The following is a 70,563-nucleotide window of genomic DNA, read 5'->3' on the forward strand; positions in this document are numbered from 1 at the left end:
TGAGAACACGAGGGGATTACCGATGTGTGAAACTTGGTCGCAAAACCCAACTGATTTGCGTACGTCGTTACTGATCGGCCGCAGGTTGAGATCCTTCGATGGAGAAGAAAATCGAGATTCAAAGCTCAAAATAACATAAGATTGAGGAGAACACGAGGGGATTATCAATGTGTGAAGCTTGGTCACAAAACCCGATTGATTTGCATACACTGTTGTCGGTCGACCGCATGTCGAGATCTTCGACGGAGAAGAAAATCGCAGCAGCAGAGGTTTGTAACGGTGTCGTGTGATTTTGAGTACTTGTGATGGCAGAGTGTGTAATTATATGGGTCCATTCACGGTATTTCCATTAGCATTAAACGAAATAGTCTTAAAATTGTACAAAACTTCACAATTCCAAAACGAGCATTATATGGTCTTGAAATTGCATTGAAATTTGGACCCCAAAACAGCTGTTTGGTTGGTCAATACAATAAATGGTTGACATACAATATATTGTGGCTCTAAATGGTGCACCAAACGGTGCCATACTCTCCTCCAAACGGATCCTAAATGATTAGTTCTTTTGCTTTCTGCCTTTAGGTGCTAGCTTTGGTTCTTTTAAATTTTCAATCTTGTATGAATGTTTATGATATGAAAATTGATATTTCAAAGTTCAAATCTTCGGTTAATTATTTACGACGGTTAGCAAGCCGACAACTGATATACATACTCATTAAGCAATCGATAATGTTGATTGTTCGACCAATAAACAATTGACCCGAACTTAGGCCCAAACATCAGTTGAACATAAAATGAGAAAACAAGCATGGAGCAAAATTAAAAAGTAAAAACAATTTAGCTCCAAATAAAAATATTTTAAATTGAAGAATCACTTAACTTCTTTTTAAAAAGGTATTATTAGGGTTTTTAAATTCATAAAAAGCATTAATAATTTGTTTCACATTTTTTTATTATTTTTAAAAATTATGATTAGGGTTTAATTTAGAAAAAAACATTAATTTTTTATTAATTTTAAAAATTATACTAACTAGGGTTTATCTGAAGTATACATTCTCTTAACTCCGAAAGTGAAAGCGCAAGCGTAGTCCGTAGAAGAAGAAAGAAGATGGCGGAGGAGAAGAGGGAGGGGAGAGAAGTAAACGAAGAGGAAGACCAGGTTGTGAACCCGTGGGAGGTGTCGGCCGGGGACGGAGGTAAAATCGATTACGACAAGCTGATCGACAAATTCGGCTGCCAGAGGCTAGACGACGTGATTATCCGCCGTGTTGAACACCTCACTACTCGCCCCGCCCACGTATTCCTCCGCCGTGGTGTCTTCTTTGCCCACCGGTAAAGCTATTTTTCCTTTTCTCTTTTCGCAAAAAATACTCACTATTGGCTCGATGTTTCAACCAAAAATCATAGAATGGCCGATTTAGGATGACTTGCCTTTGCCGTACAGGCTCATATGCAGTCTTGATTGGACGCTACCTCCGACATACTTTAGATTGCTCTTGCTCTTCTTACAATTCTATTTGTAGCTCTGTTGGTCGAACCACCAATAAGTGGTCGAGTGTCAGAGGCTTGAGGGCTGGTATTGGTGGTGACGGAGGTTGTGGTGGTGTCTTCGATGAGTTGATATTGTTCCGTCTCTTATTTCAAAAAGAAAAACAAAGTCCCGTCTTATTACATATTTGCATTGGTGTTGATGGGATTATTGCGCTCAGGGATTTCAATGACTTACTGGATTCGTATGAGAGGGGGGAGAAGTTCTATCTTTACACAGGAAGAGGGCCCTCATCTGAGGCTTTGCATTTGGGTCATTTGGTGCCATTTATGTTTACCAAGTAAGTTACCTTCTTTGTGGAGTACTTTTTTTTTTTTTTTCGGAATTGTAATGTTGTTTGGTATCAAATTTTTACTCTTGAATTCCTTTTTTTTTCTCTTTAAAAAACATGACTTTTCTATTTTTGGCTTCTAATTTTCGGTATCCACCCTGCGCCATTGATGTTCTTTCTGATTGGGTTATAGAGATAAATGTTTTGATAAATAACATCATACGTGCATTTAAAGTTTTGTACTTTATTGCTTTTGCCTGATTGTAGCTCAGTTTTTAGATGGAAATGGATTTGATTAGAAGTTATGAATTAGAGATGGCTTTGAATGGGCAAGTAGTCCAATCAGTTAAGAGAGCTCATCAAACTTGTGTATTTGCACTGTTTATGGCCTTATGGGTTATTGAGATATCTCTCAAGATCATGGGAGTGATTGGAGACTCTATCATTGATGAGCTTAAAGCCCGGTCTTAATAGTTTTTGTGCTGTTAAATGTGTCTTATTCTTGTTCTTCAAGTCCCCTTGATTTAGGGTGAGCAAGTTAAGTTAATATTCACTAGTCAGACTATGAGATTTGTTAATTCTTCTAGTATAAGAAAGAAGAAAGTTCATTTAAGTTGCTTTACGAATTTTTTGCCGATACTATGTGCAGACTTTTAATTTAAGGTGCTTAACCATTTGAACTGCACCCTCCTATCATTTAAAACTGTTTATTATTTTGAATCTTTTCAGCATTCCATTTGAATGACTGATGGATTTACATAAATGATTTTATGTTCCTATTATGTGATAAGGACAAGTACCTCATGCCCAGGGATTTGTGTAGATCTTGTCCCTTTTCTTTTGTTGGTGTAAACTGAACTTTTCTGGCATTTTATATACACAGACTGCTTTTTTAAAATATTGCCCATTTGCCCTACATGTGATTTCCAAATGTCTTCGTTTATCTTAACATTATTAATTGCTGGGAATGGATTAAATATTATATGCCTCTATCTGTGTGTGACTCGAGAAGACAGATTTTTCTTCATCCTGAAACTGTGGATTCTTTTTGAAATGTTTCACCAGGTTTTATGACACCTTGTATTATTGATGCCTCATCATTTTTTTTTTTTTACCTTTTTATTGGTTGGTTTTGTGTTTTGTAGCATAGATAAAATAAAATATAGTTGTGGTCTCCCCGAACAAAGAGAGCTGTAATTATCTTTTGTCATACCTTTTTATGTTTTGTGACTTCTGAGACAAAACTATACTATTTGTTTGACTATTGGTTCATATATGGTACTTGTTGCAGGTACTTGCAAGAGGCTTTTAAGGTTCCTCTAGTTATACAGCTGACTGATGATGAGAAGTGCATGTGGAAGAATCTCTCTGTGGAAGAGAGCATGAGACTTGCTCGGGAGAATGCTAAAGACATAATTGCTTGTGGGTTTGATGTAACTAAAACCTTCATCTTCTCAGATTTTGATTATGTTGGTGGGTAAGTGACAATGATGCATCAACGATACTAGCCTTTCTTTGAAAGGAAAAGAACAATCACGCCTCACAAGTTTTGTAGGTGATGCAAAGTTCACGGTTGTTCTTAAGGTTTTTTCCGATTCCAACCATGTTAATGACTGATTCTTTTAACTAAGTCACGTGAAATAATCTTTATTATCATCATAAGTTTATGAATATATAGACAATTATTAAAAGAAATTGAGGGCGAGCCTTGGCGCACTGGTAGTGTGGCTTGGTTGCTGTATGGGTATAAATGAGAATTCCTAGGGTGCTATCTTTATATGTCCTTGAAGGTTGATGTGAGTTGAATATATTTTATTTTCTTTCTTTTTGAAAAAATATAAAAACTTTTTATAGTCAATTTGTTTCTGAAGTTTGTTTTTACGATTTTTTTCTTCTATAATTTACATGTGCCACTTGGTTTATGCTATATCTTATTCTATATGCAGTGCCTTCTACCGAAATATGGTGAAGATTCAAAAGTGTGTCACATATAATAAGGTGGCTATGTGTACTCTTAATTTAGAACCTCAAGGAATTATTTTTCTTACCTTTTCTCCCTTTCATTAGGAAAAAATAGTTTTCATGTTGCTCTTTCTAAATCATTTGCATATAAATAATCTACTGCTGGTGTTCAGGTTGTGGGCATTTTTGGTTTCACGGGTGAAGATCATATTGGAAAAGTGTCTTTTCCATCTATACAGGTTAGTCCCTTGCTTTTTGTCACATACTACATGTGTGTGCCTGGTCACTGCCTTTTGATGGTTCTACTGGGCCTCTAAGGGAAGTTGTTCTTTTCAGTATTTTTTTGGAAGGCAAGGTAGCCTGGTAGGGCAACTTGTAGGCATCTGATTATTACAATACTAAAGTTTATTTAAATCTTCTCCTCTGTGCTTGTTGAATAAATATCTTTTACGCTCAAAAGGTAGCTATAAGTTTTGGCGTATCTGTCATTACCTTTTGCAAACACGTGCTTGCCATTATGAAAATCATATTGACTAATTGACATTTTGGTCGTGGAAAACAGTTCCTGACTTGATTTTCCTGATCTCTTTTTACTGCTGAATTGTTCCAATATGTTTCTTTTCTTTTATTGCAGGCAGCTCCATCATTTCCTAGTTCATTTCCGCACCTATTTTCTGGCAAAACCGACCTGCGGTGCTTGATTCCTTGTGCAATTGACCAGGTTGATTCCCTTGTTGTGGTTTTCCTCATTGTTGAGCAATCTGACTTTGAATATGCCTTTTAATTTACTAATGGTTATAGAAATATGAACTATGCTACAGTTATTATTTCTAGAGCCAATACGACTGAATTTTCATTAGAAAATTTGCTCCTTACTGCTTTTCTTTGACTTGAACATGTACGCTTGTACTCCTGCTGTAGTGCTGCATATATGTCTGTACGGGGGCATTTAGAGTTAAGGTTTGCATCACATGTGACATGTGAGTCTGTAATGGTCATGAACCGTCTTTTCATTTGCAATCATTTTGTTATACCAACGTAATCTCTTCCTTATGGTTGCTGTAAGCGAGTTTTTTCTTCTTATTCGACTTCTGTTGTTACACTTTTTGATCATTTCCATCTAGGTGTTCAATAATGAGTATCAGAGGATTGAAATGTGCTTTTGTCAGAAACCTGTCCACAAGATCAAGCATATGTGGACCAGTATTGTGTTACAGGTTGAGTCAAATGGGCTTAAGATAGGGGATTGTAATGATGTATATTCATGGTTGTTTGTTACCTGGTGGGGAATATTCTGAGTATTATTTTATTAAAGAATTATGTTCTATGAAAATGTTGAGGTTGAAATTAAATTTTGATGGTTGAGCATTTCCCTGACGCAAACTGTCATTTTAGTTATTCTGTGATTCATTTTAGGCGATTCTTTTAATCTGTCTCTTTCTATGTTGCATGTATGCTCGCCTTCTCTGTTCTTAGTGATTCATTGCCTATCCATGATATTCAGGATCCTTATTTCAGAATGACACGAGACGTTGCTCCTCGGATAGGACATCACAAGCCTGCACTGATCGAATCATTGTTCTTTCCTGCCTTGCAGGTAATTTGAGGTGTACTATGTGTAGGTACTGTTGTATTTGATACTTATGGAAGGCAAGCACATTGTTATACATGGTTTTGCATGTCCACATGCAATATATCTATCATGTGTTGCCTGGGTAGAGTTTGGATGCCAACGAACTTGTCTCTCCCTCCTCTTCGCCATCCCATTTTATTCTAGGTTTCTTTTAGTACCTTGACGATTGTAGATATACGTTCATTGTTCCAAGTGGTTTTTATTTTGAATGGAAAAGATTTATTAACGGCACCAAGGGGTGCAACCCAAAAACAAACAAGGATTACACTTATGAGATTTTGAAACGATAAAAAACATTAGTACACATTCCGTTCAACGAGACCTTAAGCGCAGGGAGCCATCCATAAAAAAACCCATAAACTAAGAATTTTTGAATGTATTCTTTCGTGTTGCTTAAATACGATTCCGTTCTTTCAAAACTTTGAGCAAAAAGCCCCAACTCAAGTTATGAAAAGCCTTCTCCATATCCAGTTTTCAAAGGATCATTTGCTTCTTCATCTTGGTGTAATAATCTACAATCTCATTAGCAATCAAAGAAGCATCTAGAATTTGCCTCCTTTGCACATACACATGTTGAGCCTACTGCGCAATCTTACCCATAACTGACAATGCTAACCTACCAGCCAAAAACTTAGCAACCCACTTGTAAAGACTACTCAAGAGACTAATAGGCTCGAAGTCCTTGATATCCAATACTCCAGGTTTTATAGGCTCCAAAGTCCAAACTAATAAAGGTAGAATTCATGGACTTGACAAACCTACCAGTATGATGAAAGTTGACAAATATCCGCATCACATCGCTCTTGATGATAGTCCAGAACCGCTTAAAAAAGTAAAGGAGAACCCATCCGAGCCTGGAGATTTACCACCATTGAAAGCATCAAGGGAAGATTTACTTCCTCCTCCGAGAAAGGATTTTTCAGTTCAGCAGCCTTTAGCCTCATTGTTCCAAGTGGGTTGCTTCTATATCTGGTGACATTATTAGTTTGTGATCATTCTAGAAGACATGCATGTGTAACCTTACACACTGAGGGAAATTTTTTTGATTTATGCATCCACTTTACGTGATTTATATGAATTTTACTAATAATTTAAGAGGAGAAAGAAAAGATGCTCTTAAAGCTATTGTTAAAATGCATTCAGCCTCTTATAACAACTTTTACCTTTGAAGGACTCTGATTTGCATTTACTCTTTGGTCATTGAGCAACATTTTTATGTCTTTTTTGGGCTTCAGAGGATTATTTGTTTGTTGGTCTCACATTTTGTGTATTGCATTTGTCACCCAGCGTTTAATGTATGGTTAATCTAAAATGCTTGTTGAGCCTTTACTGTGTTTCGGCTTGAAAAATTGATATTATCCTCATGGTCTTTTAGATTGAGACAAGACTATTAATAAAGGTAAACAACTCCCGTGCACAAGTCTCCTGCGATGGTTGGGGTCGGGGATAGACATGATGTATGCAGACCTTACCCTTACATGATATGTGGAGAGGCTGTTTCCAAGAGTTAAACGTGTGAACTCTTGGTTGCATCACTGCAATTCTACCACTGAGACAACTATTAATATTTGTCAAATTTCATCGTAAAGTTTACTTACTGGAGCTCTTAGTTTAATAAGCAGTTTACTTGGTAGTCCTTTCCATAATAAAGAATTCTGAGTATATTCAATTTATTTGAGAAACATAGCTCTAGTTGTGGCAAACTTTAGATACTCATATTTTCAAAGACTTGTTAAATTCTGATTGTAGATTATTACTGTATTTTAGATTGAAATGCTTAGTATGTCATATTTCCAGTGCGTAGAACCATCTTTATGTTTTATTTGTCTTTTACTTGATTCACCCTAATACTTGATTATGGAAATGTGCAGGGGGAGACAGGAAAGATGTCTGCTAGTGATCCAAATTCGGCAATATATGTGACAGATTCTGCAAAGGACATTAAGAACAAGGTGGCTTATTAGAGCACATACACATTACACGCCTCCCTCTAGATTCTAAACAATTTCAATTCAACATGCTCTAGTTTTTTGCTACATTTTATAGCGTGTTCCAATTATCTCCCTGCTTACTTGATGGTTGGTTACAGATCTGTTCATTCATCAATATGAACTGTAGCCATTTTCATTTTGAAGTTCTTTGATAGGCTATGGATAACATATTAATTGATCTTTGATTGATCGGTATCAGATTATTGGCAAAAAGATTTGTCAAAGTCACGTTTCTTAATTTTTTCTTTCCAAACTAGCAGTTCTTGGATTCAAGGTTCTTCCTTTCATGTCTAACTCAATTCTAGCGAGCCCCCATGCAAATGTTGAAGATTGACAACTATGAAATGAAAGGTTCTAATAATCAATTGTGCCGTCATTTGTTTGAATTAATTGGTCTTCAAGTCAGTCATTTAAAAGAAACATTGAAACCTTTTTACAGGATATTCATAATACTTCCCAATTGAAAATCTTGATCAGTTGTAAACATATTCCCTTTTTTTTTGTTTAATAGGATACCAAAGTGGATTATATACTCATTCGGTACAGCTTCGGAGATGTGGAATTAAGTTTTTTTTAATTTAATTTGATTTCTTCCTTTGGTCCTCTCCATTGATTGCATAGTTTCTAATTGCCCATGCTCTGCTTAGATACTTTTATTTATTACAATCACGTGTTGAGGTTATATTATTCCTATCTTTTTATTAGTAGTTTCTTGTGATGATCTTGACAGATAAATAAGTATGCATTCTCTGGTGGGCAAGATTCTGCAGAGAAACAGAGACTTTATGGAGCAAATCTTGAGGTATGTAATTTTGTATTATACTCGTTTTGTTTTACTTACCATTTTGTGGATGATCTACAAACTACATTTTAACAAGGATGCTTGTGAGGCTTTTTTTTTTCTTTTTTTCTTTTGCCAGATTATTGGGCATTTTACCGTTGAATAATATAGATCCTGTTTGTTCCTCAGAAAATAACTTACATCGAAATGATTCTACATTTTATAATTTTGATGTGTTATTGAAAGATACGTTGATAGAAATTTTTTCTTGGTAAGCATAAACCCAAGTTTACCTGTCCTTTGACAATAATTTGTCCTTTCGAGTGGGCTCAAGTTTTCTGTAACCATTTCTTAGTTTCATGCCTCGCAGCTGGCACTTGCTCTTGTCCACTAACCACAGACAACAATTGCTTGTTACTTGGCTGTACACAGGCTGTAGAGCAGCTGTAAAAGCTATACTTGTGTCACCAATAACATCTATTGGATGGTCTAGTGCAATAACCTAAAAAAATTGAATGTATTCTTTCATGTTGCTTAAGAGCAAACTATTTTTCCTGAAATAGTCATTTCATTTTTTTGAAGAGGAAATTAGCACTACATTTTTTCCGAAGGGGTTTGAGGGAGGAAAAAAGAGTTGTCTATCTGCTGCTTTATTGGTATTTAGGATTCTTGTTTCATTTATATGTGATGCAGAAATTTCTGGATTATCTTATTTACTATTATTTGTTGATATCCATTACCTTGGGAGCATAATTCAGGTAGATATACCCATAAAATATCTGAACTTTTTCTTGGAGGATGATGCTGAGCTTGATCACATAAAGGCGGTGAGACTACTATTTACTTGACCTATGTTGTATTCTAGAAATCTTTCCTCGTCTCAAATTATTGTCAGTAAACATCCCTGTAATTCCTGCGTGGATACGTTGATAAACAATACTAAGCTGTTTCCAGGCATATGCAAAAGGGGACATGTTATCGGGTCAGGTAAAGAAGCGACTTGCTGAGATTTTGACTGGTATGGTGGAAAGACATCGTAGGGAAAGAGCTGCTGTGACAGAAGAGGTAATTTCTTTCTTACGATTATAGATTGATATTTAAGTTCAGGAGACGTTATGACGAGGAGATTATTCAGTGGAAATGCAGAAGTACATAAACAGTCTTTTACATTTAAAAGAAGTATAGTTGTTTGTGGAAGTAGGTTTGTTATGGAAATCTTTCTCAAAAGTAATTTTAATCAATCATTGCAAAGAGAAGTATTCTAAAACTTGTGTTTTTATTATATAATGCATAGGAACCTGTTCTTAGCACCTACAAAGTTATACATATGGATACTTAAACCTAGATTCTAAAAAATTGAAATTTTATCAAAGGTAATAAATGCGAATCATAATAGGAGAGGATTTTGACCTGAAAAGCTGACATAAGTTAGATTATATCAGGTTTTCTAAAACTAATATGTAGCGAGGTGCCAAATGAATCAAAATTTTCAAGTTTCTAACAGATTTTATGAAATACTGACGCAATGTTAGACATGTTAAAAGTCTCTTAGAGATTAATGACTATATTTGACTATGGCAATAAATTCTATATTGAAATTCTAAGGTATCATCTCTTGGAAAGCTATACAAGTGTGATAGCATAATGTTGCTAAATATTCGTTTTTCTTTAATGAGTGCAACGGAGTGTGAAAATTATGGTTGAGATTCTCAAGTCTTTGATTTTGATATTTGTTTTCTTGTTTTAGATGGTGGATGCTTTTATGGCGGTAAGACCCCTTCCCAGTATGTTTGACTAGAGATACAGATATGCCACATGATTTCTCCAACAAGCTTTTGAGCATTATTTTCATATCTTGTTTCGCCATAACACTCCATTGATTTCTCGACTTTGGGCCGCTATGTGGAAGTCTTAAGTTGCTACAAAGTTTCGGGGTTTTAGGGGATTTTGCTCGTTCTTGATAACGATATATGAATTGTTGTTAGAAAAGCTCATAACTACAGTTATTTCAGGTTTCTGCTGATATGCTGATTGTGTAATGCCAATCTCATATCATGAGCCAATTGGAAATTTTATGTTTGCTGACAAGAATTTACCCCGTATTTGTGTTATTTCAAAAAATCTAACATTTTGGATATTGCAGCTGCATTAATAATTTACTAAAAAAGCATAATGTTTGCTGATACAAGAAGGGGGTGTTTTTCATGAGCTTTGATGCAGCTGCTTTTCTTGTTTTTAAGAATATACCATTATGAAGTCAAAGAGCAGTAGACCCAGGGACAACAATACTAATTTGTTCTTAATTGTCGGTATCCCTCGCTCATGCCTTCTGGTATAATTTTATAATTTTCTGTTCTTGCTTGGTGAAACAATGATTATGGCAAATTCTATTAGTCTATTCTTGCTACTCCATGGTTTACATGTATTTAAAAACAGTAGAGATGCTTCAACTTTTATTATGTGGAATCCTAAATATTTACAAGTATTTAAAACATACTGTAAATCTTGCATCTCTAATCTTCATTGTGGAACCCTAAAATTTACCAAGTACTTAGAACTTACTGTAAATCTCGTGGGAGATGAGGAAGAAAATTTTTAGAATTAATTTACTTATGGGATTCGACTTATGAAATGTTAGTTGATTATTTGAAGTACAAGGATGATATTAGTGGATTTGTTGGCATGACGGGTGTAGGTGTTGTTAGCCTAAACGACCTAGACTGTGCATTTCCTAATTTGATAAAGGACTTTCTAAGTTTTATGATGTCGCAAATGTGCTTAGTGGTAATGGTTATTTTATGTCTTATTTAGCAGTTAGACAAATATATTTATTAAGTATGACAATTGCTAGGTATAGAGATGTATAACACACTTCAATTTTGCAAATGAGCCATTGGTTGAGTGGCAATGACTTTGCATGTCCCTGACTGAGGTCATGGGTTCTAGTCTCACCTCCTCCGAATATTTACAAAGAGGTGTGTGGGCTTCGTCTGCCCCTACTTGGGCTTGATAGTTTGCCCTTGCGTGGGTTTGATTTGTGCCTCTTGCATGGGGCCTGTTGACACCTGTACTTTCATAGGCTTGATCTGGTGGTGACTGATTCTAAAATATTGGGGTAACACTCCATTGATGTTTTGTTTGGCAGGATTGTTTGATCCTAGATTTGAGTTAGGGGTGCAAACAATAATAGAGGAATTTGGGACAAATATGAATGAATTTAAATGTGCTATATGATAGACATTGGTTATGATAGACAACATATTCCTTCCTCTTCTACGAACCGTGGTTCTGATGGGCAAAATATTCATCCACTCTACTTTTAGGGCCCGATTCGTTACCTTTGTAACGATAATTGTACTTTCATTACGTGACAATCTTTCGTATCTATTTAATTTAAAAATGTAGTGTAATCAAATTATTGGGTAACACTCCATTTAATTCTAAAATATCGGGATAGATAATTTTGTAAGTAGCATATATTGTAAATAATAAATGATAATAATAAATGAGGTGATAATAAATGATAACATATATGATTCTTGAAATGATGGTAGGTGTTTGGTGTTACTTTTGTTGATAGTATATATAATGTTAAATTGTTGTGTAAATCACAGGGTCATTTAACCTAAAATAAAATATATTACTCATTAAAATAAAATAAAAATAATTTCTTATTAGATTATTGTTGAACAAGCAAATAACTTTGACCCAATCTGAAAGACCATGGTTAGATAACTCCAGTTAAGAATTGATGAGTCCAAAGCTCCCAAATTCTTTCTTCTTCACATAGAAAAGCTGCAAACGTGAGATGCCGCCATGTCCATCTGAGAAGAGGTCTGCCCAAGGATAGCAGATTGTAATAATCTTGAAGCCAAATTCATGACCCAAGATCCAATTTTGCCTGAGAAGGATTTGACCCAGTAGGAAAATGTTCCTCCCCCTCTTGACCTGTCACCCGCCTCAAAATCGTGACCCCTCTTGGCCGTGGGATTGTGCTTGTGCTTCTTGATCCCTATCTGCTTCGAACGACACACTTCAGTTTATCACCACCATTAACAACCAGAGAAGAGGAAGACGGGGAAGAAGAGAGAGAGGTGAAGAAGATGGTGATATTAAGGGTAGCACAATGAAAAGCAGGGGTAGTTTTGTAAGATTATGGCAAATGCTTGTAAATGGTCACAAAATTGTTGATTTTAAATAATTTCGAAATGACAATAATATGGTTGTTGAATTGTCTTGTAATATGTGCCAAGAAAATGTTGTTTGGTGCACCATAACCATATATGATGGTTTTACCATATATGATGGTGTAAAATGGTGCGTGCAACCTTAGTGTTCATATCTAATCATATGCACACCTTTTATATTATATTATATGTACTTTTATTTTCATATATATTTATTCACCTTATATATATATAGTAGGCTTCGATATCAGTTGTCACAGGGTCAATTTTTTCGCTCTGTAAAATCACCTTGTGATGGCACTAAGAACACGTTCTTAGCCTTAGCCAATTCAACGCACGCATGGTAATTGTTCTCTCTCACACACATTAAAAATAGGCTACGCACACACAAACACATAACAAGTAAGCAAAGTCCTTAATTACATGAACATGCTAACCTTTATTAACTTTCACAAGCTTACAAAGGATTCTAGGATACAAGAGTAAGGAACACACTTACAAAATGTTATATTCTTAATAGTCAACCATAAGATTATTTATACATCCTATATACATGCACCATAGCCATGTAATGCAGTTAACAAAGCCCATAACTGCTTGGGGACAAAATTGTCTCGTCTGAAAACTGTCAAAATTGCCATTTCAAATCTCCCAGCAACTTTCGCAAATTGCCAAAATGTTAGTGTTGAGTTAGCTCTTAGTGGACACCAGAAAGATCGAATCCTGTAGTGTGTTTTTGAGTCTCTCAAGTTCACCTTGCTTCCTCGCACCTCATGCGTGCTCATCTCAGTAATCGTTGGCGTAAGGTGCACTCCAGCGCTGTCATCATCGAACCATCTCACGAAGGGGCTAACAAACCACCCCCACCAGAAGAAATCGATGCACTCGTCAAGAGTGAATCCTGGTACAGCCAAATCTGCTCCTCAAACTATCACAAAGTCACATCTCTTTCCCGACTTGCCTCCTCCATCAGACTACCTTTCACCAAAACTTAGTATGTTCTCCGGTTCTTTTTACTTTGTCCCAATGTGTGGTGGTCTAGAATTTTCTCCACTTCACGCTGAAACTGCTTCTGAGTGGTTGGAGGAGCCCATTTGACTTGCTTCCTTTTGGATCTGTCACATATTCATGGAACTGTTTAAGGTAACTTACATGAAACGTAGGATGTACCTTAAACCTTTTTGGCAGTGCCAATCGATAGGCAATGCTTCCCACTTTGCCTACTGTTGATCTTCTTCCAAATCAATGGAGTAAGTTTCAACAACACTTTGTCCCCCACTTGGAATTCAACAGATCTTCTTCCCTTGTTCACAAAATTTTTCATCCTTCTCGCAGCCTTTTTCACCCCCCTCGTAGCTTTGTTCAATGAATCTTGCGCTTCATCAAACAAGTCTTGTCTCTCCTTAGCAAAACCATATGCTACTGGACACCTTTCCCCAGAAGATGCCCTTGCCAACTCATGCGGAGTAAGTGGCTGTTGACCCATCACCAACTAAAATGGACTCATCTCGGTGCTGGATGTTCTGTGTAGATTGTTACAAAATTGTGTTGTGTCCAGCAAGTCTATTCAGTTCTTGTGACTCGTTGTAACATAGTGCCTAAAGTAGTCCTCTAACAACCGATTATCAGGTGACCCAATAACCGATTAAAGAACACAATTATACAAGTTACAATGGGCTTCTTCATGGTTTATAGCTCTGTTTCCTTATGTTTTTCTACGTTTTCATGATGTGGGACATGCAGCCTGAGATTTGTTTCCTTAGCTTATATATGTACAGACTACAGAGATGATCTTAACGGTCATAATTTGATGACCTCATGAAAGAAATAAATAAAAGGAATAAAACAAGATTCAAATGTAACAATCTGTACACCTATTGAGTTAAACGCAGCGGATCAATTTAAATAGTCAAACATTGACCATCAAAAAGGGTTCGTATAGGGACCATCCAAAATGACTTCGTGTCTTCAAAATAGTAACCTAGAATCAGAATGTTCCAGCCTTCCAGGTAGAACAAGATGAAGGCACCGCGCAACCATGCCGATGCGAAGACGATGAAGGCGCGATGGAGAAGAAGACGATGAAAGCTTCTGAAGAATGATCCCAATGGTTTAAAGACTAAAGATGCGACCAAGCTTGTCAATAAGATTTTCTAATATACGTAATATATATTTACCTAGATCCACTTTGATCAACAAAGCTTAAAGTGCTATTTCTTGTTGTTTGTTCTTACTTTTCAAGAGTCATTGGCAATGTAACCGATCCATAAAGAATTGAAGATTAGTGGGTACAAGAGGTGCTTCAGAACCAATTCTCTCCCACTCCAATTGCAAGCCTCCTACGACTCACCATTATCACCCAATTTCTATGATGCAACTCTTACCGGGTAACCCGATGACCCGGTTCGAAAAACCCGATAACCTGATGACCCGGACCCTATAATCCGACCCGGTAACCCGGTGACCTCTTATCAGGGTTAACGGGCGGGTCACTTCCTCTTCTCAACACTTCGCAGCGGCTCCATCTCCTTAATAGGGCGTTAGGCCTCCTACCAATAGTTCAGTAGTCGGGAGATCGCGGCCTAGGGTGCGGACGTCAGTAGAACTCAGTAAGTCGGGCTTCAACAAGCAATCGGAGAAACCAGAGATTGAGAGAGCTCCGAATCGGAATATTCATCCGGTGAGTTTCAACATTCAAACTCCTCTTTCTTTCTTTTTTATTTCATATTTGTTGTGCTCGATTTTGTTGTTGGCTGATATACTGTGAGAATTGAGATTGATTCTTGTCATCGTTTCAATTCCGAGATTTCTGTAGGTTATTTGAATTTGTTATATTGATTTGAAAGTGGCTCGGATGCAGTGTATTTTTATGATTCTCAGATTATTGGATATTTTTTGTCCAGTTTATACGAATCAATATTGAATCATATCTGTTGATTTCCTCGTAGATATGTAGTCGATTCCAAACTTTTGAGATAAAATTACGAAAATTTTGGATGACAAATTTAGTTGTAATTTCTTTCTTCTTTTGTTTAAAACTTACCTTTTTGTTTATTGGTATCATTCAACCCGAAATCCAACCCGATTGTCGATTGGACACAGAAGCCACGCCATCGCCTACCTCGATCGTCCCTTCCACACCGAGTCGGCTCCTCTGTATATTAGCCTTACCGCCCACTCCAAAGCTCTCAAGATAGAAAGGTGATTGGGGCGTACGCCCTGAGGCGCCCCTCAAGGCGAGGCGCAATCGAGCTGCCTCCAGGCCTACGCCCCTGACGGAGATCGGAGAGGCTTGCACCTCAGTCGCATAAGGCGGACGCCTCGAGAAGCTAAGCCTCAAGGCGTAGGAGGTGGGAGTTATTTCGGCCCAGTTTATTTTTTGGCACAAGTTCCTTATTTTGGCCCAGTTTCTTTATTTTGGCCCGGTTTCTTCTTTTGGCCCAATTTTCTTCTTTTGGCCCAATTACAACAGCCCAGTAACTCCGTCTTCTAGTCCTCTGCTGCGCGACTTCACCTTGCAATTGCAGATGCTTGAACCCTAAAATTCACATACGAATGTTCTTCGCTTGTTGCGCTAGGATTTGACTCGGTTCTGTGCTATTTATTTGTTCTATTCTTTGCCGTCGCTTGTTCTACTCTCTGCTGGAGCTATTCTGTGTTCTCTTTCATCGGTTCTAGAGGTGTTCCTGTTAGTCGGTTGTTCTAGTCTGCTGGTCGACTCAGGTTCTTTATTCTATCTAATATTCTTGTACCATTGTGTTCTGTAATCTGTCTGCTTCTGCTGTTGTGTTCTTCGATTCAATCCTTTGAAGAGTCTCTGCTCTTGTGCTCTCTGTGTTGTGTTCTGTACTTCTGTATTCTGTACTTGGCTACTTGCATAGTTGCATTATCTAATTAGTTCAATCAAATATTCGAATACACTCATATGTGTACATATACATTTTAGATTAATTCTTACCGAGGCTTACGCCTCGCCTCAAATAAGTCGAGCGCCTGGGTTTCCGAACCCGCCTTTTAAAACATTGCGGCGAAGATAGCGAGATAGAAACTTTTTTGCATCAAATAAGAAGACAAGGAAGATCATGGGACATGGTAATATCCCAATAATATCGTGTCTGGTTCTTCTCTTATATCATTAATACGATTAATGTGTAGTTACTTTTTCGTTTTCGGCTTTCAGGCGAGAAGGAGCGACCAAACAAGAAACTGAAATCCTCTGTGAAGGTTGCTGGATATGATACATTTGATGATACTTTTATAATCAACTTTTTAATTTTATTGGGCTCGCGTTTTTTAATGATCAATTATTCTGCAGCAGAATGATTTCCAGAGTGGTGCGATCGTGGAAGCTGGGGATGTTTATTTCGGTGAGGAAGCGGATGATGGTTTCCGTGCCGGTAAGCTTTATCATCTACTGATTATTGTTGCTGATATTAGGGATATGCACATGTTGTTAAATGTTAATTTCTTAGTTTGGTTTCTGGTTGTTGTGGGCTGAATTGAGTGATAAATTTTTGATTGTTTTGAGATGAGAAAGAGGGGAAGAAGAGGGATTTTAGCAAACTTGAATTGAAACCCGATCATTCCAATCGCCCCTTGTGGGCTTGTGCTGATGGGCGAATATTCCTGGAGACTTTCTCTACTTTGTATAAACAAGCCTATGATTTTCTCATTGCCATAGCTGAGCCTGTATGCAGGTATGTATGCTCCATAAATCAATGATTCTTTTCTTCTATTTTCCCTTTTGGACTTTTATTCCGGAAGAAAAAATTTGGGGCATGTATGTTTCTGAATGTGAGTTGTGCAAATGCTATATTGTAGGCCAGAATCGATGCACGAGTACAATTTGACCCCTCACTCTTTGTATGCGGCGGTGTCAGTAGGTCTTGAGACGGAAACCATCATATCAGTTTTGAATAAGTTGTCTAAGACCAAGCTTCCCAAGGAGATGATTGATTTCATTCATGCTTCAACCGCTAATTACGGAAAAGTAAAGCTTGTGCTCAAGAAGAATCACTACTTTATCGAGTCTCCATTTCCAGAGGCAAGTTCATTGCCTTGATTTAGTATGGGGTTTTGTCTTGGCCCGTGATGTTGATGCTAATTTTCATTCGCTATTTGCAGGTATTGAAGAAGTTGCTGCGAGATGAAGTTATATCTCGAGCAAGGATTGGTTCTGAGGTTTGTCCTTTATTGTGATTGAAAAAGTTACTCTGACCTGAGGTTTGTTCCTTTAGTGTGATTAAAATTGTTACTCTATCCTGTAGGTGGGTAAATGCTCCTTTTCATGGCATATGTCATATTAAAAAGTTTATTTTATGTGTATGATTTCATTAGGAGTTTTATGGACTAAAGTTATTTCCAAGGAGTTAGTTATAAGAGTTGCTTTATTTTCTTGTTGATTTAGAAGAATTGTTATTGAGGCAATATGGATGTGTTATTTAGATGTTGGACATTATTCTTGAGAACTAGCATGCCATTCTTGTGCTTATTTATTTGAAGCTATGGATTGCATTCATGCTTCATCTGTTGTGAAGACATGAAATTTCCATTATTTGGTATTATCACTGAATTAGAATTAAAAATGTTGTAATATCATGTCTCTCTATCTAATTCCGCCTCCCAACCCCAACCCCAACCCCAACCCCAACCCCAAACATCAAACCGTCCACTAGTTTCGTATTGATATTGTGCCCAATTTATATGTAAAACTAGATATTTGCATGCACAGAGAGTGAAATCCAATCCCGTATGAGTTTCTTGTAAATTTGTATGTTCTCAAAATTGAATGCATTTGTTTTTTTTTTTCACTTTTATAGACAGTTTTGCTTTTCCATCTTATCTGTGTTTCTTGTCTCCCCATTTCGTTTCTTTTTTATATTTTAGGATTCAATCTATCAGTATATGTCTTTGTCCAGGGTTCTCATGGAAGTGATGGCTTTACAATAAGCAAAGCTGCAGGCGAAATTGGAACTAGTGATGAGTTGTTAAATGAAGCAGAATTAGCAGCTGCAGCTGAAGAAAAGGAAACCCACTCATTTGAAATCGACCCAGCTCAGGTAATGCATTTTAAGTTGTTACCTCATTGTAACCTTCAAGGCACCTCCTTGATGCCTTCTGCATAAGATTCTTTTTCCACACACACACACACACAAAAAAAAAAGGTTCTGTAGGTCAACTTTCGCTAGAATGGAGATGTCTGTGCCTCTTCAATAATTAAGGACATGTTGCCAGTGTGGTCAATTTTGTTATCTTTGGGATTTAACTTTAGTGACATTTTTTTAGAATGTAATGAACAACCATTAGTTAAGATAATGTTCTACCATCGTGATTTGCATTTTCCTATATTATATTATCAAGCAGGCCAATTTGATGTCTTATCAATAAATAGATTGATAATGTTTCTTTCCAACTGTAATACATGAAAGGTCAAGATGTTAGATAAATCGGCTGAAATGCACCACCGATTAGATAAAATATATGTTGTTGATTGGGACTGTTTTGTCCTTTTGCTGCTCTTCTCCCGAGTACCTTATAGTTGTGTTTTTGTTTAGCTAATTATGGGCTCTATCTGAAGTTTGAGAAGAGGGAAAAAGGTGAATTTTCATATTATTATTCAGATCCAATTAGGCGGCATCTAGGGTCCCCATCAAAGAGATTTGACACCCAAATTAGGCTGCATCTAGGGTCCTATCAAAGAGATTTCAGACCGAAATTAGTGCTGATCTAGGGTCCCATCAAAGAAATTTCAGACCGAAATTAGGTTACATCTAGGGTCCCCATCAAAGGGACTATGACAATATTTAGCTAGCCAAAGCTTAACAGGGCGACAAGTAATGATTTGTAAATTGACTGGCAATTTCCCTTTGCTTCCATTCATACCAAACTATGAAACGTTGTTTCCAAAGATGCAATTATTCCCCAAATGATTCCAAAGTATGCTCCAAACATCTCGGGTCCAAAAACAATGGAGGAATAGATGACTGATGGACTCTCTTCTGTTTTGAATAAGGAGAATATGTTAAGAATATTTCATTGGATGATTATTAAGCGATTAATTGATTGACTTATCTGTTAGAATTGCTTGTTTCTGTATGTTCACATATGTGTATCTATGCCTATGAGCATTTTGATTGATACTGGGAAGATCATAAAATTGGTGCAGCTTGTTTATTTCGTAGAATGGTATTAAAATTGAACTACCAAAAGAGTAACTGATATGATAGCAGTTTGTCTGACAGAAGTCAAAATAGTGTTTTTTTTTTCTCCAGAGGAATTAATTTTTGTAATGAACTCACTTTATGGAATCTTGATGTATGAAACTTTTCTGGTTGGCAGGTTGAGAATGTAAAACAAAGGTGCTTGCCCAATGCTTTGAATTATCCAATGCTGGAGGAATATGACTTCAGAAATGATACTGTGAGTGAATTTTTTTTAAACAGAGGAATTATCCAAGACGATTAGCAAGTGATACTGGTTTAGAATGGTAAAGTTTAGGAAAAGAAGTTTGTATATAAGATAATAGTTATAAACGACTCCGCCCAATATTTTTAAGTTATTGTTTGTTTTGTCTAGAGGCCAGAGAACAACCTCTCCAAATATTATGTGTGTTAATGTCTGCGTACATCCTGTCTGTCCCCAACCCCGTCCACTGTGGGAGCCTTGTACAGGAGAGTTGTTTACCTACCTTTTTGTTTTGTCTGTTGAGGTCACGATTTTATTCCTCACCTCCTCCCCATTTGACGTGGGACTCCGATAGGCATTGTTGTAGAAATGAATTTTCACCCTCGTTTTTTTTCCCCCTTTTTGTTTCAGAAATGAATTCTCCCCTTCATATTCCCTTTCATTGGTTGTAACTCATGATGTAGGATTTAAGGTTGTATTCAAGTTGACCCAAGTTGAGACCAATCTTATATTCTTTTGGCTCTACTCGACTCGATCCTGTGCCAGCTCAAGCCCGAGTTTTGTTGCATTTAATCAATTTTTGAGTTAGAGCCTAAAATAGAATTAGCATTAGTTTAACTCGAGTCATACTGGATTGAACTCAAAAGATACAATCAAGCTTCTGGGCTCTAACTCAGGCTTATCTCTCGTACTAAATATCTCCCCATCCAAATGCGAGTTAGAATATCCAATGGAAGTCACCTATGGGCTCTAATCAAGCCTGATCAAACTTGAGCTTGAGGTGCTAGATGAGAATTTAATTTGTTTGTAGCCTAATGGTAAGCCCATTTACTTTCTCAGGAACTGTCCATATTTTGCTTGCGCCTGTTAACAAGGTCCCACTGATAGTGTTGGTAGACCCAATCTAACAATTGTTGTCATTTTCTGCTTCGACCTAGTGGATTTTTTTTGGTTCACCCACAAAGGTACCTTATAGTGTAAGGATCATGGTCTTCATATTACCTACTGACTGGTTTTTGATATGGGGGCTCTAGTACCCTTTTGTACTTATGAGCTCCTACTGGAAGCTAGCTCTATAGGGACTGTAGCCCAAGGTTGCACAACATATCTTGTGTTGACCATTGACTGGTATTTTTTTGAACTTGCAGGTCAACCCTGATCTTGACATGGAGCTGAAGCCTGAAGCCCAGCCACGGCCATATCAGGAGAAGAGCCTTAGTAAAATGTTTGGAAATGGTAAGGGTGCCACATATAATGAAAATCCCTTTTTTTTCCTACCATTTTCAGCATAGAGCTATTCTAAAGAACTTCATGTGTTTGTTAGTTGCGCTTTTGTACGAGCACAATTTAAATCTTGATTAAGCCGGTTACAAGACCCACTTTTCTTTTGATTTGAAAAACAATCAGTGCCACCTTAAGCATTTTGTAGATATTCTGTAAAATTTGTTTATTAATTTGTTCACATATCCTTTCATCTCTCTTAGACTTAAGGTTGGCTTTATCTGCCTGTGTTTCTTTTTCCCTTTTTCCTCTGTAGAAAACAGTATGAAAATAAGCCCAGAAAAAGTGCGGTTAAAAGCATACATTGTCCAACCCCGCCTTAGATCCATGCATTTTTTTTATAATAAATCGTTTTGCTTGCTTTTTATTCGGAAGATGAATCCTTTCTGCGTTAAAGCCTCCAAGTTGAATGTCTTGCATTGCAGGGAGAGCAAGATCTGGTATTATTGTATTGCCTTGTGGTGCTGGGAAGTCCTTAGTTGGTGTTTCCGCTGCAAGCAGAATAAAGAAGAGTTGCCTTTGTTTAGCAACAAATGCTGTTTCAGTTGATCAGTGGGCATTTCAATTTAAGCTGTGGTCAACCATCAAAGATGAACAAATTTGTCGTTTCACATCTGATAGCAAGGAAAGATTCCGTGGCAATGCTGGTGTTGTCGTGACAACCTATAACATGGTTGCTTTTGGTGGAAAACGGTCCGAAGAATCTGAAAAGATTATTGAGGAAATAAGAAATAGAGAATGGGGACTCCTTCTGATGGATGAAGTTAGTCTATAATATTATGGTTATTCTCAAGCTATATAGAATTCATATGCATTGTGTTTTAATTTGTACTTTCATCTGTTCAGGTGCATGTGGTTCCTGCTCACATGTTTCGGAAAGTCATCAGCATCACTAAATCTCACTGCAAACTTGGGCTCACTGGTATGCCTCAAAGTTACTTTGGGCACTTCACTACCTTCATCTTACTACTGAGAAAGCCATGTTAATTGTTTCGCAATTGCAGCCACACTTGTTAGAGAGGATGAAAGGATTACAGATTTAAACTTCCTTATTGGTCCCAAACTGTACGAAGCAAATTGGTTGGATCTAGCAAAAGGAGGGTTTATTGCAAATGTGCAATGCGCTGAAGTATGGTGTCCCATGACAAAGGAGTTTTTTGCTGAATATCTGAAGAAAGAAAATTCCAAGAAGAAGCAGGTTAGCCCACAAGAGATTGTTAATGAGAGTAGTGTAGTTGAAAATCTGGGGTATACAACTTTTGGTGAATATGTAGGAACTATAGTGTAGGTTACGTTGCTGTCTCATATGGTCATTTAGTAGCAAGATGACTGCTATTTACTGATCCTTCACCACTTTATTTAGCTCACTGCTGGAATTTTGTAAGAATGGTCTAACAGTTCTTCTTTCTAACTTTCCTCCTTTGTGTTCGTAAATTCTTCCATTCCCTTAAAATGTGTACTCTTGTGACTTTCTATATCACTTTCGTTGGTTAATCATTATAACTCCCTCCTCGGAGGCAATAAATTCTTACAGGCACTTTATGTTATGAACCCTAACAAGTTCAGAGCTTGTGAATTTCTCATAAGATTCCATGAGCAGCAGCGTGGTGATAAGATAATCGTGTTTGCGGACAATCTTTTTGCACTGACAGAGTATGCAATGAAACTTCGAAAGCCTATGATCTATGGTGCAACCAGGTATGTTGATACTTATCAACTGCCTTTTGAAGCCTTTAAAATTTTAATACTTTTGGCGCTGCACATCATAATGGCTGATCTTTTGTGTTATGTGCAGCCATGTTGAGAGGACAAAAATTCTTCAGGCCTTCAAAACTAGTCGGGAAGTTAACACTGTCTTTCTATCAAAGGTTTCCAGTTTGAAAATTGTTACAATGTATTACTTTCTTCAGTATGTTTTTTACTGGTCCTGTCTTTAAACTTTGAGTATTGCGAGTAATTATTTATGCCTTTAGAGGACCAAGAAAGTAGTTACTGGTGTCATAGTCGGGCATATTAATGGAGCATTTGCTTGTTGTGTGCGTGCAAAGTTTCACATCCTAATCGTTTCTGCTTCAGTGATGTCTCAACTTATCTGGGGTTGTAGTGTAAAATTTCATATGTCCCATTTTGTGTGTTTGTTTAATTCGTGTTTCATTCTAAGTAGCCAATTGAATTTTGTTTATCTAATCTATTGAAAGATGACAAGTGATTTTCCAGAAAGTAATTTACAACTTGAAAATTCCATGTCATCTTGCAACATATGAGTGAGTATGCAACACTGTTAGAATATGTATAAATGTTGTGAAATGCCTCAACCCAACTTGTTGAGGCTTTGAAGTTTATGATATTGTTCGTATGTACAGGTGGGTGATAATTCAATAGATATTCCGGAGGCAAATGTGATAATTCAGATTTCATCTCATGCTGGTTCAAGACGTCAAGAAGCGCAACGATTGGGTCGAATTCTTAGGGCAAAGGTAATTCTTACAATTTCTTTATATGTTTGACGTCCTAGCTTCCCTTATGACGCGGGACGAAACTCGAAAGCATCATAAAGACTAGATATCGTTCTAGCTGGATGAAAACCTTGAATCCACCAGGAACAGATCTTGAATCCACCAGAGAAATAGATCACTCTCTCTAATTATGCTAGAATTAGGAACTACTCTAAACACTACAGCTTTTATAGCCAACTCATATTAACTCTAGAACTACTAATAATTCTATAGAAATACACTTCTAATGAGAAGAGAAAATATTTAAAGCCAACTGATGCTGGAAGACCATTAATGTTATGTTTTTGTAAGTTAGTTTATTATTGGGTCTATTTTAACTAAGTTCTTTTAGTTTTCATACTATGGGTATTGTCGGAATTTCTAGATATGTTGGAATTTCGAATTTAGTAATAGTTATTTGTTTTTAGAGTCTTTTATTAGGTTATTAGTTTACTTCTAGGGATCCTAGTTTTATTTGAAGGAATTTCTTATGTAATTAGGATTACTAGGAGTCTATATATATGGCCGCAAGTCAAGAATAAATAATAATGAGAGTTTTTTATACAAATTTGTTATAGGAGAGATTCCTTAGACACGCTCGGTGAGAAGCTGAGAGGGGAAGGTGAGTTTATCCAACCCTACCTGAGAGATTCAGGGTCGTTCTTGTTTGATTCAAAAAAATTCAAGAATTTTGGTTCCAGATTCAGACGAATCAGACCTGGGAATTGTGAGTTTCTGTTGTACGGTTCTTAATTTTGGGCTTAATTTGGGGGTTAGGGTTTTGGTTGGTCAATCCTACAAAAATTCTACATCGGTAGTTTCAAAAACTACATCAGTCTTTGTAACTTGTCCTACATCACCTGAAGGAGGGAGTAGGTTAGTGCTAGCTTTGTAAGATCATAAGTTGATGGATTAAACGATTTTATTCTAAGATTTTGAAAGTGCCAGTGAAAAAACCAACGTCTTCGATTTATGCTATTGTTTTGTTTTAGTGGAGCACGTGTATTTATTAATCTCTAGGTTGTGAGTTAAGAAAGGCCCAAAGTGGGCTTTTATTATCTGAATGAAGGGAAAGTACGATTGGATCTCTGGCATGCAAATTTATGCTTCTTATTCATCTCACTATTCATTTAGTTTGGTTTCTTTCTCTATCCAATTGAATGTGTATTCGTAAGGGGGATATTGCATAGAATTTAATATTTTTTTGGGTTAACAGGGTAAACTTCAAGATAGGATGGCAGGAGGGAAAGAGGAGTATAATGCATTTTTCTATTCCCTTGTTTCAACAGATACACAGGTTTTTATTCTTAACTTCAGTATTTGTAGAGAGTCGCGTATCATTTTGTACTCCTCTCTTGCTTGATAATTAACCAGCCTTTTTCCCCCTTGCAGGAGATGTACTACTCAACAAAAAGGCAGCAGTTTCTGATTGATCAAGGTTACAGTTTTAAGGTGCATTTTCTTACTGTCCAACATGGAAACAAACAATTTTTCCTTTCCCTTAATATAAAATATCTATGTCAATGACCAGTGGTAGTGGTTTATCTGTGCAAAGTAACTAACTACTAACTAGAGGGTTGGTTAATTTGTCTACCTTTTAGTAGTTTATATATTATTTCATTATAGATAGATGTCATAATAGGGGGTGATATTTTCTACGTGGATGTTAAATTAATCAGAAGCTGCGATGGTCTGGCTGGATGGATTCCCCCCACCCCCCTTTTTGTTAGTCTGTTTACTTTTACTGTAAATAAAAGTCTTACGACTCTGCTGAGGGAATCTATGAGCATAATCAAATCTGGCATCATGTCATGATTACTCTTTGCTTGACCTGTTTACGTAAGTGTTACATAGTTGATATGCCTGATAACCATTAGTGCATCAGCAACGTTGGATGGTTATTGTGTTAGTTGGCTTCTGATGTGTGCTCCTGGCAGGTGATAACAAGCTTGCCTCCAGCCGATTCGGGAGCCGACTTGAGTTACCATCGTCTTGATGACCAATTGGCACTTCTCAACAAGGTGTTATTTCGCTCCTCCAGTCCTGTTACTTAGTTCTCAAAGTAGAAATTTCTGAACTGTTTCTGTTATCAGGTTTTGAGTGCTGGTGACGATGCAGTTGGTCTAGAGCAGTTAGAAGAAGATGCAGATGATATAGCCCTCCACAAAGCCCGTCGCTCCATGGGATCCATGAGTGCAATGTCCGGTGCAAATGGGATGATTTACATGGAATACAGGTATGTAATTACCTGTGCAGAACCTTAAGAGTAATAAGTAAATGCGTCTATGATCTTTTGCCTATTCTACAATTTGTTGTTTTCACTTTGCTCTTTAATTTTGAATTCATGGTATAATAAATGCGGTTTTTCTCCCTTCACAGCACTGGGAAGAAGCTTGCCGGGCAGGGCCAGATGAAAAGTAAGCCCAAGGATCCATCCAAGCGGCATTATTTGTTCAAAAGACGTTTTGCCTGAATGGCAATCAGACCGCTCGGAGTGGAGGCCTCTGGTTCGTTTTGCCCTTTGCTATATGCGCTATACATTGTTGCTTTCACTTGGATCTTCGTATGTGTAATACTATGGATCTGATCAACAAGTTATCAAAGCTTTATTGAAAATTGAACAGATTTTCAGAAAGCGTCGAATGTACGGACCATCTGGTGTATTAAAGGCCTTGTGACCATGCTACTAATCAAGTTTTAATTTGTATACCTAAAGTTGATTGATCACTGTTATGCATATTTACAACTTCTGCAAACACACCAACATGGTTTGGCATGGTTGCATCAATTCATTATTTATCAGTAGGTGGTTTCGACTAAGCTAAACCATTACCGTTTAATTTATTATTAAACAATGTATAAAGCATGGTTTTTAAAATCGACTCGTGCATCGGATCGGTAAATCACCAAACCTTCTCTCAAATCCTCCACCAGGAACCTTTTCTCAAATCCTCAACAATCAGGAATACCTCAAAGCAATCACGAAACATCATCGTCACTCATCCTCTTCAATCGTCTCTTTGGAGTGAATATTAGGCACGAAAATCAATACTCTGTTTGGAGCGTCTTTACTTCCCCTGTCGGAATCATCAATAGTCGCTACTCTTCTCGCTGATAGGAACAGATATGGAAGAATGAAAGTGGAGATATGCAAATTAGCATGCTAATATGAAAATCACCAGTTCACGGTTCGACAGATTTCACGATTTGAATCACAATTTTTGTCAGTTCAATGCTTAAATGATAAATTTCTAGCAACAGCCCATGCTGACTATCGGTTCATGGGTTTCACGGTTGAACTGATAGGCCGAGTAAAGTTTAAGAACTATGTTTTAAACTCAACATTTTTTTCACAAATTTCCCGTTTGGGTTGAAAATCAATCTAACCATTCTACAAAACCGACCCTAAATTGAACACAAAATTCAATTACTACCGCGGGCCGAACACCTAGTTTCAGCTGTCATGAACCAGGCATGTCTCTTCAAAGCCCTAATCTCTCTTTCCATTTCTTCTAAATCTCCTTAATTCAAAGTTGGTTTCCTATTTTAATCTAATACCTGCTGAAATGAACTGATTGGTGAGCCGTGATGAATTTTTTTTTATTTATTATTTTCACCGTATTTGCTTGGAGAAAAAAAAAATGAGAATCTCAGCAACACAAGGAATATAGTGAGGATAGTGATGTAATATTACTTTTACACAAGGATTCATTTGCAGATGGGTGAGGATTTAGCCATGTAGTACATCTACATGGCTTTGTATGAAGCATAAACCACCTTTTCTTGGGTTCATTCAATTAGGGCCCTATTAAAAGCCTTTATCATGACCTCCAAGTCAGGCTGCAGAAATTTAACTGGGATTTTGGTATGTGTTGTACAGACCCTAACTACTCATATAACAACGCGGTCCTTAAAGTTGATTGTGATACATTTGTTGAATTAGTAAAATGTATATTTGTTGCTCTAGGAATTGTTTCATATGGATGTTAAGATTTCTGCCTTTTTTCCTTATCAATTTCCTTTACAGGCTTCAGATTATGTGAATACTCAATATTCTACAATATCTTTTCCTCTCATATTGCATGATTATCCGCGACCCAGACAATTTTAAATGCACAATTGCGCATGCTTTTTTTTTTTCCCGACTGATTTTCCCTAAACATGTTGTGATCAGGGTTGTACATTGAACGAGTTGAGCCTGGAAAAAGTGAGCCCAACCCCATCCATATCTTGTTTGCTGGTGCTTAGGCTGTGATGTTGCGGTAGCCGCATATCGGTTGCGCTCAATATGCCGTATTTTCGCTGGATCAGATCTTTCCCTTTGACGGAAGCTTTTGGACCTAGCAAAACATAGAAGCCTTCACGCAAGATGAAACACCAGATAGATGTAGACTAGAAACACCAAGGTTACATTTTTTTTTGTTACACCCTTTTTCTAATAATCATTTTGAGATTCGATGGCGTTTTTTGATTAACAGAATAATATATGATACAAGATGCAACTAAAGTCATTCAAGGCATGATCCAGAAAAATCCTCACTCGCTCGACTATCTCGTGTTTGTATTTCGCCTAACAAACATCGTTTTCGTGTCTGGTCTGGTGATCTGCTGGCCATGGCTGCTGTTTGCTAGCTTAAATTAACAGCAACGGATGGTAATGGTTATGGGTTAGGATATGCTGTGAAAAAAAAAAATGTTTATTTCTATTATATATACTTAAAGATGCTTGAAGATTTGTGCATGAATTTGGACATATATTTATTTTGTTTCGATTTTGTTTTATTTGATTTCAGGAGATGTGTTTCTAATCAGCTTGCTATCCTATGCCCCTGGAGCACAAACTTCTCCATTAAACCAACAAAAAATGATAAAAAACAGTACTTCATGTACTAAATCAAGCAATGCAAACATGTAAAGCAAAATTTAAACAGGAGACATGAGGACAGAATGCATCAGTTTGTTTACAAAGGAAAGAAAAACAAACTCAATTAGCATGTCTGCATGAACTGTAAGCACAAAATCCAACTCTAGTTTGTGTTTCTACTTGAAGTAAGAAGGGATGCTGGTGGAATTCTTCAAGTATGCAAACAAGTCACTGTTTATCTGTTCCTTCTCCAGACAAGCACAAGCCTTTGAAACATATCCAAACTCCATTCCATACAAGTGATATGCACATGCTGCTTTATAACTTAACAAAGGAAAGCCACCTACAACAAATAAAGAGCAAAAAATACAGAGTTTATTCATTGAAGAATTAAATCTCATCATATATTGTATTCTCTGATGCTAAAATGAAAGAAAGGTTACCTCCAGCAATTTCTGAGGCAAGGATGTCTGGGCTGAAGTGCCGTCTGGACCACCATCTGCGGCGTAGTTTCCAAGCCTTGATTGAGTCCTTACAGATAGAATAGAGAACGTTACCATCCTTTTCAATTTTATGGAGTTTAAGAAAGCAGTCTGCAAATTCTTTCCATGTTTTGTGCTGTGCAAAGGTGCCATCCAAATGCAAAACTATCATGTCAAAAAGGGATTCCATAGCATAGTCCCCTGCACAAAATTGAAAAGGCGGAAATTCGGTTTTATCAGCAATGCCAATCATGCCAACTAAGAGCGGAAACTAACTATTTCGACGACTAGAGATCATGTATATATATATATATACCATTATTATGCATGCTCACAAGCCTTTCCAGTGAATAGTAACATGTTGGATCCCTTTTCAGAATATCTTCATGACAAGTTGAAAGCATTGGATAGTCACCACACAAATGTTCAAGAAGGCTGGCCTTTAATCTGGAGATTCTAAGAATCATTAGCCACAACAAGACCAAGTAAACTGATCCAAACACAGACCGAGAACGATACTTGAAAGAAGAAAAAAAATAAATAGACTGTCAAGAAGTTTGAGAAGGATGCAAGTACCTGAAAGGAAGTGGTGTGTGTGAATTCTCACAAAACTTGTTGACTGTCGACAGCTTCATCAAATTTTCTTCCAAACAGTAACAACTAGCATTCAATATGGCGAAAGTTGTTAAAACATCAAGATATAGCAACCGAAAAATTAACCATAACTCTAAAAGGATCTTCAATTCAAAAGTTCAAAGTTGTAGCAACCGAAAAATTAAAATTCTACAAATTTGTAAGAAGATTATGTCAGAACAGAACTTTACCTGTATCAATGGAGCTAATGCTGGTAACATTGGGTGTGATGAGTCAAGAGCCAATTGTAAGTACTCCACGGCCCTTTTATAGTGCAAGTCATATTTGATGCCCTCGTCAGTAGAAAGCAGCGACTTGCAACTTGCAAGGCAACCACGAATGCCAGCCCTCTGAACCAAGAAGAAAAAGCTTCATTGAGCCACATACCGACTAATATCACATCCAATTGTCATAACCAGAAAATGACTAAAAATTGGCGGCCATTCGGACAAAATAATGAGTTGACGGAATCATAATGAGCAACAGTGTGGTAGCTAAATTGATACAAACGTGCATTAGAAGCTGCTGAGCTCCCAACCTGGTTGTTGAATTTTGAACTGAGCGTGTTTGGCTCCTTTGGTGAGTACCACGAGTCTGAAAATGCATACTGCATATCTTTTGCTATGCTTGAAAATGATTTTATATAGAACTAGGTAGTACCCGCGCGTTGCGGCGGGACATGTATACTTGTACTTGTAACTGGTATAGAGCATATTATTATTATTATCATAAGAAATTCAACTGAGTTACATTCATGGTCAGTAAATGTGTGAATAAGAGTAGTAGTCGTCATAAAAAAAGAAGACTGGAACACGCATTATCTAAACCATTATCATTCTTATACTACTATGAAGTTGAAGACATAAGATACTAATCAGTTCATCCTCTTCGCCATGAATCGAGAACCTGAACTCGGCATTTGCACAAAATTAATTGAACTTACAATTTCGTCAAACAGATCCCCACCATTCACAAATTGAAAAACAGAGAATATTGTTCTCTTGGTGGCCTTCTCCATTCACCTGCACCAAGAAAGTTGTTGGAAGTCGTTTAAGAATGACATTTAGGCAAATTTAAACTTTAAACAAATTAAACTTATCACAGGTAAACATTGCCCCTCCATGTTATTCTTGCTTCTGCCCAATCTGCACATTAAAGATGTCATATTTTACACATATACATGAACATATATTATCAAACCTAATAAACGACCATTAGAAATGCAAGAAAAAGGTGAACAACTATGGGGTGTTGGAATCAACAAACAGGTGCAGCAACTATGATAAAAATCTGTGAAGTAATATACTTTTAGTGTGCCAGTCCAAATGTGTCATCCAATCTCTCTCTCCATATTAAAAAGTATCAGTGGCTCACAAACAACAATAGAATATGAGAGGGATGGTGCCACAGATAGAGCTACATATATATAGGGACGTATAGAGAAATAATACACAAAAAAAAGACAAACCTGTTGATAATTTGATAGGAATCCCACATCGATCAGGAGCCAGGGTGAAGGGCCATTTATATCCAAGGCAGTTCCTGGGCTTCGCCCCAGACAGCGGATTGGGCCTTCGAGTCCCCAACCTAACTCCTTTTATAACCTTGGGCCGCCAGCTTCTCTGGAAAACCCTTGGTTATTAGGGAAGGCGGAGCCTTCCCCTTATAAATGGCCCTTCACCCTGGCTCCTGATCGATGTGGGATTCCTATCATAATTTATGTCCTAAGAACTGCAATATCCTTCAAAACTCTCGGCCCTTTGCTCTACACTGAATCGAGCACTGTCAATATGACCATATGAACTCCTGAAATGTGGGGTAGGATATTATATGAATGCAAAAGTGTATATATAACGTGCAATAGCAGGAGAAACGAAGAGTGATTGGATTAAGTTAAATATTTTCAATTCTTAGTTTCTTATAATAATTCCAGAATGGTAGGGTCTATGTACAAAGCCTTGAAACACATTAGTTGTAAAGGATTATTCCATCACGGTCAACTAATAGGCAGCTTTATTTAAACCATAAAATTAAATTGATGCCACAATGTTTGGCACAATATATCATTGTCAAGACAAACATACCCCCAGAAAGATGTGAATTATACCCATTTTTATAAAAAGAAGCCTGCATTTTCTGTGGAGGAACTGTAAGAGGGAAGTGAATGATTCCAAATTCAGCCACCTTCCTGCATAACATAAGGAAGAAAAAAAAAAGGCACGATATTTAGCAGGAGAGTCTCTTCATCCTTGCAACAAAACAAATGCACCTAAAGAGATAAAAGAACCAAGATTCAGAACTTCAAAGTGACAGAGAAGGCAAACATGAAAAAGTTCAATTACATCAAGGGTTAAAGTAACATAAAGGCTGAGAGAGAGAGAGCTATAATTTGCTTTTAGTTGTTAATTCAGCCACATCATTGTATCATGTCCAATGTACTGAACAGTTCATTAAAAGTAGGATCATATGCCTCTAGACTTTGAGCAAAACCACATCTGCAAGATGCAGAAATCCTTCAGTTAATAGACATATAGGGACGCGTACAGGGCTAACACCAAGCCAATTAACAACATATACTTTATAAAATCCTATCAGCAGTGAAAGGCCATTGTTTCATTACTTTTATTACAGAGTAATAGCAACACCATCTCCATCAAGTTACAGAGATGGAAAATAGAGCAAATCCTCCCCACTTTCTTCGACACAGGTAATCACCCTCAAATAGTCTAGTTTCTGCAGTAAAGATGAGCATGTTAAACACGTACTTGACTATGTTTAGTCGAGCAGCTGTGTAAGTAGCTTCCCTAAGTATTCCAGCAGATAGCCCCTGCTCAGAATAACGATGGTGTTCTGTAGGGAAGCACAGTCGGTGGCATTTGGTGGTGTGACAAATGCAGAAAGCAACAATCTATAGCAGGAAGTGAAAAAGAATAAGAAGTAATGAAGAAACCAAGAAAATAACTTGAATCACAGTTAGGCGAAACAAAGGTATTTATTACCTGACGAAAGAAGCAACACATTTAGGGAAACAATTGAAAACCCACCATCCGTAGCCCCGAATATGCAAGAAAAGGAACATGGAAATAAGCGACAATGACTCAATGAGTGACAAACTTGCTGCATGTACAAACAGCTGGTTGCAACCAAATATTTATTTTTGGAAAACCATCCCAAATTACACACACATACATATGCAGCAGCTATTATTGATCTTTGGTGCTTTCAAAATTGTTTTCATAAATCCAAAATCCTTAACTTCAATTTGAATCTCTGTCACAGAGTTGATTGTTCTGATAAAATGAGAGTGTATAAGAATTGATTGTTCTGACTGTTATAGAGCATCACCTATAAATATCACTAATATGCATTTGATGAATATTTATCATAAGACATTAACAGTTTGCAGGGCAACTCACCAGAGTTAATATTTGAAGTAGCACCACAACCCCCATTAGTAAACCTTATTAAACAACCAAAACCAGCATTACTGGTAATACATTGACAAATTATAGAAATCTTAAAAATCGAAAAAGTTGGTTAATTTAAGACGCTGAAAGTGGATTAAGAACCAACTGTAAATTTTCATTTAATACATATCTTTTCAGCTTTGAACCTTAAATGTTAAAGCAGAACATGTAACTTTAATGGTGTTTCAGTATTAAAAAAACAAAAAAGAAAAAACAAAGGAAACTTCACTTCAAAGGAGAAGAAAATTATTACCCAATTTTTCTTCTCAGTAAAGAGCTAACGGAATCACTTGCAATATTACCTGAAGAGCTAACGGAAGATCGGTTGGCAAAGCTGCACACGAAAGACCAACACATGATTAACAAAACGCATAAAGGTAAACTGAAGCGAAATTAGAGATTAACGACAGGAAAACAAAATCCATACCCACTAAGAGGAGCTGCACAACACGGGCAACCACGATTGGCACAAAGGAGCTGAGCAGCAGCCAAATTTGTGACAGAAGAAAAAACCTACGGAAAAGCACATGAGAATCGATGAGATTGGTAGATCCAGGTAAAAAATGTGTCGCTGCAGGCAATTAAATGACATAAGCATCCACAGAATCGATGACAGAGAAGCGAAGCGGAGGAGTGGAGGACCGATGAGAAGCTTGAAAGATAGGAGAAAAGAACAACACTAACCCAGTTGAGAAAGAGGAGGCAGAAAGAAAAGATGGATGCACGATATCCGTTTCGTCTCTCACAAATAAATTTGGATTTGGATGACAGAGAAGCAGATTTGTACAGACGGAGATCAACAGGAGAGGAGAAGGTGCATGCATCAGGTTTTACGGCCAGCACCAAAAGCCCCTATTTGCAAGAAAACAAAACACGCAGATAGAGAAAAAGAGGCACACATACGTCGATGGAACTCAACCTATGAACCCCGCCTAACACCCGTACTGAATCTGAAACCATCACCCACAGATCGAAAATCAGTCGAGAAAAGAGGACCAGAGAAGAGAGATAGACAGGGAAGAAGAGAGGTTGAACAAACCTGGGAACCACGCCAATCCCCGTAGAGATACATCAAAAGGCAGATTCATCATACATGAACCTAACTGTAGAACGATGGATTTTAATGTACTCACGCGGTTGGGGCCTTTTGTGGACATCGGTGACCGTACGATTTTGTTGTCCTCCTTTTGATCTAATGGCTGTCGTTGGTAGTCCTGTCTGATTTTGTCCGTTATGCAGGCATCGAGAGTCTTCTTCGCCTGAAAGCCAGTGAGCCTTTAAGAAAGCAGACGTCCGATTTTGTCGCTTTCGTCCAACACTCTGTGCACGTGTCTTTTTTTGGTGTGGGTGTAGTGGTTGACGTGTGCGCTATGCCGTAAGGTTCATGAATCATATTTTGTCTGATGATAGAATTCATGCACGAACTGGATTTTGGAAAGCAGCCCAGAAGAATTGGTATTCAGTTTTAGCTTCTTGTTGTTTTTTCTCAACTTCGGTCGTCATCCTTGCCTCCGGGTGTACGGCGGAAGCAATTGTTCAGCATCGCCGTTCTGGTAGGTAAATTGGGCATCCTTGATACCACCAATTTCAGATATCCTCGATTAGTGAAGAAGTCAGTTTGGTTTGGTAATATTGGGTTTTGTTTATGATGTGTATTTCATATTATGTCTCATTGAATAAGGGTAAAAAGTCTCACAAGTGCAGTGTCGCAAAAATTCCAAAATTTATCGACTCAATTTGGGTATTTGACAAAGAATGTGGAAATCAACATCCATTTGGTACCGCTTGACGAAGCCGTGTAATCCTCAACACAATTATTAATTTTGTTCTTTTGGGGATTGATGTTTTGAAAATCGATTACCCTGTTGGTTTCTTTTTTTGCCCAATTCTTCTATTTGTTAGTTTTGAGTATTCATGGGTGTTGTTTTTGGATTTTGATGGTTGCAGGTTGTGGATCTTTATCTTCACTATATTGTGCTCACCATTGTGGATTAAGGTTGGGGTTCTTTCTCATATTATTATTTCCTTTGAGGATTGATCTCTTTAAAATTGCTTATCCTCTTGGTTTTTTTTTTTCCCATGTTTCCCTTTGTTGGTTTTCAGTACTGATAGATGTTGTTTTTGCATTTGTATGTTTTCAGGTGGTAGATCTTTATCGCCACTGTATTGTCTTCAGCATTGTGGATTAAGGTTGGTGTTCTTTGTCATTTTAGTATTTTTTTTCAATGTGGGTTTTACTTTATAATGGTCATTTCTTTGATTGGTATCACTTGGTATTTTGTTATTTGTCCATTATTTTGTTTTTTTTTTGTTACGTTTTAGTGAGTAATTCTGTCAGATGATTGTTTAATTTGGCTAATAGTAGAGAAGAGTTTTGACAGCTGGTCCATGAAGAAATTTTGTTTGTGTTAGTTTCTCTTTTATCCTTGCTGCCGATCTTTGCCATCACTGTGATTTTTGCATCTTTAATGTATGTGCTGCTATGCTTGATTCAGTAGATTGAGAAATTTCTTTTCTTTTTTTAAATTATTTTATTGGATCTGGTTAGGATGGAAAAGGGGGAGACAAGTACACAAAATAGAAACTTACGTAGGCAACTTATGAGGAATCGTAGAAACCAATGTGATCAATAGGGTTTTCTCGAGGCATCTTCATCTTCTATTCCACTGTCTACAAATAAGTGTTGTGCGGTAGGCGATGGGATCTATCATTTGCGAATGAATCCTGTTGAAACTGATGTTGTTAACACTCAAAATAGTGACGCTCTTAGCTTTGGTAGTCCAGATTACACATGCCAGCATTGTGGAGCAATTTTCTGGTTCGAAGAACGTTTGAAAATTGGTAGCTCTCACACACCAGTATACTCACATTGTTGCAGACAAGGTTGTATCAAGCTTCCAAAACTTGAAGATGCTCCTGAGCCGTTGACCAACACCAAAGTGTGTGTGTGTACTTACCCAAAGTGTAGGGTATCGTCAAGTAATAAACCGGTGAGTCCGGTATCGATCCACGAGGAAGCAATGCAAATTTGAAGTGAATGATATGCAAATGACTAGCTAACACTAATAAACACAATGACTATCAAATAAAAGCAAGTAAAAGAAATGGGCCGAATGACTCGGTAGCATGAGCGATTTTGTAATCAAAGTAAGCACAAATTGGATTTAAAACAATTAATTAAACACCTAGTCTCTAATCCGTCCCGGTGGTTACTCGGTTCTCATACTCAAGGTATCATTGCAAACACACACAACCATACACAATGCATTGTGTGATACTATCAATCATGCATATGCAAAGAGAATTGGGATATAAGACTTCAATTCATACATGTAGGCCATCGGGTCTCTTAATCTACGATGAACGCAAAGGGATAAGCACCTAATATTATGGATTAATGTTCCCCCTTGGGGCTCGGCTTGGCTAACACCCTAGTTTCACACTCAAAGATCAATTAACCATAACTCTCCCATGCACATTCCTAAATTAACCCAAAACCCCATCATCAATACACATAATTAATAGCTATGCAATGGAAAACTCAATTAATTAAGGAAATCATGCAATGGGTTTAACAATTCTCAATCTAACACATTAGATGCAATCCCTAGACTAGACAATCCAAGAATACAATCAAATATGTCATTCTCATATATCCAATCACACAACTATCACGAAATTAAAAGAGAAGGATCGAAACTACGACCCTTTGAGCATACCTTGAGTAATCGAAACCTTGCATCCACCTTTCGGGATTAGAAACTAGAGAAGAGAACTACCCACTCATGATTGTTGCAATAAACATCCAATCTATTGTCATCTAAATCAGAGTTTATACAAAATCAAGAGAAAGCACCAAAAAAACAACAAAGAAAACTTAGAGAGAGAAACTAGATCTACACTACTCCTATGGTGGCTTCATGTTGGAGAAGTGAATGAATAATTAGGAAGCCAACCAAATCTTAGGGTTTTCTTCTCTTTTTACAATAGAAAATACCTAACTACCCTTATAAAATCGTTTCCCATTGGTTACATACATGATTTACCCCAAATGCCCTTGAAATTTCGGTGCAAAAAATTGCAGATTCGCCGTAGGTGTCCGGACGGGTGTCCGGACGCTTCATGCCTCCAACTTTGTGAGCCTCTGTCTCAATTTGTGAAGAAAGTGTCCGGACGGTAAGTGTCGGGACACCTTGGGAAGTGTCCCGACACCTCACAGCAAAAAGTGCCCAAAAAGTGCTCCAACTTGCCCGAACAAGGTCCGATTCCTACAAAACCAAGGGGAAACATTTGTAAGTGTAAAATTAAGCTAAAATGCAATCAAATACATTAACTAAGTGCTAGAACATCCTAATTAAAGGACATTAGAACCTCAAAATAGAGGTCCAATCAGCCGTTAAACAGTCTTTTAGATTATAATGGAGGTGAAGCTTCAAAGCTCTTTCGACAGCAAATAAGGGCCCATAATTCTATGTTCACATTCACTTCTATTGGTGCAAAAATCGATCGAACTATCAATGATGGTGACACCCCTTACATATTCAGATTAAATGGTCAAAATCACAATTTAATTGGATCATTACTTCCTTTGGATGGCGAGAGACCTCGATTCGCTCAATTATACATCTATGACAAATACCCAAAAGAAACCAACAGGGTAATCGATTACTTCCTTGTTAAACAACCAAAACCAACAGGGTAATCGATTTTCAAAACATCAATCCCCAAAAGAACAAAATTAATAATTGTGTTGAGGATTACATGGCTTCGTCAAGTGGTACCAAATGGATGTTGATTTCCACATCATTGAAGATCAACATCGTCCAACATACAGAGATTCCCAAAAAATCACTCCAGTACAGGTATGGTGGGCCACTCAACATCGTTTCCCATAAAGCCTTTAGCATCCTCAAAGATCGAGCACACGCGTGTGTGCACCAAACGGCACAAAAAAAAATAAAAACAACTCAAACGATGTCGTTTTGTGGGCCCAAACGTTGAAGAAAAAGAAAACCACTCTCGAGAGTAGCAAAAAACCATCCAACTCGCAGCGAGAACACGCGAGTTCATAGATAAAACTCAAATATTTTGAGATTTTGTGGCGAGTTGAGACGTTTTTAATGTACTCGCGCGGTTGGGGCCTTTTGTGGACATCGGTGACCGCCTGATTTTGTTGTCCTCCTTTTGATCTAATGGCTGTCATTGATAGTCCTGTCTGATTTTGTCCGTTATGCAGGCATCGAGAGTCTTCTTCGCCTGAAAGCCAGTGAGCCTTTAAGAAAGCAGATGTCCGATTTTGTCGCTTTCGTCCAACACTCTGTGCACGTGTCTTTTTTTGGTGTGGGTGTAGTGGTTCATGAATCGTATTTCTTGTGGTTTTGGTTGTTTAACAAGGCATCGAGAGTCTTCTTTGTCAAATACCCAAATTGAGTCAATAAATTTTGGAATTTTTGCGACACTGCACTTGTGGGACTTTTTACCCTTATTCAATGAGACATAATATGAAATACACATCATAAACAAAACCCAATATTACCAAACCAAACTGACTTCTTCACTAATCGGGGATATCTGAAATTGGTGGTATCAAGGATGCCCAATTTACCTACCAGAACGGCGATGCTGAACAGCTGCTTCCGCCGTACACCCGGAGGCAAGGATGACGATCGAAGTTGAGAAAAAACAGCAAGAAGCTAAAATTGAATACCAATTCTTCTGGGCTGCTTTCCAAAAGCCAGTTCGTGCATGAATTCTATCATCAGACGAAATACGATTCATGAACCTTACGGCATAGCGCACACGTCAACCACTACACCCACACCAAAAAAAGACACGTGCACAGAGTGTTGGACGAAAGCGACAAAATCGAACGTCTGCTTTCTTAAAGGCTCACTGGCTTTCAGGCGAAGAAGACTCTCGATGCCTGCATAACGGACAAAATCAGACAGGACTACCAACGACAGCCATTAGATCAAAAGGAGGACAACAAAATCGGGCGGTCACCGATGTCCACAAAAGGCCCCAACCGCGCGAGTACATTAAAAAGTCTCAAGTCGTTGCTACTCTCGAGAGTGGTTTTCTTTTTCTTCAACGTTTGGGTCCGCGAAACGACATCGTTTGAGTTGTTTTTATTTTTTTTGTGCCGTTTGGTGCACACACGCGTGTGCTCGATCTTTGAGGATGCTAAAGGCTTTATGGGAAACGATGTTGAGTGGCCCACCATGCCTATACGGGAGTGATTTTTTGGGAATTTCTGTATGTTGGACGATGTCATTTTTGTAGCTTATTCAACTTGAGCCGTTCGATTGTTTTGGGTTCTTTTGATCCTCGTCGTAAAAACAGATACATGCACTGCTTCTGTTGATCTGCTTCTGCAAAAATCTCCTACCCTGTTTTGTGCCTCATCTTCCTTTCTCCCCTGCTTTCTCTGTCCCCGAATGTCTCTCGAGCCATTGGGTCTTCACCTCTCTGCTTTACACAACGTGAGCTTCGTTAAATACCCAAAAGACACGCGCACAGAGTGTTGTCCGCTTCTGCTTTTGTCCTCTTGTTCACGTGAAGAAGCTGTGAACAACAAAACGGCGTCTTGTTGAACCAACCAAAACCCAATGGCCCAAAAAAAGACACGTGCATGAATTCTATCATCAGACGAAATACGATTCATGAACCTTACGGCATAGCGCACACGTTAACCACTACACCCACACCAAAAAAAGACAGGTGCACAGAGTGTTGGACGAAAGCGACAAAATCGGACGTCTGTTTTCTTAAAGGCTCACTGGCTTTCAGGCGAAGAAGACTCTTGATGCCTGCATAACGGAAAAAATCAGACAGGACTACCAACGACAGCCATTAGATCAAAAGGAGGACAACAAAATCGGGCGGTCATCGATGTCCACAAAAGGCCCCAACCGCGCGAGTACATTAAAATCCATCGTTCTACAGTTAGGTTCATGTATGATGAATCTGCCTTTTGATGTATCTCTACGGGGGATTGGCGTCATTCCCAGGTTTGTTCAACCTCTCTTCTTTCCTGTCTATCTCTCTTCTCTGGTCCTCTTTTCTCGACTGATTTTTGATCTATGGGTGATGGTTTCAGATTCAGTACGGGTGTTAGGCGGGGTTCATAGGTTGAGTTCCATTGACGTACGTGTGCCTCTTTTTCTCTATCACCAGAAAAAGAATTCATGAATTTGTTGTGTCTGGTTCATGAATTTGGGTTTTGGTTGGCATCCATATGCCTGTCTATCTCTTCTTTTTCTGAAAGCCAGTGAGCCTTTAAGAAAGCAGACGTTCATTTTGTACCCTCCTTCGTCTTGCCCGCTTCTGCTTTTGTCGTCTTGTTCACGTGAAGAAGCTGTGAACAACAAAACGGCGTCGTTTTGCATCACCAGTTAGTGAACCAAAGAAGCCCACCCACGCGAGTACAAAATGAACGTCGGGACTGATAAGTCATCTCCATCTTCTCCTTCAAGAATCCTACACAAATCAGACAAGTCAACAGCAATATCCTCTCCACCAATCAGGCACAAATCTCCATTTGATTGATCCGCACTTATGCTTGATATAGTCTTCACGAATATCACGAGACAGACAAAGGTCAATAGCCTAGCATTAATGTATATTATTCATTTGTATTATTCTCATTAAATGTTGTGTATATTTAGCATTGACTTCTCACTGTATAAAGAGTGAGCATTGTAACTCTATGAAGTACAACACAAATCATTATTGTATTATCGAGTCTTTTATGGTATCAGAGCCCTTCCATTTCCTAGCTTCATCTTCATTATAACTTTGTCTTTACCTCTTCAACCATGGCTGCAAATCCTGAGGTCACGGTTTTACCCACCAACAAAGATCCCTCCTCATCCTCATCCTCTTATTCTTCTGTTTCTCAAGTCATCTCACTAAACACAGCCACCCTCATTCCTCAAAAACTTAAAGGACCGAATTATTCAATGTGGAGTTCTCAGATGATAAACTTACTTCTGGGATATGACCTTATCCACAAGAAAATGATCCTCAACATGCGACTTGGAACCGTCAAGATCGTCTACTCCTTCTTTCTATTCAAACTGCTGTCCATGGACCAGCAGACCCACTTGTGTCACGGTGCAAAACGGCCAAAAAAGCTTGGAGTTCTTTAAAGACAGCATATGCCAACAAGTCTAACACTCGAATGGTGAGCCTTATTGATGCACTCACCAAAGTCAGTCAAGAAGGTAAAAGTATCTCAGATTACATGGAATCAGTCAAAACCATTATTGACGATCTTGCTGTGATTGGTTATGATCTGAGTGATGGAGAAATAGTAGTCCATACACTCAATGGTCTCACAAATGACTACAAGGAAATTAAAGCGGCTTTGCGTGCACGGGAATCTCCAATCTCTTTTGAAGAATTAGTGGAAAAATTACTTGACTATGAGACCAGTCTCAAGACCTTGGATTCAACAAAGGAGGATCACCCTATTAATGCTCAATTTTCACAAAAACACAACTACAAAAAGGGACGAACCAACACTTTCACCAACAATAGCTATCGTGGAGGACATGGACAATATGGTAATACTGGGTCTCGTGGCAATCAATTTCATCACTCTGGAAATCGAGGTAATGTTAGTCATGGCTCTCACAATTGGAAGCACTCTGCCAATGGATCCCAATCCCGGCCAGTTTGTCAATTATGTGACAAAATTGGTCATGTTGCAAAATTCTGCCGCTCCAAGCCATTACCATCGAATTGGCCTCAAGCCAATTACACTGCTCATGACATGTCCGGCAATCAATCAGGATGGCTTGTTGACTCCGACGCTTCTCATCATATTACGTCGGACCTGCAAAATCTTTCCATTCATTCCGAATATGGCGGTAATGATGACATAACTGTTGGCGATGGTAATAATATTCCTATTACTCATACGGGTTCTAATGCTCTTAAGTCCAATAATACCATTTTTCAACTAAATAATGTTTTGTGTGCCCTTAAAATCAAGAAAAATTTACTTTCTGTCTCCTAATTTTGTTCTCAAAATCACACATCTGTTGAATTTTTTCCTGATTTTTTTCTTGTGAAGGATCTAACTACGGGGGCATCCTTGGTACGAGGCCGGAGTAGAGGTCACGTGTATGAATGACCAACTTCAGTGATCAGTAATTTTTCTTCTCCAACTTACTCGGTCATGCCCGCAATTCAATCCCGTTCGTCCTCTCCGTCACTTCATCTTTGGCACAATCGTCCTGGTCATCCATCATCCAAGATTCTTCATCACATGGTCGCCAAAAATGCTCTACCCTTATCTAAGTCCAATTTGCTTCCTCACTCCTGCAATGCATGCTTATGTAATAAAAGCCATAAACTTCCATTTGGTATTTCTTCCTTGAAATGTTCACGTCCATTAGAAATTATTTTTATGGATGTCTGGGGTCCTACTCCCTTACTCTCTTTTGATAATTTTCGTTATTATGTCATTTTTGTGGATTACTTCACCAAATACACCTGGCTTTATCCCATCAAAAACAAATCTGATGTCTCCATCATTTTTGCTCGGTTTCAACCTCTTGTTGAACGGTATTTCTCCACCAAAATCCAGACCCTATACACTGATGGGAGTGGTGAAGCTACTAGTCTTGGACACCTTCTATCCAAATATGGCATTCAACACCTAAAATCCCCCCCTCATACACCTGAACATGTTGGCACAGCTGAACGCAGACATCGACATATAGTCGAAATTGCACTCACCTTACTTCACCATGCTGCACTCCCCATTAAATATTGGACCTTAGCTTTTCAAGCTGCTGTTTATCTAATTAATCGAATGCCATCCGCAACCACACATCTTAAATCACCATTTTTTCATCTGTTTCGCCACTCTCCCAACTATCTCTCCCTCAAAGTCTTTGGCTGTCTTTGTTACCCATGGTTACGACCATACACCTCTCACAAACTCGAATCTCGTTCCCGACCTTGTATCTTTGTTGGCTACTCTCTCTCCCACCATGCCTATCTATGTCTTGACCCCACCACCAACAAAATTTTTACCTCTCGTCACGTTATCTTTATTGAAACTATATTCCCGTTTACACAAATCACATCTCCTCAATCTTTTGTCCCTACTATTACCACCTGGTCTTCTAAATCCTCTTTAGACACATGTTCTCCCTCTTCCACCGCACCCACACCTATCCACCAACAACTACCCATTCCACACACTGCTCCTCCACCACCAATCTCCGACAATGTCCAAACCTCACCTTCCACCTCTCCAGATGCCAATTTACCTCCTTCATGCAGTTCTGAATCACTGAACTTTGACTCCTCATTATCGGGCTCTCACTCTCAGCAGCTCCACCATGATGCCTCTTCATCCTCACAGGTACATCTCTCATCCCCAGTACATTCATCAGCTCCATCTCCCTTGCAAAACCCAAACACTCATCCTTATAACACTCGCCTCCGCAACAACATTGTCAAACCCAAACAAATTCTTGATCTTCATGTCACTAAAAAATCTCCCGCTATCACTGAACCTTCAACCTTTAAACAAGCTCAACATCATCAAGAATGGCGAAAAGCCATGAGTGATGAGTATGACGCTCTCCTTGCTAACCATACAAGGACCCTTGTTCCCAAAACCTCCACACAAAATGTTATTGGTTGTTAATGGGTTTATAGGATAAAGAGACATTCGGATGGATCCATTGCTCGTTATAAAGCCCGTCTAGTGGCCAAAGGCTTTCATCAAAGACCGGGTATTGATTTCAAGGAAACATATAGTCCCGTGGTTAAGCCCGCTATAGTTCGCTTATTACTCACTCTTGCTGTAACTAATGATTGGCCATTGCATCAACTCGATGTGAATAATGCCTTTTTACAGGGGTCTCTCACAGATGAAGTCTTCATGGATCAACCACCAGGATTTTCTAATACCAACCATCCCACACATGTTTGCAAATTGCGCAAAGCCATATATGGTCTTCGTCAAGCTCCCCGTGCATGGTACCATGAACTCCGTAACTTTCTTATATCCGAAGGCTTCATGGCTTCTCACTCGGATACATCACTATTCATGCATTATGCAAATAACTCGGTCATCTATCTTTTGGTGTATGTTGACGACATCATCATCACTGGATCTTCTTCATTGTCCGTTACGCGATTTATCTCTATACTCTCCAGGCGGTTTTCACTCAAAGACCTCGACAACCTCTCCTATTTCCTTGGAGTCGAAGCCATAATGGTCTCTACTGGTTTGTTCTTATCTCAGAAGAAGTATATTAGTGATCTCTTAAATCGTGTTAACATGGCCACTGCCAAGCCAGTTTCCGCACCACTAGCTACTACTGGCCCACTTTGACTACATGATGGATTTGCACCAGCTGATGCCACTCTATACAGCCAAACACTCGGCTCACTCCAGTACTTGTTCCTCACTCGTCCAGATGTGTCCTTTGCCATCAACAAACTCTCCCAGTTCATGCATTGTCCCTCCACAAATCATTGGTCTGCTGTCAAACGACTCCTCAGATATCTTGTGGGCACTATCGATTATGGCTTGATGATACGTAAAAATACTTCTCCCAATCTTCCTGCATTTGCTGATGCTGATTGGGCCGGAGACCCAAATGATCGCACATCCACCTTTGCTTATGTCATTTTTCTTGGCTCAAATCCCATCTCTTGGAGCTCCAAAAAGCAAAAGACAATGGCTCGCTCTTCCACCGAAGCAGAGTATCGGGCCATTGCTTCCACAGTAGCTGAAGTTAATTGGATCATGAACCTCCTTCAAGAACTCCTTAACGGACAGTCAATCTTGCGGGGGCATGATAAGTCATCTCCATATTCTCCTCCAAGAATCCTGCACAAATCAGACAAGTCAGCAGCAATATCCTCTCCACCAATCAGGCACAAATCTCCATTTGATTGATCTGCACTTATGCTTGATATAGTCTTCACGAATATCACGAGACAGACACAAGTCAATAGCCTAGCATTAATGTATATTATTCATTTGCATTATTCTCATTAAATGTTGTGTATATTTAGCAATGACTTCTCACTGTATAAAGAGTGAGCATTGTAACTCTATGAAATACAATACAAATCATTACTGTATTATCGAGTCCTTCCAGTTTTAGAAGATATAATAGATATCATGCCTATTATCATATTCGATATAGGAAGACTCGGTAAATCATCTTGTTGCATCAGGCTGGCAAATACAACCATTCAGAGGCAAGAGAAGCTAAATAATATGTTAATCAGATATCGAAGAACAGATAATAGGTAATAGCTAATTTATAGATACAGCCACTAATATAGGGGCCAAAATATATTCAAAATTGTACAGCATCGTAACTTATAATTCAAAAATGTGTATATACTGTTCTATATATACTTAGCGCAGCCAAATAATGATCGACATGCGTCAGAGTTAGCATGAATTCTATGTAAATCTAATAAACACATACAATGATTCTCAAGGAAAAGAACACTGGAAAGAGTTATGCAAACTAGCTAACCGAATTTTTGAAAAGCCGGTTAAATTAAGCTAGAATCACACCTAGATGCAAGATTTAGTGCTTCCTCCGGTTTTCTTTGTGTAAGGAAGTGAAGGGTGCACTCCACCAGAATTGAAACTTTGTCCTGCACAATAGACAATAGCCAACTAAGGTATTCATGAATATCAAAAGATATAATGAGCTAAGAAGAATACATTATAGGAAGTTTCAATTGTTTCTCTGAAATTGTCGAAGATTCCAAACTATCTACAAAACAAGTTAAAGATTATCGTAGATTTTTATTATTCGTGCATCGCGCAGATTTGAATGATGGAATTAATCCAACTGGTAATTAGGAAAGTGTGGAAAATATACATACTTCCTTAGTCTGAGCTCTCCTCAGCCACGTCGTAAATCTTCTGCATCTTGTATGGGTTGCGAAGATATCCGCTATCCACTTGCTTAATTAGCTCCAACAAAACCTTAAATGTTGCAACCATATATACGTACATCAGTAGGGTCTTAAATCTTAATCATATGTTTGTATTTTAGATATTGGAGAGAAACTACAGAAAACATACCGAAAATATGAGCCGGGTGGAATGAGATTTATCTCTGCAAGTGAAAGTCAGTTTCAGTAACACCATTACAACTTGGCTAGCCGTCTTCCAATCATGTTGTCACACCAGCTTGCGCAAGATATTGCACAACTTATCGCGAGTCTTCCTTCGAAAACCTCCCCTAGATAATGTTTTTGATAATCCATAATCCATTAACTGATCAATTGCCTCCCTTTTGCGTTTCCTGAGTTTTATAACACTGCCTTGCTCATCTTCACCTGGAATATCCAGCCCTGCATCTTCATTATCACTATCTAATAAGCCATTAATCTCCATTTCCATTTCACTTTCGGAATCTATTGTGTCGTCGTTCTCTGACATATTCATGGTACAAGCCTGCAAGCCATCACCACATTATAATGAGATCATTGAGATAGAGGAGAACATCAGCATTCTTCTTTTATCATGTGCACAAATTCTAAATGATCATTCAATAGTCCAAAATGTACCAGAGTTGTCATTGAGCCGGGATCACTAACAAAGACAGGATCTAACTAATAGATTAGAAAATACTTATAGAATAGAAAAGAACCATCTTCTCTGTATACTTTCCCCGGTTCCCTTGCTACCGTGTGCTGTACGTAATCAATCGGATCATATAGATATGGATATCCCATATGGATATCCCCAGTAGGGAGCATTGGTTGGTAGAGATACTCACCACAAAAAGAAAAAAGAAAGCACAGTGGGCAATTACCTCTTTCAAGGTTCTTGGAGATGAGCTCTAGAGTCGTTGATAAAGCTGATGATGAAGTTAGGTACAAAGTAGAGATTTAGGCAACTCAAGAGTCACCCTTTGTTGGAGATAGAGACTTAATTGATCATTTATTTGTATAAATAAATAAATACACTCAAGACAAAACACAAAAAACATTAAATCCATGTCGACTTCTCATATTCTTGGCCAGTCAAGCACAATCTTCGAAACATCAATCTCTTTCTAGTGGATATTTTTGAATGATAAATTAAAATTAACCAATTTTAAAGAATGATTGCTTGTAAGTTCTGACAATCTGTATATACTTATGTTGAAGAGCGTAATGTTTGTAGTTGAATGGGTTATGGTTTTCACATGATTGAACTCCTCTCTTCTTCTTCCATTAATGAAAATAGGATTGTCAAAAAAAACCACGCAAACCGAATTGATAATCAAATCTAATTGAGGAATGATTGAAAAACCAATCAAAAATCTGAAAAAAAAACAGAGCAGATCGTCAATAACAGACCGAACGGTTCGTTAAATTTATGTAAAAAAAATTGAAGAAAAAAAACCGATTGTTTGAAGGGGAAAAAAAAACCAAACCATAATAATGCATGTCTTCGATTGGCAAACGTTTGGCTCTTCACGGCATGAATTTTTTTTTTAATTCTTAAACTTAAAGCATGAAATTTTTTTTGCATAAATGGGAAAACGAGAAGTCAAAACCGTCCATTTGTGATTTGTTAGCTTTGGCCTTTGGGAAAGAAGAAAAAAAATCCCAATTACCTATTATTAAATATGTGCCGATAATTGAGGTTTTTGTTTTTGTTTTTTTTTCCCCTTTTTTAACACTTCATATCTTAATGCTAATTTACAAAATATAAACACTGAGTCGTTGGTCTTCTTTTGTTTTGTTTTGGTTTTTTTTTTTTTTTTTTTTTTGCAGGGAAAGAGTAAAGTAAATCTAGGGCTTATTTATGTTATTTCTTCTTATCAATCTCCACTCTTTTCACTCGGCTATAGACACGGAACAGACAGAGACATACAGAGAGAAGACCGAGAAGACAGACGCAGTCCACCATGACAGAGAAACCACCCAAAGCAGCGCCGAAGAACAAGTCTTCTAAGGTAGAAATGATTAAATTGATAGTTTTCTCATCTCGTTTTAGTCAGTGTCTTGGATTTTTTTTTTTTTTTACTTCCATTTGACAAGGGCAGTGGATCTGGGTATGGGCATTGTTTATTGCTTTATCTATGATTGAATATCCGGGCTATTTGATTTTTTTAGTTAATATTCTCTGCATGTGTCCTTTCTGCTCATATGTTTTTGGGTATTTAAACATTCTTCAGACTGAATTTGACTTTGAGCAAGTAAAAATTTGTTCTTGCTGGCAGGACATTGCAATGTGTGGTTAGTAATACCTTCTCTTGAACTGAAATATGATTCTGATTGTTTGGGTTGGCAGTGATTTGGGGAAGTTCATACTGTATTACTGTTTAGTAATTCCTTCTACTTACACTGAGATATGATTCTGAATTTTGGGATGGCAGTGATTTTGGGAAATTCATACTGTGGAACTGTAAGAGGCAACAAAAGTGAAATGATAAATTGTATCTCATGAATGATGACTTGCCATGTTAATTTTTCTTCATGCTTAGGTTTGAGTTAGATTGCTTTGTTTTTGTAATCTTAATTAGGTGATAATGCTGGTTCTTTTCAATTGTATATTTGTTCTAGTGATGTTATCTATTTCAGTTGAGTGTTGATTTTGTGTTAAAATCGCGTACTTCTATGGAAAAAAAGAGGACAGGCAGAGTTGATTTTATTTGGTAGTCTTGTAATTTATTTATTTCTAATTAGCCTTGCATGTTAACTACTATGTTGCAGTTGTTTGCATGTTAACTACTTTGTTGCAGTTGTTGGCAGTCAAAACTTATGCTGTCCAATGTAGCAACTGCATGAAATGGAGGTCGATTGGTACGGAAGAAGAATATATGGATATTAGAAGCAAAGTGGAACCATTTCTATGTGGTGATGGCAAATCCAATGTGTCTTGCGAGGACCCTGCTGATGTGGAAATGAAGGTTGATGCTTCTCATATGTGGGTCAACGACAAGGATGGCATTCCTAGAACTCCTGATGGTTTTAAGAGAATCATGGTGCCAAGAAGCGATTACTCGAAGATTGATGTTTATTACATTACTCCAATGGGGAAGAGGGTAAAGTGCTTCAGTGAATTAAAAGCATTTAAGGAAACAAATCCGGAATATAAAAATTTGTCCCTTAGCGATTTTAATTTCTCATCTCCTAAGGTTGTGGAGGGCACTATTTCCAAGGATTCTACTGGTGGTAATGCATAAGGCTGAAGAAAAATAGAATACATATGTGTGCGCTTAAGTGGCTTTGAACTTGCCTGCATTTTATTGTTGGAGAATGGCAGCAGTGAGTTTGAAGTCTATTGCATGTTTTATTATGGTACTGTTAACTGGTTGTCTATTGTATGTTTTATTATGGTATCATTTGCTGTTATCTGGTTATCTATTTAGATGTTATTCGGGTTTTTTAAAAGTCTTCTCTATTATCATTTGTGTACTTTCTTTGTATGTTTCACAAGTCAAGCAGCTCCACTATTGGTGTTGAGGGCTTGAGTGCACAGGGTTTGTTTAAAGTCTATACGCGGCTAAGCTAGCGTAGACTGCCTTACCAAATGCCAAATGTGCTATATATTATAATGTAAATATGTAGCAATATGATAAAAAAATTTAAGTTTCAAGTTTATTTTGAAAATACACTAGCATATGGTAACATTTTCAAGCATAAGTTAGCGCGTCAATTTTAGAAGTGATAACCTATGTGACAGTTTATAAACAAGTTATTTAAAAAAAAAAAATTCCCAAATAAAAAGTTCTACCAACAGACCATCAGAAATTGCAACCGATGACAACACACTTTGTCATGGCTTGTGATGAAATGCTTGAATTAATGATATACAAATTTTCTGTGTATCTGTTTGTTATAATAAATACAATGACTACACGGTTTATCATGGCTTTGTATTGAAATTTGTCTCAATTGATGTTTTTAAAGAGGATTGCGATCCTTCCTTTTCCCCTACAAGCACAAGCCAATGTCAGACTTTGTATTGAAGGTAGCATTAGGAGAGTGTGAATCAAGTTTTAGTTTGGAGAATGCTGTTTGTAATCATGGTTTCTTCATGATGTCTCCCAACAACTGGATTCCCTCTACCAAAACCTTCCAAAGACCTTTGAGACTCTTTGATTCTACTACCTCTGTCATGGTATCCATCTCACACCCTCCAAACCATTCTTTCATTTCTGTCCAAGTTCATGACTTGGACACACTCTCCCTTTTAGACCAAGAATCTATATCGGTAAGATATATACATATATATACACACACACACAGTGGCAATAGAACTTGTGATTAGTATATAATTAATGCATAAACTACATTTCATTTTTGCAGAAACAAGTTTGTAGAATGCTAAGGATATCGGAGAAAGTTGAAAAGGATGTGAGAGAGTTCCAAACACTGCATGTGGAGGCTAAGGACAAAGGTTTTGGTCGAATTTTTCGATCTCCTTCTCTGTTTGAAGATGCTGTTAAGTCAATCTTACTATGCAATTGCACGTAAGTATTCATTTACTTGTTCACTTAAATGGAAATAGAACTCAGTTAGGAATTATTCTTATTCGAAACAATTTGTAGGTGGAAAAGGTCATTAGAGATGGCAAAAGCACTTTGCGAGCTTCAACAAAAAGTAATTGACCTGAAACCAATCGGAAAAAGAACAAGATACATGAGAAACCAAGCAGAAAATGTTTCAGGTAAAAAAGTAAAAGGTCGAGTTACAGGAAATTGTCCGAGCGCGAAGGAGCTATCTAGTCTGGATGAGGATTTCTTGAAACAACATTGCAAAGTTGGGTACAGATCAAAGCGCATCATTCAACTTGCCAAAGAGTACAAAAAAGGAACGTCCATGCTTAATGAAGTCGAAGAGATGTTAGACTCAACTAATTCTTACAAAAAGATACATAGAAAATTGTTGAAGATCAAAGGCTTTGGTCGTTTTGCAAGTGCAACTGTGATGATGTGCATTGGATGCTGATGTGCCAAATATATACATACATTTGCACATCCTTTACACATAAGTTCATCCCATTTTGAGTTGATTAAGAGTTGATATTGTCTAAGAAAACTATATTTGCATATTGTAGGTGCCAAGGCAAAAAAGGGAGGAAAAGAGTGCAAAATGAAGATTTGGACTCCAGAACTGATTTCCGATCGATCGGAGCCATTCCCGAAAAAGGTTTTGATCACAGCACGCGCAGTTTCGCGAAAAAGTTCCGAATTCACTTGTTTTTAAGCCAAAATGACCCCAACTTGTTTTGAAATCGACATAAGAGTTTGGGGAAGTATAAAAGGGCATAAAATAGGGTTTTGGGGGAGTTCTTGGAGGGTTTTTCATTCTACCACCATTGGAGAGCTTGGAGCCACCATTGAAGCTTGGAGAAGAAGAGAGTCTACAAGGGGGTTTTCTCTCTCCTTTTCTATCTTAGTTTCTATGGTTGATTTCCTTTGTTTAATGATGTATTTTGCTTCCATGAGTGGCTATATTTCTTACTAGGGTCTTAATGTAACCAAACCTTGAAGATTCAATAAACTTGGTTTCCTTATTTCTTGATTTCTCTCTCTCTATTGATTGTTTATGGGTGTGATTAATGCTTTTGAATGTTTGGCCATCATTCAATTGACATAGGGTGCATGAACCATAGGAATATAGGTTTGTGACTTATGCAATCGCTAAATGATTTCCATAGTTCTTAATGGGTTTTTGATATATTAATCCGATTGTTAGGAATAACAGAGATTTATATTGAAAATACGTTTGATGTATCTAGGAATAGAACATTGAATAGGTTGAGAAATCGATTGTCATTGTAGAGAGAGGAATTAGGGATTAAGGGACCAAGGGAATTGAATTGGATAGGTGAGGTGAAGTTAAGTACCCTAGTGCTTTCCATCCTTGATTTCATACTTGTGTTTGATTTGTCTTTGTTCTTTTGCTTTAGTTTAGTTTAAAACAAAATCAATCTCCATTCTGTTTCCCCAATTTGCATAATTGTAACTTGTTTGACATTGATTTCTATTGCCAACACATCCATAGTGGAAACGATAATTTACTCACCTCTTTATTACTTGTGCGATTTGTGCGCTTGCAATTAAATCCATATTAGATGCTATGAATATGTTACAATAGATAGCGAAACCATTCGACTTTTACACAAGGTTTGAGCAATCCCAATTCATTTAATTGCATATGGTGTTTGATTCTTACATTATAAGCGAAATTATGTTCTTTGACCAGATACATGCCATGGAAAATTGCACTGAAGTCACAGTCAAAGAAGATGTTAAAAGAATTTATGAGAAGTATGAACCATTTCAGTCCCTCGCGTACTGGTAATCAAGCATCTGTATCTTTTTTTTCATAATTGGAAACAATTTTCTTTCTTGTTACTGTTATTGTTTATGTACTTTAACTTTTTGTTAAGTATATAAGTAAGTATATTGAGTGACTATTTTAACTTGTAGGTTTGAGCTCTTATGTGACTACGAAGACGAAGTTGGAAAGCTCAGTGCGTTGCCACACTATAGTTATCACAGTGTGTCTGGAAGCAGTTTCACTCAGGAGCCTTGAAGCAAGAACTGCGAAGCTCGTAATCGAGAATCTATGGAGACAGGATTGAAGTCTGCTTAGATTCAATTGAAGTCTTTATTTTGATTTCAATCTGTAAAATTAATGTTCTATATCACTAAGTGACCAGAATCTATGGAGTATGGCATTATGAGGAAACAGAAAACAGGTTGTTCCAATTTGATTAGGACTTTTAATTGAACTCTGTGTAGTAGGAGGAGACAAGGAGAAAATGGAAGATAAGGTGCTTCTATTTGGTTACAAGTTACAACTAAAATCTCATCCTTGTCTACTTGTTTTTAATATATCACTTTATGGCTGGTTAATACAACCTGCCAGAGAATCTCAATAGCTAATCAATCATCTAAATCAGAGCGCTGAGTGCGTATCAAACGGAACTTGTTTTGCGCTTGAGTCGACCTGTCTTGTACCCACCCTTACATGGCTTGCCCTTTGGCGGTAGGGACAACCTGCCATGGTTACCACTACTTTTAATCTGTGCTACGAGACAACATTTTATTATTTGTATTAAGCATTGTATTATTTTATTATTTTTATCTTTCGAATTGATGATTCGTGGATAATTCAAGATATTTAAGAATTAGAGATTGAAGAAGAAGAACATAGATGGAGAGGAAGAGATAGAGAAGAAGCTTGCATTCAAATTCATGTGAAATGTAAACATTACAAACATTGGCTGAGGTAGCCTAGACTTTAACCCAGTTTGAATCCAATGACAACTGTACTGAAGTGACAGGTCCATTGGTAACTGGTACAAGGTCGAAAACTATACCGCATTAAGTTTACAAAGGAATGGGTCAATAGAGCCCAAAACAATAATGAAAGATAACAAGCCCTGATAATATAAGAGCCCAAATAAAGACCAAATAAGGTCCAACAAGAGAAGCCCAAAGATAATAGGGCAAAGAAGATCCTTCGTTGATGTTCATCCATATCGACGCAATTCATCAAGAACAAACTTGAAGAATCAATCAATATTCTATCATCCCCCCTCAGGTTGAGCATGTTCAACTTGATGGAAAGGTTCTGTAATCAATGCGCTGGAATAGCTTTGGTGAAGATATCTCCCAGTTGATCATCTGTTCTGAGGTAAGACAACTTTATAAGACCTTCCCAAATCTTGTCTCGAGTGAAATGCAAATCAATTTCTATGTACTTTGTTCGTTCATGGAAAACATGATTGTTGGCGATGTGTATGGCTGTCTGATTGTCATAGTATAGGGTCATAGGCAGTCTAATAGGAAACTTAAATTCTCGAAATAAACTTTGTAACCAGATGAGTTCACTAGTAGTGTTTGCCACAGCTCTGTATTCTACTTCTGTTGATGATCTTGATACTGTGTGTTGTTTCTTTGATTTTCATGAAATAAGAGATAGACCTAGTTTCACACAGTAACCCGTGACTGATCTTCTGGTGTTAGTGCATGAGGCCCAATCAGAATCACAGTAGGTTTGAACCTGCAAATTGTTAGTGCTAGGATAGAAAAGGCCTTTATTTGTTGTTCCTTTAAGATACCTAACTATCCTATTATTTGCAGTAAGATGTTGTTCTATAGGACTTCTCATAAACTGACTTAAGGTGTTGACAACAAATGTGATGTTAGTTCTTGTGATTGTCAAAAATACATCAATTTTCCAATGAGTCTTTTGTGTTTTAGAGGTTTTGTTATTAATTTATCAGTGTCGGCAACTAACTTGACAATAGCATCAATAGGAGATGTACTAGTCTTATTGTCTGGTAATTGGATATCTTTAATGAGATTCATGGTGTATTTCCTCTGACAAAGGGTCAACCCTTTTTCGTTTCTATCTATTTCAAGCCCTAGAAAATATTTAAGGTCTCCTAGATCCTTGATTTTAAAACAACTAGAGATATAATCTTTAACAGTGGTAATTAACTTCATGTCATTGCCACCAATAGCCATGTCATCTACATATATAAGAAGAATGACTATCTTTGTATCCTTACGTAAATAAAATAGAGAATAGTCAGATTTACTTTGAGTAAATCTAAACTTTAATAGTGCCCCTTTGCGCTTGGCATTCCATTGCCTAGAGGCTTACTTTAGGCCATAAATAGATTTGTTGGGCTTGCAAACTAATTTCTTGTCATTTGTTTTATATCCAGGAGGCACTTTCATATATACCTCCTCTTCTAAGTCTCCATTTAAGAAAGCATTATGAACATCTGAATGATGCAAATGCCAAGAAAACTCTTACTGTGGTGATTTTCACAACTGGAGCAAAAGTCTCCTTATAATCAAATCCTTTAGTTTGATTAAAACTTTGTGCAACTAACCTAGCTTTGTATCTTTCAACTGAACCATCTAAGTGATATTTAGTTTTGTAAATCCATTTGTACCCTATAGCTTTTCTTCCCTATGGCAGAATAGTTAAATTCCAAGTTTTGTTATTCTCTAATGCTTCCATTTCTAAGTTAATTGTCCTTTTCCAATTACTGTCTTTTAATGCCTCATTATAATTTTTAGGCTATGGATACACAGAAATATTTGCAATAAAATGTTCATGTAAAGGAATGATGACATTTAGAGATGCATGAGTGTGAATGGATGCAGCATCACAAATGTAATCTTGCAAGTAAGTAGGTTTCTTTCTTGACCTCATACTTTTATTTTCTATGATGTCACTGTGATTAGTTGTATTATTGCTAAGGTCCATTGTCTCCTTTTCTATTATGTTTTGTTCCTCAATAATAATGTTATGCTTTTCTGAGTTATATGGAAATTCATCTTCATAGAATTTAACATCTCTAGAGATGAAAATTTCTTGATTTTGAATGTCTAAGAGTCTATATCCTTTGATTCCCAAAGGATATCCCAAGAAAGTACATGCCCTAGGCTTGGGTTCAAACTTTGACCCATTGGTTTATTATTCTTTCCCATACAATAGCATCCAAAAGTTTTACATTTTGAGTAATCTACTGGCTTATCATATGTTGAAATATTTTCAAAATAATAAAGAAATTTTTGTATTGGTAGTTTCATACCAATAGACACAACTCTTCTCTTACAACTTCTCTTGAACACAACCCTTCACAAGAGGTGTGTTTCTTTTGACAAGAGATGTCTTTTTTTTAGACACAACCCTTCACCAAAAAGATGTGTTTCTTTTTGGACATAACCTTTCACCAAAAGGTGTGTTATTCTTTATAAATACATCATTCCAAGACATTCAATTATAATTGAAAAATCATCTCCAAAATTGTCAAAAACTTGGATTCTATCCTTGCAAAATAGAATTCCAAGCACTTGTTAAAGTTCTGTTTTCCTTGGTCATTCTTGGGTGTTCTTCCTTTGTGCAAACGCCGAACATCAAAACGTTAAATACTTGGTGCTTCATTGTATCTTGGAAGTGTATTTGCTGCTATCATATGCACACCAAAGTGGTGGAGGCAAATAACACTTTAAGGAAAGAGTTAATCCGTGCCTTGAAGCAAAATCTAAATTGCCGAAAATTCTCCAACATCCTACATTGTCGAAATTTCTCCAACAATCTTAAAGTGTTATCTCTATGGCTGGTTCATTGAGAGAATTTACTTCAGATTTTGTCAAATTAGAGAGGTTTGATGGCTCTAATTTTCGTCGTTGGCAAAAGAAGATGCATTTCCTTTTTATGAGAATCTAATTGCTCACAGCACTGAAACAATCATTTAGTCCCATGAGAAATTGCATAACCTTTTCCTTTTTCTTCTTCATTCTGACTGATTCCAGTCCTCCACAACTACATGATGGCAGCTGGTTATATTCTTCCATTTCATCCCACAGCAGTGCCTTCATTTTGGCATAGTAATCTGTGACTGTATCAACACCTTATTTCATGTTGCAAATTTCTCTAATGATTTCAAAGACTCTTATCTCATTCATCACAGAGTATCTACCTTTAAGATACACTTTTTAGTATTGCAGCTGAGATTGAATTGTTGATCCAAGTTTTGATCATTCCATTTGCTTGTTTCCAAAATTGAAAATTTGGATCATTTGTTTCTGGAATTGGAAGGCTACCATCCACAAATCCAACTTTGTTCCTTGCTTCCAAAGCATTAGTAAAGTGTGCACTCCACATATGGTAGTTTATATTTGTCAATTCCAATGAAATCAATTTTGTGATGGATAAGTCACTGGAAACCAAAGTACATGGATTTAGAAATGTGTTTTGATTCATTGGAATGACAGGTTGTGAATAATAGCACTACACGCCACTGACGTGTTCTATGTAATTTTTAAACGATCACGCCATCCTAAATGACGTGATTGAATTTACATTAGTCACTCCATTAGCAGTGGAGTGACTAATGCATTTCATGATGTTGGCGTGATTATCAATTGTTGTTGATTCACGCCATTGTAAATGGTGTGAATCAACAAACACAGAAAAAAATTACAACCTAAAAAGAAACCAACCTGCCAAAAATACATATTCATATCCAGAAATCCATATCCAATAAAATACATAGAATAAACATCATTTCATCAAATACAAACAATCCATCTTTAGGACATACTAAAAATAAACACATAAATTGTAATATGATTCAAGCAAACTGGAAAAATCATATAGTCATGTGCCTACTCCATTTGACAGGAGTAGTGGAGGGACCAACATCATCTTGAGTCAATTGGGATGGATGCATAGTAAAGTCAGTTGCACAGGAAATATGACCACATCGGTGTGATGGAGCAAGAGGATATCTACCACCATGCTGGGGCGTAGCTTAAACATCAGAGCCTATAACTTCTTCAAATCGATGTCCCTCACGAACCTCGTCTAGAATGTCGCGACAATTTCCCAATCAATTATTTCCAATGGCAGTAGTAGAGTCATTAAAAGCATCATGCAATGCAGAAACAACTTTTTTTTCTCCCTCTAATGCCAAAGCTGCCTACATTAAGGTATATTACATTACAATATAATTTAAGTTACATAAATAAAACTAGTTGCATGACCACTCGTCGCGCGACACATAATTAGTTTGGAAAATAAAGATTTTTTGACAATTTTTCGATACTTTGTTACCATGATGAACAACACTGCTTGAATTGTGAGATGAACAAATAACTACAATACATTTTTCTTAATATGCTAAGAAATAATTTTCTAAGAGGGAGCAAGAAATTTGATGCATAAGGAAAAAATATGTTCAGAGTTTAGCAATTCTTGTTTGCGTTGCTTTTTTCTCCAAAGTGGCTAAGGTCATCAAGAACATGTGTATGGATAACATTCTATGCATAGTAGTAAATGGACAAATCATGAATCTCATTCTAAACCTGAGTACTCAGTAGCGTCAACAAAGCGAAAATATGTGTTCTCATTTATTCACGCGACTAAAAGGTAAAACTAAAAGGTTTTTAAAAGTGGTCAAGTTTGAAATGCAATACACTTCACAAAGATTTTAATTATAATGCGAGTACATTCAGTAGCAAGATAATAACACTGCTATATATAACATGACATTATTGAATTGTAACATATGATTGATCACATGAGGTAAAAAAGGCGTGATGATTGAAAGTGTTTCTTAACACAACTTCAATTTTATTTTATTACATGTGGCAAAAGTTTGAGCCATACAGAAGCAGATGTGGGAGCTTCTAAAGCACTTCAGTATTTTATAATACTTTTCCATCATTATTAGCATTGATTTTCCCATAATTAACATCTTTAATATTATGTTTATTTAATTTTTGGTGGGTCTTGATTATTAGCATTGATGATTTTCTCATAATTAAGGGGAAGCTTTTTACCCCTCTCTTTGCTATTCTCCATAATTCAAGGGGAAGCATCCTTGAGGTTTCCATTTTATATATATAAATTGATGATATGAAAATGTTTGCGGAATTACCACTTGTCATAGCTGACTTCCCCGTGGCGCATAATCCAAATCTGTTTGTGGCTTATCTGTCGATGGAGCACTAATAATCCGTTGAGTGATAGGGTAATACCAATGCATATACTCGCTAATGCTCGTGCGAGGGAATTGCTCCTACGCGATATGAGCTAGTCTATCATCCCAATATGCCAGCCATGTAGCATTCTTGACCACCCAATCGACATTATCCCGCCCTCTCCTATTCAGATCATGTAAAGTATCGTTCGTATCCACTGGAGTCGGTATATGCTAGGATATACCAAATTGTCTCATAACACGATTTGGGAATTGGAACTCCACAATCTCAAAGTTCTAGAAGGCCAGAATGCCCAGAATACACGACCAAACGTAGGCTGATTGTTAACAAGGTCCTTATAATTAAAATTCACAACCGACCCTGGATTTGAAACCTGTATTGCTTGCAACAATCTAGGGAGAACATTGTATGAAACTGCAAATGTCCCAAATAATTTCTCAATAACCTTTTGTTTGGCCTTCCATGCTTTCTTGTACGACACCGGGTACTGTAACTGAGAACTAGCAAAGGCTTGAATAGCTACTATATTCATCTTCAAATCTGCTCTAACCATAGGTAGCACCTCCTCTACGATATACTCTGAATCCAACTGTCAATGACCCTGATGCAGTGACACATTTGTGCATGTATGCCAACCTTTAATTACTGTTATCTTCTATACGTTGAGTTATTCCTTCTTCATAGCTCTAAGATACCAATTGCAAACTAGCTCTTTCACGCATTTCAACTGTATGGCCTTTGAATTTGAGCGTTGTCTTGTACTGATAGTTATTCTGAATGTGCCACATCTTCACAGCCTGAAGTAATTGTTTCTTATTCTCAAATACTTCATTCATTGTCATTGTATCAAATTTATCATTGTGGTGCATATCCCAATCTCGACAGACGGCATAATGTGACTGGCTGACATCGCCAAATTCAGGTACTTGATCAGCTAAATTTAGGTACCTCCCCTGATCCATGGTGGTTGGCTCAATATTGACCCCCACGTTTCCATCATCCTCCTTGTCATTGCTATAATCAAACTCAATTTCCTGTTCTTCTTCTACTAACTCAGCATCATTATTAGCAATTGTGCCTTTGAACTGACTATTGTCTTCATTATAACACGTTTCTAGGATTAAATTTAGGTTCACGGATGGTGAGAATTGCTGATATGAACTAGAAGTTTGCATTTCATCATTATCAGAATCATCCTCAAATTGAAAGTTTGCATTTCAATTCCAATTTGACGTCATTATATTCTCCAATCTACATTAGATTGTAATAATTGCGTCATAAAACAAAAAACTATTGTGTATTTTGTCTAGCATTTTAAAACCTTATTATCAATTCTATATATGTTAATATGAGCATATCCCTTATAACAAAAATTCACATTCATACCCATAAACATATACACAATAGCAAAGCATTAAAATATCAAAAAATCTTATATTACAAACAATCAGCCACAACAATACAAATACCATCTATTTTATAGAATAAAAGAACAAATTATATTAAACCTTCTCTCACCTCTTGTTTATCTCACACGGGTGTACGCACTCCACCTTCACGGATTGGCAATAGGCAGGGTGTGGTGGCTACTTCATCGGTCGGAGTTGCTGTGGCTGGTCGCTGGTGGTGGCTGTCTCACCGGTCGGAGGCGTGATTGGTTTGTGTGTGTGGTACGGGTGGGGAGGAGAGACGGGAGAGAAGAGGGTTTGTGTGTGTGGCTGGTGTTGTTTGAGGGTGGGTGAGACAAGATATTAACTAGTCACGCAGTTACTAACGGCGTGACTAGTGTTTTTTTTTTTAAGGTCATGCCAACCTTTTAACGGTGTGACTAGTGTGTGTGTGTGTGTGTTTTTTTTAAGGTTGGCGTGACCTTTGTAAATCCAATAGTCATGCCAACTCCGTTCGCATGACTAGTTTCTATACACTATTCAAGCCACCGACAGTGGCGTGAATGGATCACGCCATCTGTGATGGCTTAATCGTTTAAAAATTACAAAAAACACGCCACTATCAGTGGTGTGTAGTGCTATTTTAGGAAATACTTTCACTCGGGTGTTATATTGAGACATATTATAAGAGAGAGTGTTATATTGGCAAAAAACTCATTGCTTGGCGGGGACCTAAAAATCAAAGAAGATAGAGAAGGACAAGGAGAGGATGTGCAAGCGGAGAGTTTCTCAGCCTCCGCTGGAAGGAACCATAGGACGGGATAGCTCACCAAATCCAAGCCCTTCAAATTGTAGCCGTTGCACTTGTTCGTTTCCAAGGTATCTATTGCAAGTAATAGTGTTGTCATGTGTACAGCCCTTGGATCAGAATGAAGGCTCCATCTTAGCCTTTTAAATACACTTGCACAGCTCACCGTTAGATTTAAAGTTAAGACAAATCTTAGCCATTCATAGACGTAAAGCCTTTTTTGGAGCAATAAAGAAATTCTTCACAGCGGCTAAAGACACCCTTCAAGAGAGCCAAACGAGCCATATACAATCTCTGGCAAAAAGTACAAAGACCTGCCAATATTCAACTCTTGTTTGTGCGTAAGTGATGAACTTCATTCTTTTTGCTTTGATCTCAAATTGAATTTGTGGCTTCCTCCATATGTGAGGCACCCTTATAGAAGGATTCACGATTAATTTATAGACATAAAATGTCAAAGTTGAACCATGTAGCATAGCCTTCAATAATCGGGTATCATATTATAAATTTTATGTCCAAGTTTGAACCTTCAATATATATATTGAACTAGTTGTATGTCTGCGCTTCGCGCGACACATCCTTTGGAAAATAAAAATTTTTGACAATTTTTCGATACTTTGTTACCGTGATGAACAACAGAGCTTGAATTGTGAGATGAATAAATAACTACAATACATTTTCTGAATATGCTAAGAAATAATTTTCTAAGAGGGAGCAAGAAATTTGGTGCATAAAAAAAAAATATGTTCAGAGTTTAGCAATTCTTGTTTGCGTTACTTTTTTCTCCAAAGTGGCAAAGGTCATCAAGAACATGTATATGGATAACATTCTATGCATAGTAGTAAATGGACAAATCATGAATCACATTCTAAACCTGAGTACTCAGTAGCGTCAACAGAGCGAAAATATGTGTTCCTATTTATTCACGCGGCTAAAAGGCAAAACTAAAAGGTTTTTAAAAGTGGTCAAATTTGAAGTGCAATACACTTCACAAAGATTTTAATTATAATGTGAGTACATTCAGTAGCAAGATAATAACACTACTATATACAACATGACATTATTGAATTGTAACATATGATTGATCACATGAGGTGGAAAATGCGTGATGATTGAAAGTGTTTCTTAACACAACTTCAATTTTATTTTTTTACATGTGGCAAAAGTTTGAACCATACATAAGCAGATGTGGGAGCTTCTAAACCACTTCAGTATTTTATAATACTTTTCCATAATTATTAGCATTGATTTTCCCATAATTACCATCTTTAATATTATGTTTATTTAATTTTTGGTGGGTCTTTATTATTAACATTGATGATTTTCCCATAATTAAGGGGAAGCTTTTTACCCATCTCTTTGCTATTCTCTATAATTCAAGGGAAAACATCCTTGAGGCCTCCATTTTATATATATAACTAGTTGCATGCTCGCGCTTCGCGCGACACATAGTTAATTTGAAAAATAAAGATTTTTGATAATTTTTCGATACTTTGTTAACATGATAAATAACAGAGCTTGAATTATAGAAAATGGAGATAATTATAAGATGAACAAATAACTACAATACCTTTTAAAAGGTTTTTAAAAGTGACAAAGTTTGAAGTACAACTCACTTCACAAAGATTTTAATTATAATATGAGTACATTCAGTAGCAAGATAATAGCACTGTTATATATAACATGACATTATTGAATTGTAACATATGGTTGATCACATGAGACGGAAAAGACATGATTATTGAAAACGTTTCTTAATACAACTTCAATTTAATTTAAATTAATTTTTTTTATATGTGGCAAGAGTTTGAGCCATACAGAAGCAAATGTGGCCGCTTCTAAAGCACTTTAGTATTTTGTAATACACGTATCTTAATTATATGATTATGATTATGATTGTTCAATTGCTTAGCCGTAACTTTTCATTATTTTGCCTTTTTAATGACTTTTTGTTGTTCCTATTAGTATTTATGCACATTTAATTGGTGTTTGGCCATTTCTTTTCATTATTTTACATCTTTTTTTTTTTGTTCCTAATAGTATTTATGCACATTTAATTGGTTATCATTGAAATAGCATTGATTTTCCAATAATTAACATCTTTAATATTATGTTTATTTAATTTTTAACATTTTTAATATTATGTTTATTTAATTTTTGGTGGGTCTTTATTATTAGTATTGATGGTTTTTCTATAATTAAGGGGAAGCTTTTTACCCCTCTTTTAGCTATTCTCCACAATTCAAGAAGAGACATCCTTGAGGCTTCCATTTTATATATATAAATTGAAATTGATGATATGGAGCTCAAATACTCTAGGATATGTAGTCCTAGGATTTGTTCCATTCACCTCAATCAATTAACTTTAGTGGTTAGGGGTGTACACCGAGCCGAAAAATCCGGTCCAATCAGGTGACCGGTCCGACCCGGTGGTTATCGGGCTACCGATTACGTTTTTATCGGATCGGGCTAAAATTAACCATGATTTGGACTGCTAAACACTAGGCCCAAATGAGCCCAATAAAATATCAAAAGAGAGCTCAGCCCACAACTAAATAATATAAAAGGGTAAAATAGTTGTGGAAAAAAAGGCATTTGGAACGGCGGGAGGTAATTGCTTGGCGGGGACCTAAAATCAGAGAAGATAGAGAAGGAGAAGGAGAGGATGTGCGAGAGGAAAGTTTCTCAGCCTGCGCTGGAACGAGCACAAGCGGATTCTTTAGAGATGAAGCCGGTGAGGATGAGGAAATGGGAATCTCAAAAACAGGGTAGCCAGAAACCCGTTCACGGTTTGTCCATGGACAGTGAACCGAAGAAGACGAAGAGGGGGAGCACGAGCAAGGTGCAGAAGGTGGTATCTCCCTATTTTCCGCTACCGATTCCTGAAAAAGACGAGGAAATCGTGGTCCTCAAGAAGAGGGGGCGGACGAGGAAGGTACAGAAGGTGGTATCTCCCTATTTTCCTATACCGATTCCTGAGAAAGACGAGGAAATCGTGGTCCTCAAGAAGAGGGGGAGGGCGAGGAAGGTGCAGAGGGTGGTATCTCCCTATTTTCCGATACCGATTCCTGAGAAAGGCGAGGAAATCGTGGTCCTCGAAAAGAGGGGGAGGACGAGGAAGGTGCAGAGGGTGGTATCTCCCTATTTTCCGATACCGATTCCTGAGAAAGACGAGGAAATCGTGGTCCTCGAGAAGAGGGAGACGAATGGAAGGAGCGCACGTGGTGGGAAGAGCCCAAAAGTTGAGGTAACTTCTACCACGGATCTTGAATCAAATGCCAATTCGCTGTTTGTAGACAATGAGAGTGTGGGTTCTAGGAGTAATTTGATGGTAGGCGTTTCCAATGGAAAGAAAGGGCGGAAAAGAGACGAGGGTGAGGGAGAGCTTGATTGCAGTAATCGCAGTCGGGTCACGAAGAGGAAGTGGAACGACCCTCTATGTTCCCAGCAGGATTTGAATTCTGGGGTGAAGGAGGAAAAGAGGGATGAAAAAGTGCCACATTTTGTGATTAGTAGTGGTACTAGGGGTGAAAATGGCAGTGAAAGAGCTACCTCATTTGGAAAGACAAGCTTCGAGGATTTACTATCGCAATTCGAATATAAAGGCAATGGCATGACAAGGAATATTGGAAAACTGCGAGCATGCAGTTCTCATTTCCAGAAGGGTGTGAAAAAGGAAGAGGGAAACAGCAATTGCAAGGGAGATAGAATAGCATCTGTTAAAGAGTTCAACTATTCACAAGAGAGCACTGCATGCATTCGAAAGATGAGGCAGGGGAATGCTGGATGCAAAAAGTTGCCTAGAATGCATAAAACGCCAGGGTTTGTTAAGACTACTCTTTCTGCCTCCCAGAAGAAAGATGAGGCATATCTACGAAAAACTTCTGACAACACCTGGAGACCTCCCCGTTCTGAATTTGGACTCCTCCAGGAGGATCATGTGCATGACCCTTGGAGGGTGTTGTTGATATGTATTCTTCTTAATCGTACTTCTGGTAAACAGGTATTTTATTGTTATTTATTTTTCCATAGCTTCTTAGCGTATTTTTAATGTCTTTAGTAGTAATTTCCTTTCTGATGCATAGTTTGAGGTTTGTTAAAAATGCAGCAAGCTTTGGCATACCTAAAACCTTTTGATCTCATTTTTTTTACCGTCTTCTTTTAGTTATGCCCTATTAAGCTATAATTATTTTGTGGGCCATTACCTTCTATGTTGATTTGCTTATGTACATTATATTTCTCTTTCTATTTATCTGGAAAATCACTGATGAAGCAGGGGAGTTATCAAATGGTAATGCGAAATTGAAACATCGATTGTGGCTAAAGTTGTATTAGCTCAGCAGATGCATTTGTGGGGTAGCATGGGTGCAACATAGCTGTTGCCTAGTAAGGAAAATGGAGGCACAAATTTGGACTAAATATTGCAGTATGATGTATCATAACTGTTGTTGCAACACCTTTATTCCATGGCTGAACATGTAACTCATAACTTTGGTATGTTAAAGATGTATAGAATTGGATCGCAGAGGACGAAGTGCATTTGAGTATATGTGAAATTTCTAGATTACGGAAACACTACGAAGTACAAAGGGCCAAATGCAAGAGTTACTTTACTGGGGTAAAAAGCATACACTATAGCTGAAATTAGATAGCTTCTTCTCCCTTTTCTTTCACCATTTCCCACAAAGTAATGCCTACAAAATGTACATAACCAGTACTAGAAATTTGAGTTAGGAAAATTTTAGTGATCTATTGCCATGTACAAGAGGGTAAAAGATTTTATGGTCATGCAGGGAGGGATGGGAGCCAGGTTTAGATGTGCAAAAGGGAGATAGTTCAGCAAGAAATGGAAAAGTGCAAGAGTGAATAACTCATTCTCCAAAAGAGACAAAAAAGAAAGGGTTAGAGTAGTATGTTAACACAATGCCTACAAAGTTTTATATGACCAATTACTAGGAGCTTGTAGTAGACTGGTATGCAAGTCCTTACTATTGCACTAGGTGTAAGGTTTGATTCCACTCTCCCTCCAGATTTCTAGTATATTGCCCCCACAACTTATCCAACCAAAGAAGTTTTATATGATCAGATGTTAACAATTTGAATCATGCATAGCTTTATTCATGGAAAAATAAGCTAAAATTTTGCGGGCTATCCTAAGTCAATGGGAGGGAGATGCTGTCCATTGTTGACAGTCACTGAAACTAGTTTTTTCCTATTTCCAATCTAAAAGTAGGATCAGTGGTTTAGCCCAAAGTACTGGATTACTTCTTCTTTTGATATTTTGAGTAATATGGTTGTCTCATTACAGAAACATTTTTATGGCATAAAAAATGTATTATATACATTTCTTTCTATATTTTTAAGATTCAGTTGCAAAGTCCAAGTCCTCATTTTTTACTCCCCCTCCGCCCTTGTGCCGTTGTGCGTGAGTTTTCTCAAATTGCTGGCCTGACTGCTTGTTTGCACTCAAATTCAACCCCAATTTTTTTTTCCCGCTTAAGTATGGTTGTGTAGGGACAGAATAAATGTACATTTTAAATGCTTGGATGTTATAATTTGCTCATAATAGTATGTATCTCATTGCAGGTTCGAGAAGCTATACCAGGCCTCTTCGCTTTGTGTCCCAACGCTAAGGCTGCAACTGAGGTTGGGACAGCAGAAATAGAAAGAGTGATAGAGAAACTAGGTCTGCAGAAGAAGAGGTCGGTTATGATACAGCGTTTTTCTCGGGAGTATATGGAGGAAGGATGGACTCATGTGACTCAGCTTCATGGAGTTAACAAGTATGTTGGCTTCTCTTTCGCTGGCATTTGAAATTCAAAATATCGAAATCATGTTAAGATTGTTTCCTAATTTGTTTGTATTCTCCTTCATCAATCTTTGAATTGTCAGGTATGCTGCTGATGCACATGCGATCTTCTGTACAGGAAAGTGGGATCGGGTTACACCTTGCGATTATATGCTTGATTATTATTGGAAATTTCTTCGTAGCATCAAGGATGCTCTGCCATAGCGTTGCCTTGTTTTATGTTTAGGAGCTCTAATTTGTTGTTTATTTTGGCATATATATGAAGTTGAACTGGATCAATGCTGTAGGGGGCTAGTTTTAGAGTGCTAAGGGTTATGCTTAACTCAGGGTTCTTCTATGTGTAATTATGTTTACTATGTTTTGAGCCAGCTAAGTAAATTTGTTTTAGTATAAATATATGTGTATGCATGACTATTGATGCACGTATACTGTAGTATAGTATGGAATATTTTTATTTTTAACACACAGCGCAAAGACAGACACCGCAAACCCGAAACTTCCACTTGATGACAGTGCTGTATCTTTCACAATTATTGTATCTGCGGGAACTGTAGAAGGAAATCCAAGTCTAGTTTCTATTTTTACTTGGAGTAAGGAGAGAGGCTGGTGGAATTCAAGTATGCAAACAAGTCGCTGTTGGTCCGTTCCTTAAATGAAACATATCCAAACTTCAGTCCATACAAGTGACGCACATACTGCTTTGTAAGTTAACAAAGGAAAGTCACCTACAACAAATTAAGAGCATTCATTGAAGTAAATCTCATCATATATTCATTTCTCTTACGCTAAAATGAAAGAAAGGTTACCTCCAGTAATTTCAGAGGCAGGGATGTCTAATTACGAGCTTGGAGTTACTAATTAGTTGAGCAAATTGACTTTTTTTCTAATATTACAACTTGAGTCCTCGTTAATATTCAAAGGAATTCCAAATCTGGAATGAACTATTCTATCACCAGGAATCAACAGAGACACTATTCCACTCGATGTAACTGCAAGAACAATTTAACCCTCAGATTGCAGTGCTACTGAAAGTATTTTCCATATGAATGTCTTTCTTGTATCTCCATATCCGTATAGAAAGAATACACCTCATTCATTTACGGATAAAACATGCTTTATTGTTTCATAAATGTTCATCGGTGAGACAAGAAAGAAGGCTTCTGTACACTTCAGTTAAGACAACTTTATCATATGAGAGCTCTTTTTGAATCTACCTACTTTGAACTTCTGCAAGAAAATTTTCATTTGGGAGAGGCATTGGAGGATAATCCCTTAGACCTTTTCAATTTGCTCCTAACTTTTTTTCAATCTCTACAAGAATAAGATCTTTTAACTCTTCCTCACTTTTCAATATATGAATTCTGGTCTACACATGCAATTGGGAAAAATTAGAGAAACAAATAGATTCCTGAGTTAGTATCCTGAACCCCATAAGCTTGCTTCTTTGATGGCATCAACATATTCTCTATTATCATCAAGCAATCCTAAAACGTAACATGCTTCTTTGAAGGAAGAATAACGTACTCCATTGATAGTTCGAAGATCTTCGTAACATGTATGACCTTTGATAACATTTAGCATAATTGTAAGATGACGCATTTCACCACTACCTGGATGTACACAAAAAATTCTTCCAATCGAGAACTCTCTTTTCCTTGGGAATTATTGACACTCGGATTGTATCCATACAAATTTTGTTAGAAATTCAGCATATGAGATATTCTTGGCTTCTTCATAAAGTCTATTTGCCTCCATCCAAGGCATAAACATTGATTGTTGAAATCCCGTCCCAATAAGAACATCGTCTATTGCTTCATCATTAGGAAAAAAAATATTTTGTTGATTTGAAAGATGAAAAGACAAACGCTCAACCGAGATATTTTTGTAATGAATGTCAAAGGTAAAAATTATCCAAAATGCCTCTCTAGGAGAAATGTATCTACAATCATAGTACATATTGATTTCATCTATGTTATGATCTCCTTGATTGGTGCTTTGACATTGTGTTGTCACCAAAAGTGGTCCAAGTTGGTAATGATTTGCAGTTGTGCCAAGGCTAGTAGTTTCCTACACTAATTTGAATGAAATGCACCAAATGTAAATAAGACACTATTTAGACAATTGAATGAACTATCTTGGGACCTCAATAGTTCTAGGTTCCCCAACTCCATTGAAGTGCGCTTTGTTGAGATTGAAATTAAGAAGAATAAATAAACACCAAGAACAATTTAGACAACGATGGTTGGCATTGAAACTTGACAAGGGATAAATACAAGAGAATTTGGAATGAACGACATGATATTTGCTTGAAACTGACAAGGATTTGGAAAGTAATTAGAATGCTAGAATGCTCGGAAGCTTGAAAATGCCTTTGGGCTTGAGTAGTTTGTTTGATTTGTTGATTGTTTGTGTGTCCTTACCGATCTGTTTGTCTACCAGCTTTATACTTTCTGTCTTGCACGAAATTCTCCCTCCATAAACCATGATCTTACTGCAGTTAACCCCTCATTTGTGCGATTTTCTGTCAGTTTGAAGCCATTACCACTTTTTCATATCAGTTTTTCCCTTACTTCTCTAATAAGCTGCCACCTAGACCACCTTGTTATAACTGCCATAACTTCTTCCACTTTACATGGGCCACTCTCAGCACACTTTTTCTTGGACCTTTATATTCATCAACTGGGCTTCATCTCCTTCTCAATATAATGGGTTCATGGGCTGTGATTAATTCAAAGCATGATGGACCGTATGGGCCGCACCTTGGGCCTTGTACATGGACTAGGCCTAGCCCATAATATTTTTAGTGCCAATAATTTTCCCCCCAGCTTGAATTCAACTATTCAAAGTTGGATTTAAAGCTGATTTTTCGGCCCTCTTAAAAATCCTTCTCAAATATCAGTTGCTACCGAATAAATCCATTTAAAATTCAAACTCTTCTCTTACATCATTTAATTTGATCAGTTGCTGCTTCTTAATCCCTCACTCCTGCACGCCTCTTTACTTCCTGGTTCATTTGAGAAAGCCCTCACCTTTTTCCTCTCTTCGTCTTCTAAACTTTAATCAATGGCTTCCTTTCTTCCAAATACTGCTCCCATCGACTCTCACATTTCCACCGAGAAACTGACAAGCTTTTCATCTCTCTCTCGTGAGGAACTTCTTGCCAACCATGCAAATGAGTTACCACTATTAGAACGACATCATTCCTTGCCCTAACCGCCTTTGGGTTGGAGAGACTGGGTCAATCGACTTTGCACTACCTTCGGTGTCCAGTGGATGAAGTGAGGACTTGATCGATTTATTGACATGACTCTTGAGCCAATTCCCTTCAATCCAGCTTTGATTTCTATGGCCTGTTGTTTCTGGTCCTGTTCGAAAAATTCTTTTGCTTTCCCCGGTGGCCATATGACCATCACATTGAGGGATATGTATGCTCTAACTGGGCTACCCATTACAGGTCCAGATGCTCCCAGCCTCTTTACTCAGAATAGTCGAGGTAGGAGTAATGGAGGAAAAGAAAACTTTTTCCTACCAGGGTTTGAACTTTACAAAACACCTTGGGGAACCTACCTTCAAAGAGCATGCTCTGTTCCTGTGGTGTCTACTCTGTAGGTATGTTTTCAGCACCTTTGCAAATCAACCTGCCAAAGATTATCTTCCCCTTGCATGCACCCTAGCTGAAGGTCAGAATGTAGCTTTAGAGAGTATTTGGCTAGGCCGTATTTATCACTGTCTTTCTTTGCTCACCTTTGAGAAACCCTACTACCATCGTTTTTCTGGTAGCCTTTGGATTCTTCAGCCTTGGTTGCTAACTTATTTCCTTGCTTTACGTGCTCCTGGCTATCGACTATCTACCAAATTCACTTCTTATGGGCAGTCTGTTTTATCTTGCACCAGTGATATGTCTTTTGTAGAAATCTTCAATTTCTTCTTGTCCTTGCCTCCAAATCGACCTGATTTTGAGTAATTCTTGTTCACTAATAATTTTTCTGGTGGTCCTTTGATGCCATTGTTATCTTCCAAAGTTACCATATCTATGGTGATGGACCATATCCTTCGTGATTTCTAGGC

The 70,563-nt window shown here is 37.5% G+C and overlaps 6 protein-coding genes and 1 long non-coding RNA gene across 13 annotated transcripts; 6 read left to right on the forward strand and 1 right to left on the reverse strand.

Moving 5' to 3' along the window:
* Positions 1-1,052: 1,052 nt before the first annotated feature.
* LOC119981511 (tryptophan--tRNA ligase, cytoplasmic-like) lies at positions 1,053-10,324 on the forward strand. The gene is made up of 12 exons (XM_038824663.1): positions 1,053-1,332; positions 1,710-1,829; positions 3,112-3,297; positions 3,767-3,818; positions 3,956-4,021; positions 4,417-4,503; positions 5,287-5,379; positions 7,287-7,367; positions 8,137-8,208; positions 8,946-9,014; positions 9,142-9,252; positions 9,935-10,324. The coding sequence occupies exons 1-12, from the start codon at positions 1,109-1,111 to the stop codon at positions 9,983-9,985; spliced, it is 1,212 nt and encodes a 403-aa protein (XP_038680591.1). The 5' UTR covers positions 1,053-1,108; the 3' UTR covers positions 9,986-10,324.
* Positions 10,325-15,841: 5,517 nt separating this feature from the next.
* Positions 15,842-26,291, forward strand: LOC119981075 (general transcription and DNA repair factor IIH helicase subunit XPB1-like). 4 transcript variants are annotated; one of them, XM_038824064.1, is made up of 21 exons: positions 15,842-16,097; positions 16,321-16,466; positions 16,555-16,598; positions 16,690-16,771; positions 16,903-17,071; positions 17,196-17,418; positions 17,499-17,555; positions 18,293-18,433; positions 19,713-19,793; positions 20,927-21,014; positions 21,485-21,822; positions 21,906-21,981; positions 22,064-22,257; positions 22,594-22,757; positions 22,855-22,927; positions 23,423-23,536; positions 24,771-24,851; positions 24,947-25,006; positions 25,492-25,575; positions 25,648-25,790; positions 25,934-26,291. In XM_038824064.1, exons 2-21 carry the CDS (start codon positions 16,457-16,459, stop codon positions 26,025-26,027), a joined length of 2,316 nt encoding a protein of 771 aa, XP_038679992.1. In that variant the 5' UTR covers positions 15,842-16,097; positions 16,321-16,456; the 3' UTR covers positions 26,028-26,291. The 4 variants fall into 4 exon arrangements, with proteins under 4 accessions (XP_038679992.1, XP_038679994.1, XP_038679993.1 ...); XM_038824066.1 differs by having other exon boundaries at positions 16,912-17,071; XM_038824065.1 differs by having other exon boundaries at positions 16,693-16,771.
* A 2,128-nt stretch (positions 26,292-28,419) lies between these two features.
* On the reverse strand, positions 28,420-34,269 carry LOC119981050. The gene is made up of 13 exons (XM_038824015.1): positions 34,040-34,269; positions 33,904-33,950; positions 33,428-33,513; positions 33,303-33,334; positions 32,950-32,993; positions 32,299-32,441; positions 31,618-31,721; positions 30,477-30,555; positions 29,725-29,883; positions 29,477-29,560; positions 29,217-29,347; positions 28,862-29,101; positions 28,420-28,761 (listed from the first exon to the last, which is right to left on the reverse strand). The coding sequence occupies exons 1-8, from the start codon at positions 34,155-34,157 to the stop codon at positions 30,503-30,505; spliced, it is 627 nt and encodes a 208-aa protein (XP_038679943.1). The 5' UTR covers positions 34,158-34,269; the 3' UTR covers positions 28,420-28,761; positions 28,862-29,101; positions 29,217-29,347; positions 29,477-29,560; positions 29,725-29,883; positions 30,477-30,502.
* Positions 34,270-47,800: 13,531 nt separating this feature from the next.
* On the forward strand, positions 47,801-49,408 carry LOC119981049 (methyl-CpG-binding domain-containing protein 4-like). 4 transcript variants are annotated; one of them, XM_038824012.1, is made up of 2 exons: positions 47,801-47,954; positions 48,744-49,408. In XM_038824012.1, the coding sequence occupies exons 1-2, from the start codon at positions 47,907-47,909 to the stop codon at positions 49,185-49,187; spliced, it is 492 nt and encodes a 163-aa protein (XP_038679940.1). In that variant the 5' UTR covers positions 47,801-47,906; the 3' UTR covers positions 49,188-49,408. The 4 variants fall into 4 exon arrangements, with proteins under 4 accessions (XP_038679940.1, XP_038679941.1, XP_038679939.1 ...); XM_038824013.1 differs by having other exon boundaries at positions 47,831-47,954; positions 48,715-49,408; XM_038824011.1 differs by lacking the exon at positions 47,801-47,954 and adding an exon at positions 47,995-48,237 and having other exon boundaries at positions 48,715-49,408.
* A 546-nt stretch (positions 49,409-49,954) lies between these two features.
* On the forward strand, positions 49,955-50,960 carry LOC119980790. The gene is made up of 3 exons (XM_038823581.1): positions 49,955-50,218; positions 50,314-50,477; positions 50,556-50,960. The coding sequence occupies exons 1-3, from the start codon at positions 49,955-49,957 to the stop codon at positions 50,953-50,955; spliced, it is 828 nt and encodes a 275-aa protein (XP_038679509.1). The 3' UTR covers positions 50,956-50,960.
* A 2,498-nt stretch (positions 50,961-53,458) lies between these two features.
* On the forward strand, positions 53,459-57,630 carry LOC119980803. The gene is made up of 3 exons (XR_005463925.1): positions 53,459-53,655; positions 55,056-55,164; positions 57,169-57,630. It is a non-coding gene; the product is annotated as an uncharacterized LOC119980803 (long non-coding RNA).
* Positions 57,631-62,870: 5,240 nt separating this feature from the next.
* Positions 62,871-66,917, forward strand: LOC119980482. Its single transcript, XM_038823187.1, has 3 exons — positions 62,871-64,689; positions 66,273-66,469; positions 66,579-66,917. The coding sequence occupies exons 1-3, from the start codon at positions 63,352-63,354 to the stop codon at positions 66,697-66,699; spliced, it is 1,656 nt and encodes a 551-aa protein (XP_038679115.1). The 5' UTR covers positions 62,871-63,351; the 3' UTR covers positions 66,700-66,917.
* The last annotated feature ends 3,646 nt before the right edge of the window (positions 66,918-70,563 follow it).

This window comes from Tripterygium wilfordii, chromosome 16 (assembly GCF_013401445.1).
Source record: "Tripterygium wilfordii isolate XIE 37 chromosome 16, ASM1340144v1, whole genome shotgun sequence".
In the NCBI taxonomy this organism is placed as follows: domain Eukaryota; kingdom Viridiplantae; phylum Streptophyta; class Magnoliopsida; order Celastrales; family Celastraceae; genus Tripterygium; species Tripterygium wilfordii.

Bases quoted from the DNA above. Each gene is read 5' to 3' on its own strand.
- LOC119981511 (XM_038824663.1), top strand. From the start codon at position 1,109: ATGGCGGAGGAGAAGAGGGAGGGGAGAGAAGTAAACGAAGAGGAAGAC. The intron at 1,830-3,111 runs GTAAGTTACCTT...TACTTGTTGCAG, and splicing joins GTGCCATTTATGTTTACCAA to GTACTTGCAAGAGGCTTTTA. The intron at 3,298-3,766 runs GTAAGTGACAAT...TTCTATATGCAG, and splicing joins GATTTTGATTATGTTGGTGG to TGCCTTCTACCGAAATATGG.
- LOC119981075 (XM_038824064.1), top strand. The intron at 21,015-21,484 runs GTAAGGGTGCCA...CTTGCATTGCAG, and splicing joins TAGTAAAATGTTTGGAAATG to GGAGAGCAAGATCTGGTATT. The intron at 22,928-23,422 runs GTTTCCAGTTTG...TCGTATGTACAG, and splicing joins ACACTGTCTTTCTATCAAAG to GTGGGTGATAATTCAATAGA.
- LOC119981050 (XM_038824015.1), bottom strand. From the start codon at position 34,157: ATGTCCACAAAAGGCCCCAACCGCGTGAGTACATTAAAATCCATCGTT. The intron at 33,335-33,427 runs GTATGGATTTTG...TTTCGTGTGCAG, and splicing joins TGTGCAGCTCCTCTTAGTGG to CTTTGCCAACCGATCTTCCG. The intron at 32,442-32,949 runs GTGAGTTGCCCT...TTCCTGCTATAG, and splicing joins TACTTCAAATATTAACTCTG to ATTGTTGCTTTCTGCATTTG.
- LOC119981049 (XM_038824011.1), top strand. From the start codon at position 48,081: ATGATTGAATATCCGGGCTATTTGATTTTTTTAGTTAATATTCTCTGC. The intron at 48,238-48,714 runs GTTAGTAATACC...ACTATGTTGCAG, and splicing joins GCAGGACATTGCAATGTGTG to TTGTTTGCATGTTAACTACT.
- LOC119980790 (XM_038823581.1), top strand. From the start codon at position 49,955: ATGTCAGACTTTGTATTGAAGGTAGCATTAGGAGAGTGTGAATCAAGT. The intron at 50,219-50,313 runs GTAAGATATATA...TCATTTTTGCAG, and splicing joins TAGACCAAGAATCTATATCG to AAACAAGTTTGTAGAATGCT. The intron at 50,478-50,555 runs GTAAGTATTCAT...AACAATTTGTAG, and splicing joins ATCTTACTATGCAATTGCAC to GTGGAAAAGGTCATTAGAGA.
- LOC119980482 (XM_038823187.1), top strand. From the start codon at position 63,352: ATGTGCGAGAGGAAAGTTTCTCAGCCTGCGCTGGAACGAGCACAAGCG. The intron at 64,690-66,272 runs GTATTTTATTGT...ATCTCATTGCAG, and splicing joins ATCGTACTTCTGGTAAACAG to GTTCGAGAAGCTATACCAGG. The intron at 66,470-66,578 runs GTATGTTGGCTT...TTGAATTGTCAG, and splicing joins CAGCTTCATGGAGTTAACAA to GTATGCTGCTGATGCACATG.